We start from the raw sequence: 72,089 nt of genomic DNA, 5'->3' as shown, positions 1-72,089 counted from the left end.
TATGTATGTATGTATGTATGTATGTATGTATGTATGTATGTATGTATGTATGTATGTATGTATGTATGTATGTATGTATGTATGTATGTATGTATGTATGTATGTATGTATGTGTGTGTGTGTGTGTGTGTGTGTATGTATGTATGTATGTATGTATGTATGTATGTATGTATGTATGTATGTATGTATGTATGTATGTATGTATGTATGTATGTATGTATGTATGTATGTATGTATGTATGTATGTATGTATGTATGTATATATGTATGTATGTATGTATGTATGTATGTATGTATGTATGTATGTATGTATGTATGTATGTATGTATGTATGTATATATGTATGTATGTATGTATGTATGTATGTATGTATGTATGTATGTATGTATGTATGTATGTATGTATGTATGTATGTATGTATGTATGTATGTATGTATGTATGTATGTATGTATGTATGTATGTATGTATGTATGTATGTATGTATGTATGTATGTATGTATGTATGTATGTATATATGTATGTATGTATGTATGTATGTATGTATGTATGTATGTATGTATGTATGTATGTATGTATGTATGTATGTATGTATGTATGTATGTATGTATGTATGTATGTATGTATGTATGTATGTATGTATGTATGTATGTATGTATGTATGTATGTATGTATGTATGTATGTATGTATGTATGTATGTATATATGTATGTATGTATGTATGTATGTATGTATGCATGTATGTATGTATGTATGTATGTATGTATGTATGTATGTATGTATGTATGTATGTGTGTGTGTGTGTGTGTGTGTGTGTGTATGTATGTATGTATGTATGTATGTATGTATGTATGTATGTATGTATGTATGTATGTATGTATGTATGTATGTATGTATGTATGTATGTATGTATGTATGTATGTATGTATGTGCGCGTGTGTGCGCGTGCATGCGTACGTGCCGGAGTGCTTGAGTGAGAGATGGTTTCAAGAGTGGGACCATAGCGCCGGGGATGCGCGAATTCGCAGGTATACGTTGCTAGCGCGCGCCCCCCGTAGATGCTCGATCCCCACGTAATCGGCTTTAATTATAATTTCTTACCACTGCAAGTAATATTTGGAAAAGAAAGCTGAACGTACGCCACCATCATCTCGTCGAGCTAGAACCTCTTAATAAAAGCAAGAGACATATGCTGCGGTATGTGAAGGTCAGGTGTTTCTTACAAGATAATATCTCTACAGACTGAGCAGTGACGTCTATGTTATATATATATATATATATATATATATATATACCGGGTGTCCCAGCTAACTTGAACCAAGGGTTACAAAATAATATATTTGAGGTAGGTCAGTGAAATCAATTGCATACAACTGCCAGCCTTCTTGCGCACTACAGGCAATTTTTTGTTTTGAAATTACTTAATTAGCTAATTATGTTAATTTCTCTAATATTTTAAATATTGACTTTAGACCAAAAATGTGAATTGGAAAGTTGTAGAGCACCTTGAGAAACCGCCGTTTCATTAATTGCGATAAAGAAAGTCTGACGTGTAACTTTTTTTCCGGGCTCAGAAGAAAGCCCGCGAAATACAAATAATACCACGTGACTAGTGCATTTGTGCGCCGCGATTGTGGTGCTCTCAGTCGTGGTTTGAGCGAACGAAATCAGCTGCGGCCGTGTCTTCTTGGCCCCGTTAAAGCGGCAGGCCGATATGCCTGCGATGGCTTCTTCGCCCGCGTCAGACAGCCGGCCCACGTGACGGTGCAGTAGCAGCGAGAGCGGCGAGCCGACACCACCGACATTCTAACAAGGCCTCCTTCTCTCCCATCAGCGAACGTCACGACAAACGGATGAGCGATAAGGCATCAGCCACTGAATCTGAGCATAATATGCTTGGGTAAAGGGACGAGATGACATCACGTGACTCGACTAAAATTAGCGCTGCACCTTCATTTGCCGGTTCTTTATCGTCATCCGCCTGTCGTGATGTAGGCTGCTGCGGTGCGCAGGTCTGGTCAAAATCGCGGTGGCGACGGGCGAGCTCGAGCTCGCTCGAACCATCGCCAACATTTCTGCCTGCCGCTGCAACGGGACCATCGGGTCACGGCCGCAGCTGATTTCGTTCGCTCAAACCACGACTGTGAGCACCACAATCGCGGCGCACAAATGCGCTAGTCACGTGGTATTATTTGTATTTCGCGGGCTTTCTTCTGAGCCCGGAAAAAAAAGATACACGTGAGACTTTCTTTATCGCAATTAATGGAATGGGGGTTTCTGAAGGTGCTCTACAACTTTCCAATTCACATTTTTAGTCTAAAGTCGATATTCATTAAATTAGAAAAATTAACATGATTAGCTAATTAAGTAACTGCAAAACAAAAAATTGCCTGTAGTGCGCAAACAGGCTGGCAGTTGTATGCAATTGGTTTCACTGACCTACCTCAGATATATTATTTTGTAACCCTTGGTTCAAGTTAGCTGGGACACCCGGTATATATATTGTAGTAATCCCGATCGCCATCAGCTCGCGCGCCAACCCGAAGAGGTAGTAGACGAAGTGGAGCCGCAGCCTTGTTGGCACTGCACTGTTGATTCGAACGCTACCCCCGTCGCTTTGGTTTGCGGACGTTGCTTGCGGTCTTGGTGCTCCAATAAACCCCTTACACTTGGTGGAGGTTCGGTCGTCGCCCCAGTTCTCCTCGCAAATTTCACCCTGGAACTTCGGAACCGCACGCTACCGCCTTCGGTCACAACCATGCAGGACGCTCCCAGCCAACCATCGGCGCCCATCCCTGCCACTCCTGCCACCACCTTCTGTCCCGGGGCACAACGCCCCCGTGACCCACCTTTATTTAGTGGTACCGACGACTACGACGTTGACGACTGGCTGGCCTCTTTCGAGCGCGTCAGCACTTACAACCGCTGGGACGATTCTATAAAACTGAGCAACGTCCTCTTCTACCTCACGGACGTGGCGAATCTGTGGTTTCGAAACCATGAAGCCGATCTTCCGACGTGGTCTGTCCTCAAGAAAAACTTCGCGGATGTCTTCGGCCGTCCTGCGGTACGTAAACTCCGCGCCGAACAACGCCTCCATGCACGGCTTCAACGTCCCGAAGAAACGTTTACTAGCTGCATTGAGGACGTGGTTGACCTCTGCAAGCGGGTCAATCCGTCCATGCCCGAGCCCGAAAGAGTCACACATGTTCTAAAAGGTCTCACTGATGATGCGTACTATATGATGTCGGCCAGAGACCCTACTTCCGTATCCGACATTATAACACTGTGCCAGAGGTTTGACGAGCTACGAAAGCAGCGCACTTCTACGCGACGGGCTGCCACACCTGCCGGCATTGCTGGCTTGGCACTGGGTACGCCATCTGCGGAACAGTCTCAATTTATGCAGAATATCCAAGACTTCATCCGCGAAGAAGTTACACGCCAGCTGTCCCTCCTCTATTCAGTTCAGCCGACCGTCTGCACTTCGCAATTAGCGCCGGCCAACGCGCCATCGATCTCACCTGCTATCCGCCAAGTTATCGAGGAGAAAGTCGCCGAAGCGCTGCCTTCTAGTGTTCCCATCGCTCCTGTGCAAGCCCCACTCACTTACGCGCAAGTAACAGCTGGAACGCGCGGTCCGCTTCCAACATTGTCTTACCAGAACGGCCCTACATTTTATGCTCCACCTCGTTTCATGGCCCCTCAGTCTCAGATCCCTCGACCGCGACGCCGCATTACGAACCCATGGCGAACCGCCGACAATCGCCCAATTTGCTATGCTTGCGGGCTCCCGGGTCACGTCGCCCGCCTTTGCCGTCAGCGCCCGCCTTATCCTGAGGACACAGTCCGTCAGTACCACTACGATCCCGAGCCGCCCCTGAGCAACGTCTCTTCTGGATCGTCTCCATCTCGGGCTCAGTACTCGACACGCCGTTCGCCTTCGCCTCGCCGACGTTCCATTTCGCCAATGCTCCGGCGACAGGGCCCTACGCAAGGGGAAAACTAAATGCCGCAGTTCCGGAGGCAAGAACTGCGCGTTTGACGAACTCGTTAAGTCCTCCGCCTTCTCCCGCCAACGTCATTGAAGTGTTCGTAGAAGGTTTTCCCGTTCTCGCGCTGGTGGATACAGGTGCTGCCGTTTCCGTAATTAGTGATGCCCTTCGCCGCAAAATTCGCAAGGTCACGACGCCGCTTTCTGCTTTTTCGCTTCGTACGGCCAGTTCAGAGCGCATCACCCCTGTAGCAGCGTGCACGGTACGAGTTTGCATCAAAAACATTACGTATCTCGTCGAGATGGTGGTGCTTTACGACTGCTTCCACGACATCATCCTCGGCTACGACTTTTTGTCAACTCACAGTGCTGTGATTGATTGTGCCCGTGCTGAAGTTGAGCTTTCCCCTGTGTATAATGTTTCCCTGTGTGACCCGCCTGTGCGCCCTGCTAAACTCTTTGTAGCTGCAGACACCGACATTCCTCCCTTTTCTTCTGTTCTCGTTCCCCTTATTTCGACATCTGCCCTCCCTAGTCCTGTTCTCTTTACGCCCAAACTCGCCTCTGCCCACCATAACCGCCTGCTTCTTCCTTTCGCCGTTCTAACAATTTCTGATGGCAGCTGTGTCATCTATGCTTCCAACCCTTTTCCCTGCCCAACGGCTGTTCTTCGCGGGGAGTGCCTCGGTTACATTGAAGAGCTGGACCCTGATCGCACTTACATGTTCTCCGAACCTGAAGTTTTTCCTCACGTCGCTGCCCTGACGTCTTGTGCTGCTACGAGTGATGAGCTTCCTGTCGACGCCCTTCATCGAGCTATCGCGACCGACCTTCCGACCGCCCAACGGGACCAAATAGTCGCCCTCCTTCAGCGCTTCAGTGCATCTTTTGACGTGTCCCAGCCTTCCTTGGGCCGCGCCTTGACCGTTTCTCATGCAATCGACACTGGTCCTCATGCTCCCCTGCGGCAGCGACCATATCGCGTGTCGCCCACTGAGCGCCGCGTCATTCGTGACAATGTCGCCGATATGCTTCAACGGGGCATCATACGACCATCTCATAGCCCTTGGGCCTCCCCCGTCGTGTTGGTGACGAAGAAAGATGGCACGATCCGCTTCTGTGTGGACTACCGGCGTCTGAATAAGATAACCCGCAAAGATGCTTACCCACTACCACGAATTGACGACGCGCTAGATTGTTTGCAAGGAGCGGAGTTCTTTTCGTCGCTAGATTTGCGCTCTGGCTATTGGCAAGTACCGATGGCTTCCGCTGACCGCCCGAAAACAGCCTTCATCACTCCCGATGGCTTGTATGAATTCAATGTGATGCCGTTCGGACTGTGCAACGCCCCCGCCACCTTCGAGAGAATGATGGATAACATTCTCAGTGGGCTCAAATGGGAAACGTGTCTTTGTTATCTAGATGACATTGTCGTTTTCTCGAAAGATTTCCCTTCCCACCTTCTGCGCCTTCAGCGTGTCCTTACGTGCCTTACTGAAGCCGGCCTACAGCTCAACTTGAAGAAATGTCACTTTGCCGCTACCAAGCTCACAATACTTGGTCATGTCATATCCAAGGATGGCGTTCTACCGGATCCTACCAAACTTCGTGCCGTCGCAGACTTCTCCAAGCCCACAACCTTGAAAGAACTTCGAAGTTTTATCGGTCTATGTTCGTATTTCCGCCGTTTTATCCGCAACTTCGCCAGTATCATCGCCCCTTTAACGCAACTTCTCGCCGGAGGCCCGAACCTCTCCTCTTGGTCACCAGCCTGTGATGCTGCGTTCAGTACACTACGCCGTCTACTGGTCTCTCCCCCTATACTCCGCCATTTTGACCCTGCCTGCTCGACCGAAATACACACTGATGCAAGCGGCGTAGGTCCGGGCACTGTTCTTGCTCAACGGACACCTGGATATTCCGAGTATGTCGTCGCGTACGCTAGTCGTACCCTCACGAAAGCGCAATCGAACTATTCTGTGACCGAAAAGGAGTGTCTGGCCATCATATGGGTCATTACCAAGTTTCGTCCTTATATTTACGGTCGCCCATTCTACGTTGTTACCGACCACCACGCGCTCTGTTGGCTATCCTCCCTCAAAGACCCCTCCGGCCGCCTCGCCCGCTGGGCGTTACGTCTTCAGGAGTACGATATCCACGTCATCTATCGATCTGGACGCAAGCACACCGACGCTGATGCCCTTTCCCGTTCACCGCTTCCTAACGACTCGACGGCTGACTTCGTTCGTGCTTACGATATGTCGCCGCTCAACATTACCAACATGAAATCTGAGCAGCAGAAGGATCCATGGATATCCTCCCTCTTAACATTCCTGTCTACGCCCGCAGAGCTGTCTCCGTCACGTGCACTTCGTCGTCAGGCCCACCACTTCGCCACTCGTGCTGGACTTTTATACCGCCGCAATTACCATCCTACAGGGCGAAAGTGGCTCCTCGTGATTCCGCGACATCTCCGCGCTGAAATCTGCGCCTCTTTCCACGCCGATCCCCAATGAGGCCATGCAGGTGTCATGAAAACCTATTCTCGACTGCGTATGAGATATTACTGGCGCGGCATGTACCGCTTCATTCGTCAGTACATCCGATCCTGTACCGCCTGCCAACGTCGCAAGAATCCATCCCCTCAGCCAGCCGCTCCGTTGCAGCCATTACCTTGCCCCAGCCGCCCTTTTGACCGTGTCGGTATCGATCTGTATGGCCCGCTTCCGATCACGCCGGCTAACAACCGCTGGGTCATCGTAGCCGTTGACCACCTAACCCGTTACGTGGAAACATCGGCCTTGCAGTCTGCCACCGCACGGGATGTTGCTTCGTTCATTCTGCATCGCCTCGTTCTTCGTCACGGCGCACCGAAAGAATTGATCAGTGACCGCGGACGTGCGTTTCTTTCCGACACTGTCGAAGCCCTCCTCAAACAGTGCCAGATCATTCACCGGAGCACCACAGCGTATCACCCCCAAATGAACGGCATGACTGAGCGATTTAATCGCACTCTTATTGACATGCTAGCCATGTACGTTGACAGCGCTCACTCTAATTGGTACCAAGTGCTGCCTTTCGTAACGTACGCCTACAATACGGCTACGCAGACTACGACTGGGTTCTCCCCCTTCTTTCTTTTATATGGTCGTGAACCCACGTCCACCATGGATACTATCCTGCCCTACCACCCCGACGCTTCAGAGACCACTCTACTGTCTGAAGCGCACACATTTGCCGAAGAATGCCGACAATTGGCGCGCTCCTTCACAACGGAGAACCAGGCTCAACAAAAGCATAACCGGGACCCTACAAATTCAGCGCCTTCATATCCCTCAGGTGCCCTCGTTTGGCTCTGGCTGCCTTCCTCTGCACCCGGCCTCTCATCCAAACTCCTATCGCGCTATCATGGACCTTACCGCATTCTCGAACAATCTTCTCCCGTCAATTACGTAGTAGAGCCCTTGAACCCATCTCCAGATCATCGCCGCCGCGGCCGAGAAACTGTACATGTCGACCGCCTCAAGCCGTATTATGATCCCCCTACCCTTTCCTCACCATGAGTCGCCAGGATGGCTCCTTTTCCGCCGAGGGGTATTGTAGTAATCCCGATCGCCATCAGCTCGCGCGCCAACCCGAAGAGGTAGACGAAGTGGAGCCGCAGCCTTGTTGGCACTGCACTGTTGATTCGAACGCTACCCCCGTCGCTTTGGTTTGCGGACGTTGCTTGCGGTCTTGGTGCTCCAATAAACCCCTTACAATATATATATATATATATATATATATATATATATATATATAGTATATAAAAACAAAAAGCTGTGGAGCGTTTACCATTTTCACTAGAACCCATTTTCTGTCTATAAGCAGGGTTTGCTTATACATACACCGTGTTAAAACAACCACTTTGCCAACTGCACAATTCGCGTATTTCATATTGAACGGTGAAATTGCATAATTTACCTGCAAAAAAAAAACAAAAAAGAGGCATGGCGCAATGAGGTTAACTCAAAAAGCTCACAAATTGCGTCTCGTAAAACACCGCACTCAACCAAAGTCAACGCCGCGCTAACGACTGTAGCTATGTTGTCTCCCTATATAAAAAAAAAAAAAAAAAAAAAAAAAAAAAAAAAAAAAAAAACATGGTTCCTCTCACTCACACAGGAGCCCTGATGATAATCTAGTTGGCAAATCAATTGCAAAACGCTTCGCAAGCACCGCACATCACTAGAGAATAGAACGCCGAAAGCCATCGCCGTTCGTCGCCGCTACAACCGATGATCACGGAGACAGGGACACCTTTCGCTGCGTGGCGGCGCGTCACTCTGTGAAACACGGTTATTTTAATTTTCCGATACTGCTGTTTCTTTTCTGACAGACATAGCATACCCCCGGTCTATCACCCACTTCGCTGATGGGTAGTCTTCTAACGGAATGGACCTTCAACGTTTGCAGAAATACTCTCTTCGTAACCATCAAACTCCAGCATACATAGAAGCAATATTAAGATTTACCACTGATATCCTCTAGCACCGACGCAGGTGTTTTAAAAATACTCTTGCTTAAAATATGTTCTCTTAATAAACCATGCAGCTTTTAAGTTTTACCAATAGAGCTAATGAGTGCCTCGGTTCGAAAGCTCGACGATGAACCGCATTACTGTCCTTACTACTTCTGCAATAAGCCGTAGTGCCGAAATTCCTTGTCCATATGACCTCAAAGGTGGTCCGCCAGCATGCATTTCGTGCGCGAAAAAAGGGCCATAAAATGCACTTCATAATTTTTCTGAAACTTTTTGAGGAAGAGAGAACGAAGGACGAAGAGTTGGCTGATCTCCAAGAAGGGAACAAAGGGGGCGGACGATATACCCGGTGATATTTTTTTTACTGCATACAGTTTTTTATTGTAAACCTTGCCAGAGCTACGTCGTTGCAGTCTGTGCAGATGGATTTTAGAACAAGGCAGATATTATGATTGTGTTGGAACATGACTATAAAATGACCAATTAAATAAACTAATCAACAGATTTATTTTCATCTATGGGTAATAATGAATTACGAAATTGAAGATCGCCAAAATGAATGGTCAGCCCGTATTTTTTCTACTTTTTTTTTTTACTTTTTGGCCATCAGAAATGCGCAGTTCGAAATAGCAAACACCAAAAATTAGCATTTGAAAGCACACTGGCATGACGTATTTGTAAAATGGCGTTGATGCTCGCAGCGTTGCCGCCAGAATCACGTGAACTTGTTCTCCAAAGTCAAAAGTCAAACACAGTAACAGTGTCTGTATTAGATGCACACACAAAAAAAAAAAAATGCGAGCGACGCCATTTTAAGATACGCAATCCCAGAAAGGCGAACTCGTTGTCCTTTTGTATTTTATAAATAATGTACAAAGCTCCCCTGTCCTCTCTTCCTATCACTCCCCGCTGTATTTCCCCTCGCCATCCTCTCCCTATCCCCTTTTCTTTCCCGCCGGCCGCCGCTCAGGTGCTTCAGATTTTAGATATATAGTTGTCGCGGCCGGCAACACTCTTTTCTTTCTTTTTGATTATTTAATAATAAACCACTATCACCACCAACTTAATAATAATCAATCAATCAATCAATCAATCAATCAATCAATCAATCAATCAATCAATCAATCAATCAATCAATCAATCAATCAATCTTTATTTAATGTGCGCAGGAACAACCATGTGGTCTTTGTGCTGCAGCACAAATAAAAAAAAAAAGAAACAAAAATGAAAAAGCACAAACATGTTTACACACACAGAGAGAACACAAAAAAAGAAATAAATAATACATGAAATGAAACTGAGACGAAAAGTATCACGGAAAGTAAGCAAACAATGAGTAGCATCACTTATATACACAGTGAGAGAATTTTTTAGCACACCAGGAAATAAAGAAAAAAAAAAAAAGAACGGTAGATAGAAGAGAAAAAAACAACAACAAATAACTGACATTGATTATAGTAATATAGAAATATACATAAAATAAACAACCCTTCCAGGCGCAACAAGTGCATGGTACTTAAAACACAGGCTAGAAATACAGAATAATACAATAAAGAAGTAAAATTAAACAAGGGACAGTAAGATTCGAATATAAAGTTTAAAGTTGAAATACAAGTAAGAAACGGATAAAAAGTAGTTCACGATACAGACAGCATTGAACAGGAGAAAAAGCAAAAAGTGAAGTAAATACAATTTAAGGCTAGAAAGTGGGAGTTATATGTGATAAAGTACTATTTAGAATACAACGCTACGAACATCCAATGTAAATGAACAGAGCGAGTTTTGGAAGATGTCAAGGTGAGGACAAAAAGAGTTAAATAACCACTGCATCCTGTCCAGAGGGGAGTGGGAATGAAGAGGAGAAACCTGAAATGGTCTGAATTCCCTCATGCTCTTTCGCGGAATGCGCAGTAGGATGTACTCTAAGAGCTGAGGGCACATAATGTGGCCATGAAGGAGTTTGTACAGAAATATGATATCAAGTCTGATACGACGGCAGTGAAGGGAAGGAAGATTCAGTTGGGCGCTCCTGGTGGAGCGAGAGGGGGAAGTTGCGCAAGGAAAGCGATAATGAAATATCCGTAAAAATTTTTTTTTGTACTTTGTCAACCTTGTCCAAGTTCGATTTGCAAGTGCCATTCCAAACAACCGACGCATACTCCAAGACCGGCAGGCATATGGACAGGTACAGTTTTAGGAACGGAAGTGGAGTATGGAACTCTCTCGAAAGTCTGCAAACGAATCCGAGTGTGCGCATAGCCCGCTGAGCAATGCGGTTAGTGTGAGAGGAGAAGCTGAGGGTGCGGTCAAAAAGTACACCAAGGTAATTAATTTCATCAACCCTATCCAACAGCACAGAATTCACAGAATAATGGTAGAGAAAGCTATGTGTTTTACGAGTAAAGGACACAACCCTAGTTTTGGAAGAATTGAGGGTAAGTCGATTCATCGCACACCAATCAGAAAAAGCAGATATGTCCGATTGCAACAACAAGCAATCTTGAAAAGAATGTATTACCTTGAATATTTTTATATCATCAGCAAAAAGGAGAAACGAGGAGTTCTTTATCGCCGAGGAAACATCATTAATAAAAACGGAGAAGAGAAGCGGGCCTAGTACTGAACCTTGAGGAACTCCACTCGTTGCAGGGTAAACGAAAGAAGTCTGTCCATTGACACTGACAAAGCAGAAGCGATCAAGGAGATAGTTGCGTAGGAGGGCTACGAGTGAGACTTCAACGCCAGAGAGTAGAAGTTTTTCAAGAAGTAGTGAGTGAGTAACAACGTCGAAAGCTTTGCTCATATCACAGTACACAGTGTCAACCTGACCCCTCTGAAGGACTGCTGCAGAGGCATACGTCATAAACGTGACTAGGTTGGTAGAAGTAGAGCGGCCTGACATGAAGCCATGTTGATTCGGTACTATGATATGTTTGAGATGGAAGGAAAGTACGCTGTGCAAAGCTAAATTCGAAAAGCTTAGAGGTTGCACATAGAAGAGAAATCGGACGATAATTGGAAACATCAGATTTGTTTCCAGACTTGAAGACAGGAAACACGCGTGCCATTTTCCACACGCGAGGAAAGGCAGCATTTTTTAAACAGTTATTAAATATGGCAGTCAGTACTGGTACGAAGATATAACTGAAGGCTTTTATTATGGCAGCTGGAATGCTATCAGGTCCAGGAGACAAAGATGGTCTCAGACGCTTAAGACTCTCAGTTATCAACTCCTCGTCAAAGAGAATGGAATTAGATAGTGCACCAGATGGGAGGCAAACGGAATCACAATGTGGATGTTTGTAAACGGAGGAAAAATGTTGTGCAAAACTGTCGGCAACATCCCGAATTTCCGAACCCTGAGAGTCAACTAAGCTGATACTTAAATCTGATTTAATGGAACGCTTGCGAACGTAACGCCAGAACTGACTAGGACGATTTGAGGCATTCCTCTCTAAAGACTCAAGATAGGAGTCGTAGTCCCGCTTGTATAAGCGTTTGCAAAGAGAACGCACACGGCGAAACTCATCTGCCCAATTGTGAAACCCAGGGCGTTTCGCTTTACGATGGGCCCGTTCCTTGAGCTTTAACGCCGTTATTAGTTCCCTTGAAAACCAGGAAGGGAACTTCCTACGCGTAGGAGTATGCAAAGGTATGTACCGACGCATACCATCAAGAACTATTTCTGTAAAGCGACTGACTTGTCCATCTGAATCATTAATGTCATTTAAAAGGGACCAGTCGACGGAAGAGAAGAAATTGAAAAGACCGACATAATCACCACGTGCATACGCGAAACGGGGCGAATTCCCCACCCGATCTGAATTAGTAGAAGGTGAGGCAGAGACAGCAGTAGTAACTAGAAGCGGAGGGTGAAATTTGTCACAGCGAGTCAGCGGTATGTCTGAACTCGAGACTCGAACACTTTCAAAATTCGATAGACAGATGTCAAGAATATTACCGCAACAGTTTTCAATGAAATTGTGTTGCTGCAAAGAGTTAAAGGCTATAAAATCAAGTAGAGCGTTACACTTACTTAATATGTAATGATTGTTGTGAGAAGAAATAAGTGAGTTCCAGTTGATACCAGGAGTATTAAAATCACCTAAAATAAGAAGTTTGTGTTTGCTATGACGGGTTATAACATGTTTGATTGAGAGCAGAACATCATCATAGGCTGAAGGAGGTAGATTCGGAGGAATGTAGAAAGCTGCAAGTAAAAGTTTTTCATATCGATTTAAAGTGAGCTCGAGCCACACACATTCTTCAACAGTTTCCAGATCGGAACGTCGAACACACTTCACAAAACTGTCAATAGCAATGAGCACTCCACCTCCTCTTGATTTGGGACCTGTTTCAGGGCGGTCGCTACGAAAAACAGAGTAATTATTTGGAAAGAAATCATTGGAAGGAATATCACTTGACAGCCAGGTTTCGGTAACCACAACAGCGGTATAACAAGAGGACAAGACGCTAGAAAAAAATTCTGATCCCTTAGTCCGAAGACCTCGGGCGTTTTGATAATAGATATACAAATTAGGGGCCACTGCAATTTTGCGTAATAATAATAATAATAATAATAATAATAATAATAATAATAATAATAATAATAATAATAATAATAATAATAATAATAATAATAATAATAATAATAATAATAATAATGATAATGATAATAATAATAGTAATAATAATAATAATAATAATAATAATAATAATAATAATAATAATAATAATAATAATAATAATAATAATAATAATAATAATAATAATAATAATAATAATAATAATAATAATAATAATAATAATAATAATAATAATAATAATAATAATATTGGTTCAGAGGAAAGGAAAGGCGCAGTATCTGCCTTGCTTGTTTTGTGGACACCTGACGCGACAATAGGAAAAGGAGGAAGTGGGAGTGAAAGCGAAGGCAACTCAACGAGCTTAAAACGCGCAATTTTGACGTTGGGAATTTTGAACCACATTGCTGTTAAAATCCATGTACCAGAACAACCGCCAAAATACGAAGCTGTGGGCTAGGCGCTTGCCTAGTCTTCCCCAAACGTCACCGATTCGTTCACGCTGCTGGCTTTCCGGCTGCTCCCTGTCGTATCGTGGCAGAGCATATCCTCGTATCGACAGGCTCGCTACCCTCATTATCACTGCCCAATCGTAGGCCTCATATAGATTCCACATGCGCCATGGTTCAGATGTAAACCTCCAGAATTAAAATGATGCACATTCTGTTTTCCGGTAAAGAAAAGCTAGCATATTAACATATATCTCACGGATTACAACTTTAAACTTATATTTTACGAGCACATTGTGGCCAGCAGAACGGCAAGCTCGCTATGCTAATATGTGAAAGGAATGCGGAAATTTATATCTTAAATTTATTTCAAACTGTTAAAAAGAAAGCAGCTAAAATGTATGTTACATGTTTTTAGGGTGATTATTTTATATGCATACACAAAACGAACAGCGCCTAATGGGACCCCGACGGCGTCTCGTGAGAAGCTCGTTCTTAGCTGTCCGGCTAGCTGGTGCATTTTTAGTTCAATTAAAAGATTGCAAAAAGGCAGGACACGGGACGAGCGCAACCGATGAGTCATCTCAAAAGCCCACCTGGCTCTGCCAACTCCTGCTACTTGGCTGCGCGTTCCTTCTCTTCGAAACGGTAGGGTGCAAAACCAGAGGGAACGCACCTGGACTAAAGCTGTAGACTCGCTGCACTCCTCGGCAGCCTGCTATCATCTCTGACCTGCTCAGAAGTGAGGTTCGGGGTGTAAGGTCAGTCGATAACCTGCATCTCAGTGACGGCCGCGAATTCTTCTACTTGAGAGAACGATGCGGCATTGATGTTTTGCCTTGCCTAGCGTCACGGATAATCGTTGAAGGGGGAGAGAGTTGGTCCCCTAGTAAAATGAAACACGTGCCTGACTACTCATTCCTTGGCCAAGACACGCGGGCCTTCCACAGGTGACAGAATCCAGGACATTCCACAAGGCAATTTTCGCACAGAGTCATGCACAGGCCGGCAAGACTGCTGTACGATACGCTATACCCTTTCGTACCCATCCAAGTCCGCCATCAGGTAGCACGGGTGCTTCAGATTTTAGATAGCAGTTGCCGCGACTGGCAACACTTTTTTCCTTCCTTTTTGTTTGATTATTCAATAAACCAGTACTACCACAATTTCGTGCCTCTATCCCTTCCAGACCCCAAGGCCTAAGGTCACAGCTGGCCACATGAGGGACGCTCAATGACTGTCCTCAATCATCTACGCCTGCGGTCACATTCCGTCGTTTCCCGCCAAGTTTGGCCTCAGTCAGTTGTCAGTTTCCACGTATCCGCGGGGCTCAATTCATACAATGTTAAGGGAAAAAAAAAAGCAACAGTAAACAGAAGCAGCTTTTCTGTCTACTCCAGACAGCATCCAAAAAGAACTTAGCACCAGTTCAACCTATACACGAGAATGGTTCTTGTCAAGCGTAGTAACATTTCACCTGCTCGAAGAATGCTGTCCAGCGGATCAGCAGCCATAAGGCGAACCTAGGACCCTCACCGTCTCTTCGCAGAAGGAAAAAAACGTTCGAAAGAGCCATTTCACTCCTCAGACGTGACGAATGCAGCTGCAACCCGCGAGTATGCATCCCTGAGCACTCTCGCGAACAGAAAATTTCCCACTGAATCAACCATACACCAGCAGCGACTAGCACGGGAAGCCTGCATTAGTACCCTCGCTTTTCTACCTAGAACCTCGCTCCCTCGCCTCACTAAATTGGAATCGCTTACTGGGTGCGGCCTTGTCGCTGGCACGAACGCGCCATGCCAATGACTATGTGTCGAAAAATGCCAGAAAAAGGTCAGAAATTGTGGACACAACCCTCCTTTGTACAAGCGCAATATATTCTAAGACGCTTACGTAGTCCAGGAAGCATGTAAAACACTGGATTCATGCTTCATCGGACCTGATTTTTGTTCCTTCCAGATTTGCTTTTCCCCGCTTCATTTTCCTTACCAGGAAGGAAAATAAAGAATAGAATGGTATCAAGTGTATTCGCTTCTCCTGAAAAATTGCAGTGTATCCTCACAAGCAGACGTCAGAGTCAATGGTTGCAAATCATGAATCCCGCGCTCTGCTTGTTGCCGGCCTCTCAGTGCACTAGCATTTTGAAATAACATCTTGCCTAACCTGACTCAAATAAGGCTGCAGAATCAGTGCGCATGAAATGAAGCGCTTTTTTTTTTTTTCCATCCAAATGCTCGGATATGTGATTTTCTAATTGTTCACTAGGCTTCTCCGCAATGCTCTTCCGCAAAAAAACGGCGTCTTTGTCCAGAACCCGCTGTGGAAATACTTATTACGCATTCTGGCATATAAAAACTGACCATGCAGTGCTTTGTAAAATCATGCCTGAAACGATTGCTACCTCAGAAGACGAACTAGCTGCGCTTGTATTTTGCACTTAGAAAACTACCAATTTGACATTACAGCTGGGTACAGTGCACTGCGGAAAAACAAATTCAAGAACTACGAAAATCTTCGATGCAATCGTAGCAAATAGTTTCATTCGGTCGCCGCCAAGAAAAACATTGCCTTTTTCATGGAGGAAGTGGCACAAATTCCCAAAGTGCAAAACACCCACCTCAAAAGTTCCGGCAGCGTTTGCCCCGTGCCATATTCCTCGCACCAGAAGTCCCCTACCAAATGTCCCGTACCAGAATCTCCGCATCAAAAGCCCTACGTGCTATTCCAGTTCTACCTCACGCAGGTAGCATGGAGCGTTGTAGTCATGTGCGCACTCCCTGGCGATAAGTAAGCGGGAAGCCTATCCTCATTTGTGTCATAGTGTTCTGATCATTTTGTTCTCCTTTACAAAAGCGTGGTGATCTTAGACTAACTAATGTTATTAAATTGTTTCTGCCTGTTTAAGGCAGAAACTACTGCTCATCTTTTAAAATATGTGAAACGTTATAGCCATGTCAACAGCGCACGCACATCACATGCCCGAATCGGGAGAATATTATGGTGCTGCAGTAGTTGTTTTCTTTTTGCTATGCTTTTGTATGGATCAGAGCCTTTGGAGATCCCTGTGCTCTTTCTTCGCAATGGTTACACAGCGCTGTATGGTAAAGACAAAAGAGCGGGGACACGGGACCAAAGCAGGAGCAGAGAAGAAAAAGCACAGGCATCTGCACAGCACTGCATCTAGCAAACGTGAGCAACTAAAGCGCCCTGCGCGAATAGGCCGCCTGCCCTCCACCCCTTTCTACGTAGCCCCCTCCAAAAGTCACCAGTATATAGCATAGGGGCTTTCGAATTGAATAATATTTAAACTGGGGCAAACTTCGCGGGAATTAGGAGCGGGGCATTTGGAACAGGGCATTTTAAATAGGGCAATCGTGTCTATACTTCGTCTCACAAGATGTTTGCAGTACTACGAAAGGCAAAGGAGCCCTGCTCTATTCAAGATTATGCTCACTATAATAGGTAATTGAACCCATAAGTGCATCCTTCCCTTGAGCTCTGTAATAGATAATTGGGCTCTTACTGTCGCCCCACCAATTTGTGCGGCGAGAGGCGCATATAAGCACAATTACCTATTGTAGTGCCCATGACCCTGATTGGACCAAGTCGCCCCTGCCTTTTCCAGTGCTGCAAACAGCTTGTGAGACGAAATACAGAGGCATCTTAACTCAAGCCTTTTGAAAACTGGGCGAACGCAGCGGGGCGTTCGGCTCGGGCATGAGGCTCGGGCATGAGGCTTCTGATATTGGGATCTTTAGTGTACCACCCTCAGTAGATACATGCAGAATGATGTTGGTCTTCAAGTTTGCTAAGTTGACCAATACTGCCAAATGCTGCCAATACGCCCTCTGCTCTCCAGGGGAATGAGGGTATGCGCAGATTTAACTGTTATGTCTTGTACTACTTTCAGCTTATTCTTGTGTGGTCATTTCACTCCCTCTTTATCGCTTTTTACTTATACATCGAATAATTCTGTATCTTTTAGAGCTTCTGTTTCCATAAATATTTGCATTACAATTACAGCAGGCAAGTCAACAAGAATAACAAGAAAGGACACTTACGAGAATGTGACATAATATGGATACCCATCATACCTGGACAGATTATTTATTTATATATTGATTAAATCAGTGCTAATCAATGAGTCGGCCAGCACACGGAAAACAACCATTTGTTGCAGATTCACCTCAAATAAAGGCAAAAGGTTCTGTGTTTCTATATTTTCACCAATTTTTTTCGATGCATACCGTAGGATTCTAGCAGTTAGTCCTTGTTGCCAACGATTTTGATAAAAGAGAATGCGGCATGCGATTAGCGTGTGCACTACACTAAATATTATTTATGAGGTGCTTGCATTATAATACACAATGATCAATTAGGAAAAGAACTCAAAAGTCAAATACGATTCCTTATTAGGAACGGATAATTGATAAAATACAGCTTCTAAGGGGGTCACTAGTGGAGGTGGCATTGTAGTAGTCATATAAACCTCACCGCTTGTTTCTAACCCTTTATAATTTGTTAATATTGGCCGCAGCGTAGGAGGTTCGAAATTAATGTAGAATACTCTAAAATTAAGTGAACAATAGCGTAATAAGCCAGGAAACTTCTTTCGAGTGCAATAACTATAATGCGCAGCTCAAGAAGAGCAGTTTACAAAGGAAACTAGAGGGCATCAATGTTTTTTTCTCAAGAGAGATTGTGGAAAACAGAAGGTACGAGATACTTGTAACACACTGCACTGAAAGCGCTTCATTAGCGGCATCAGAATGGTAGAAAAGGTGTTTCTTTAAGCGTTATTTTTGTATACACTATATTATCAAAGTTGATAACGATTTCCCGCATATCGCGCACATGAATTACCTTCCTAATTCAGTATTTAGCCTGATTTCTTCCAGTTGGACCTAGGAACACACTGCACTGAAAGCGCTTCATTAGCGGCATCAGAATGGTAGAAAAGGTGTTTCTTTAAGCGTCATTTTTGTATACACTATATTATCAAAGTTGATAACGATTTCCCGCATATCGCGCACATAAATTACCTTCCTAATTCAGTATTTAGCCTGATTTCTTCCAATTGGACCTAGGTTTTTCTTCATAGAGGGAACATTAACATAGCACGGAGAGCCGACTTACAGAAAATGTCATTAATAAACATGATAAATAAAAGGTGACCAAGAACGTACCCTTCGGACACCAGACACTGAACTGCGACGCAGTTCGTGAGTAGGAATGGTGTGGTTACATCTCATAGGCGCCACTTTGAAAATTATGCCTTGATCCAGGCTATTAACCCTAAGTGTATAGCTTATCGCTTTCCATGTGACAACGTTAAAGGCCCATTCTACATGAAATACAGCGCCCGAGCGTTGGTGTAAGCGAAAAATCACTGCCATGCCTTCGGCAGGTGGTATACTTAGCTGGTGACGTGGACGGCACTGATTTGTAGGTGGGTTGCGTAATGTTATGAAACCACATGACGTGGCCAAGCAGGTACGAGATGCCGCACTCGGGCAGCTCCTCTGAGATGGGAATAAAGCCCACTGTGACCATTTGGTGCCGAGCCATACACGCTGCTCCTATAGGCTTCCCAGGCAGGTTCACACGGTTTGGTCAAAGCGGCGCTTTATATCTATACCTGGTGGTCTTTCATATAACTAACAATTGTATGCTACTGGGTATGTATGGGATAATAGAGAAACACATTGAAAGATCAGTGGTTTAGTGAGCAGCAAACTGCATTCGGGCGAACAAGGATCCGCAACAGGAGTCTCAAACTGGAGCCAATTAAGTTGCTGCGTGAGTCATGTCATGACGCTGAAAGTGGATCTGAGGTCCCTCAGTTGTTTTTATCTGTTACGGAACCTAATTTATTCATTAACTTTTTGGCTAAATAATGTGTCGAAAGCCTTGCGAAAAGTCAAATGTACTGCATCATTTGATTGGCGTTCGTTAATTGTATTTTTTTTTCTGAAATATCATGATTTTTATTGCCGTGCACTTATTTTGAAGCCGTGCTGAAAATTTGATATTCCGTTATGCTCTTCGAGAAAGCCAGGTACCTAATTTTTCGTTCAAGTAGTTCGCATGATGTAGAAGCGAGTGAGATGAGGTGATAATAACTTTGTGCCACTATTTTGTCGTCAGTTTTATATATAAATGTTTAATTCTGGAGACCGGCCAGTCAGGTAAAACCCCTTCCTCTAGGAATCTTCTGAATATTACTGAGAAATAGCCGGAAAACCGTTCCACCTACTTCTTCAAAACTTACTTAGGATACAGGCATGTATAATCTGGGCAGAGGAATTTTTTTGCGTTAAGCTGTAACAATAATTGAAGCACTGTACTTAAAAACATAGTGGTGTCGGTGATAGGGAGTTACGACAAAACAAGATCGTGGTTGCCTTCAGGAAAAAAAAAAAATGAAATATTTATTAACGGATACACGTCGCACATGCCATCGACCAATCATACCCGGCCATATCACCTGCCAATTATCAGCTGTCAGAAGTACGAGCTCATCATTTTTCGCTCACAGCGCCGACGACTATACAACGCCAAAGTCGAGCGTTAAAGCTGCCGCGTTCAAACTTTCCTGCAGGCACTTGAGAAGTGTTCCCGCAGAAGGGGGGAGAAGGTGGTTCTACGACACGAACTAGGTACCAGGCGTTGTGCACTCTAATTCCATCTAGTGAATTTCTCAAGCATTCCTTGTAAACTCGCTATTTGCGACAATCATAACAACGTCCTTGTCGTGGTTTTAAAACGGCTTTCATACAATGTGTTCATGCGAATCACAAACCTGATCTTCCATTCAGTTGCACGTCATTGTTGATCGAACTTTGGAAGCTGATTATTTGTTAACGAATTTCGCCAATTTTCGATAAGGTGCGCAAAATGCAAGGCCTTGTGGAGTCTGGACCTTCAATAATGCATTAGCCATCCCCGTACAACACGCAATGTGTTTATAACATTGCTGATTTCGTTATGTTCCGTCGTATTTTTACGAAATCTCTCCCTCATTGAAATATTTGAGGCTTGAGTGTGCTTTGAGTACATGTAGAAACAAACAACTGAAAATAAATAAACGATTACAATGTGACGATAGGGGCAGCGGTGCTCTGCAGCTTTCTTTCTTCATAGCCTGACTATCTTGTCTCTTTTTGATGTGCGGGCGTGCATGCGTGCGTGCGTGCGTGCGTGCGTGCGTGCGTGCGTGCGTGTGTGCGTGCGTGCGTGCGTGCGTGCGCGCGCGCGTGTGTGTGTGTGTGTGTGTGTGTGTGCGCGCGTCCGTGCGTGCGTGGTTTTAAATTTTTATCACTTTTAAGAGGATGTGGTTTCAACGTACCGTCACCGCTCTCGGTAATATCACATGAACGGTGCACCATCACCTGCTCCTCTGCCAGCAATCAATGCTCGGCCATGTCACCTGTCAGAAAACGTGCCAGCTCGGCTGGACTATTGTGAGCTCACACAGCCGAAAGATCTAACACTGCTCGGCCATGCTACCATGCATGCCTACCGCCTCGTGCCAAAGTGCCTGCCTACACAGCCACGTCATATGGTTTCAGGACATCATACACGCACCAAGCTACTCAATCAAGGCTCAACCATAGCACTTGCCAACTGGCCTTTGCCAAAGCGCCTGCCAATTCGAGCAGGAAATTTCCTCTGTGATGGACAGCTTGATGACGTCACAAGACCTTGTGAAGTGACACATTCCGCCGACCAACCAGAGCTCAGTGGTCAGGTCACGCGGCCTTATGACCTGGTCGATGAGCGCATATTTCATGAGGGACTCGTTCTCTACACATCGACACCTGCCAGCTGTGGCCAGGTAGCAGTTGGTTTATAGTGAGTGATTGAATTTCACTTCGTATGATTGATTTAGTTAACTGCGGAAGGTGGCTTTCGGCAGGTAGTTTTATGTTGCCACTTTTTATGACTGTCGTGTGACTCATGTCTCATCCCCAACGGGATTTCTTGTGGTTTTCCACTAATTCATTCAGTTGATTGTGGCAGAAGACTCCGGGTTTTTGAAGAACAGCGCGTCCCGCACTTTTCCTTAAATTATGCAGCAAGGTAAGCCAAGTTGTTCAAAGCCGGATGTAGATGTAAACAACTACTGCGTAGGATGTAAACAACTACCTAGGTGCTGTTACTAATTGGTGCGACAACTGGAGAATGTCACTGAATGTTACGAAGTGCAAACAGATGAAGTTAACCCGAAAAAAACTTGCGTTGAAGTACTCCTATAAAATTAATATTGTTTCACTCGAATCGCAATAGAAGAATTTAGGCATCTTGGAGCAACTATCAGCTCGAATCTCAGTTGGAGCCCTCATATTAAAAACATAATTTCAGTGACATCCTGGCTATTGAGGCACCGGTTAAAAAATGAGTCTCCTAAAACAAAGCTTGTAGCCTATACCTCGCTCGTGCGTCCGCTTACTGGAGTACGCTGACGTGATCTGGGATCCGCAGACTAAAATGGTTGTCAAAAGTATTGAGGGATTTCAGAGGAAGGCACTTCGATTCATTTATCACGCCTACGGAAGACATTTATCAATATCTGATCTTCTTAACCCCTCCGGTTTGACAACAATGGAAACCTGTCGAAAAATTCACCGCTTGGAAATGTTATTTAATATCATTAACAATCATACCAAACTAGAATTTCATACTTATATGCAGTACAGCAGAACACGACAAACTCGATACAAACGTGACAGAACAATTGTAATTCTCCAGTGCCGAACCAATGCATACAAGCTGTCGTTCTTTCCAAGAACGACAGCTGAATGGAATAAGTTACATTGCGATGTGGTGTCCTTATCATCATCCGACGCGTTTTTCTAAAACTGCAATAAATTCTTGCCAATAATTTTAGTGTGCTCAGTTTTGTTTTTTGAGCGTATGTTTTTGATTCTTCTGTTTTGGATTTGGATGTAACGCTCTTGTGTCTTGTTTGTTTCTTCCTGATTCGCTCCACAGTAATAATTTACTATGTGTCAATGTGTGCGATTTTTTTTCTTTTCTTTGTTGTTCTCTTTGGTGAACCATAATTTGTTATCGTACGTGATGTACCCACTCCTGCCTTGGCTACCAAAAGGCGGCCGGCAATATTGAATAAATAAATAAAAAAAAAGCATGTAACACATCTTCAAAGTAAGCCCCATAGTCGCTCCCTCACCCGCGCCCATTCTTTCCATCCCACCCCCGCACTTTTCTTATGGAGCACGCCGAACTTTCTCCTCTATCCTTCCTCTTTGAGCCTATCTCGGTGTATTCCTCGTTTTCAGCTTTCTGAACACTCTTTCGGAACCTTACGATCATATCTGCTAAATGGAAATGATTAGGTTGGGCTGCTTTCCTTATTTCATAACTTCATTTAGCGCAGTTTTAAATAAAAATGCCCAAGGACAAAAGGTGTTGCGTCTACGCTTCTGTCCTTGGTCCTCTCTGAAGCGCTACCTGAATCGTGAAACAGGCCACTCTTGCCATTATTACGTTCTCTTTATCTGGATGGTGATCATGAAAAGGAAACAGAAATAAAAACAATTAGGACAGAAAAAAAAAAAAAGACAAAGTGGCCACCATACCGCGCACTTTTTCGCTGCCCTTCCTGCCAGAAAGTGGCAAAATGTTTAGGGGCATTTGGAAAGACCTCCAGAACGATATAAGAAAAACGAACCAGATATTCGAATCGCTTCTGTGACTAAGAGACAGAAACCTGGCTTTTCATTTTCTTCCTCGACGACAGCTTGCAAAATGCAACCAGTCCCTGGAAGCGTCCCGAGTACAAACGTAAACCCGACGCTTGAGTGATTCGCATTGTGCGAATCCTTGATAAAATGACTCGCACTAAAGAGGCAGGCGCAGTTCCCCCTTCCATACACAACTTTGTATACCTTTAGTAACGAAAAACCAGGAAAGGCAGCACATACGCCGCTGTGAAAGCACGCTAACGGCTTTGACTCGTGAAGTCCGCTGACGCCCGCATATTCAAAGGCTTGTTTTGGTGCGCCTGAGGTAATGAAAGTCGCGGTTTGCCTTTAGGAAAAGTCGAAGCGTCGCGAAGCTTCATACGGGCATAATGGGGCAGCAAAGTAACAGAAGTCGGAAACGAAGTTTATTCGACGTAGCGAAGCGCTTTTGTCCCATACGTATGATTTTCGGGATATTTTTTTGTTTTACTTCGTGGCTTCAGAATTGGTTACCGTACGTCACCCTGAATAACGAAGGAATTTTCCAATGCATGCAAAGCCGTACTCCATCCGTTTTCTGCAAATGTCGCGAGCAGTGTCAACATCTGAAAAGTTAACGCGAAAGAGTTTGAATACAGGAATGCATTTAACGGCTACATTTTAAACTCTCACTGTCCGTCACAGTTCCGTCGCGAAGGCTACAGGACATCCATAGGTCCCCTAGTGAGGCTCAGAGGAGTTTCCAACGTTCTAATGTGTTCTTATCGTCAAGTGGAGTACCAACTGTGAATAGTTTTGTTTAAATTACTACCTAAAGTAACAACATTGTGAAGGCACGCGATTGTTAGTTTAGGAGAGTTTCTAGTGCAGGCACCCCGGCGATAAGTGTTGCAGTCACCGCGCAGTACACAACCGTTCATACAAGTATAGTGATGGCGGCTGTCCCACTACCTCACTGCGTTTATGACCGCTTAATTCATGATAAAGCACTCTACCCACCATTCGCATATACTACTCACATCTTAACGCTTCTTTTCCCCAGACAGCCGAGGACTGGACTAGAATTCCTATCGACGCAGTTCACCGCACCAATAGCGGTCACTTCAAGGTGTTCTTAAAAAAATTGCCGACAAGGTGTAACGACCTTCCCCTCATGTAATACTCCAACTAGGACATTTTAGGGATCATTAGCTAAAATATATAGAGAATACCTCACAGCGAATATATATACATATTCCCCCTCGGAGGGGGGGGGGGGGGGGGGGGGGGGGGGGGGAGGGCTTCTGGTGATCGGCTATGAACTGCCAAAGACGCGTCAATGATTTTCAATGGCAGTATTAATTGCTCGGTGCTAGCGCACAGGACGAACTTTACAGGCGAGATTTTCATAGGCATTGGAAGGCTAAGAGGAAGGAAGCATTCAGAGACTTGGAATGGGAGCAGTTAGGAATGAGGGTAGATAGAGAATACCTCAGTAATCTGCGATTTGCTGATGACATTACCTTGCTAAGTAACTCTGGGGTTAAACTATAAAGAATGATTGATGGCCTAGACAGGAAAAGTAGAAAGGTAGGCTTGAAAATCAATATGCAGAAGACTAATGTAATGTTCAAGAGCCTTGATAAGGAACAGCAGTTTACATTAGGTAGCGTAGCGCTAGAAGTAGTGGGTGAATATGTCTACTTAGGACAGGTAGTAACCGTCAGACCATGAAATGGAAATAACAAGGAGAATAAGATTGGGATAGAGCTCATTTGCCGAGCACTCGCAGATTATGACTGGCAGCTTACTAGTAGCGCTCAAGAGGAAAGTATACAACAGTTGCATCTTACCTGTACTCACCTATGGGGCTGAAAAATGGAGGCTAACGAAGAGAATTCTATTTAAGTTGAGGACAACGCAGAGGGATATGGAAAGAAAAATGGTAGAGGTGACGTTAAGAGATAGGAAGCGTGCAGAGTGGGTCAGAGAAATAACTCAAGTTACTGACATTCTAGTGGAAATCAAGAAGAAGAAATGGGCATGGGCAGGGCACGTAGTGCGAAGAGAGGATAACCGATGGTCGCTTAGGGTAACAAACTGGATTACAAGGGAAGGAAAGCGTAGCAGGAGGCGGCAGAAAGTTAGGTGGGCGGATGAGGTTAAGAAGTTCGCAGGTGAGGTGGATGCAGCTAGCACGGAACGGGGTTAATTGGAGGAATATGGGAGAGGCCTTCGCTCTGCGGGGGGAATAGTCAGGCTGATGATGATGATGATGATGATGATGATGATGGAAGGCTACCATTCTCATTAACGGGTGCATAACAGTACCTTACAATATTCCACAGTTGCCTCACAAATAGATCTTACGTCCTATCAAGCTAGACTTGTTAATTAAAATATTTGGTTATCCTTTTTATCCTTCAGAAAACAAATCAAAACAATAAAAATTTGCCTAGATCCAGATGCAATCAGGTCTAGTTGGTTCCAAACCACTAAGCTGACGATTTCGACAAAGTCCTGCCCACGAACTGTAGGCAGATGTTCATTGATTAATTTCCTCCGAGGTTGAAGGGAGAACTTAGGCTTCCCACCAAGCAGTTTTGCGCGGCATTGGCCGACGTAATGACGGAAAACTCTGCGAATTCCTTTTTTTTTTTTATCACCACTGGCCAAGTTGTGAAGAGGGGAATAATCCGATTCTACAATCGGATTAACCGTGATATTCGGCTTACAATAAAGTTTATGGATCGCGCGCCCTACCGGATCGTCGCACACACGAATGACACGGGAAAGAAAATAATTAGTCTACTGACAGCATAGCTAGTGATGTAGCTGTTGAACTGGCTTTTCTCTCTTTATTATTATTATTATTGTTATTATTATTATTTTTGCAAGCAATATCAGGGGAGATTAGAAATGGAGCCGACCACCACAAAAACCTGGAGCCTGCGGTGGCATGTCATCCATCGTTCTCGAACATAACATATTATATTTTCTCTCCTGATGAAGCACCTGTAATTCATTTACGAGCTTTCAAGGGCTTTTAAGCACCACTGCTAGTGTTAGACAGATTATATTGTCATTGAATGTAAAAAAATCACGGGTATTCTGGGTTTTCTTCAAGGCACTGTGAATACATTGCCAAGTAATTGATAACGTAGCGGGAAAGTTTATATATTTCACTTTTTGGAAAGCAAATAAAATAAAGAAAACAATAGCACACTTACAATGACATGCTAACGAAACAAGGACAAGATATTAAAACGCTTGCTTCCCGGGATTTTTTCCCTCCGACTACAAGCACGTAATTCTTATTTTCTCATTCTCCAGTGCTTTCGATACTTCCTCACTGTGTTTACTTCATTTGGACTGTGTATATTTTGATGGTGTTAACTAGCGCTTCTCTTCTCCGTACGTTCTAAAAGGCAGCCCTAACTTAACTAGGAAAGTGCAGCGCTGTTTACAGCACACATGCGAACAGACTGACTTCCCAAGGGCCATTGCGCATGTGCACGCTTACCAGAAACATCAGAGCGCTAGAGGGTGCGTGCCACCCAAGGTGCATCTGTGAGAAGGAAGCAGTTGCGGCGACACGATGAGGTGGTGGCCGCAGCGACGACTCTGCATGCCTGCCAGCCGATCGGTGCAGTGTTGGAAGAGGCGATCAAAATTCGCTTGCCGCTTCCTTTCACTTATTTCCCCTCTCCCCTGTAGAAAAAAAAAAAAATCCCACGCAAGCTGATACACGCCTTTTTATGGTTTCAAACGAAGTTTGCATTGCGAGCCGCGTTTTGTTAATGTAGCATTAAAATAGAAAGATTTTATAGAATGTTTTACTGGAACGTTTTTGCGTATGGAACGTTTTTTTTTTTGTTTTTTTTTTCGTGCCATCTTGTGTACAAAAATTGCGCTTGCTTGCTTTTCGTCTACTTCTTATTGTGGGGGTTCTTACTAGGCCGTCGAGCCTCTTCTGAGGTCTAGGCCGCAAACACCGAGCTCCCGCGATCGCACACCACGGGCAGCCGTTCTCACGACCGCAAAGCGGTAATGCGAAGTACGACACAACAGGACTTTGCCCGGAACCAGATGTTTATTGGGTCTTCCCGAAAGAACGCTGGTGATGATCTTGCTGGCGACCCTATCCTTTTGGATGGGGCCTGACACTTCGAAGGGCAAGATGGCGACAACAAAGAAGTATAGCGGGGAGGTATTTACCTTGCGTCCTTCCGTTGTCGCGGCTCGCTGTCGTCTCTCTCCGGCGGTAGCCGGTTCCGCCCGATCTCGGCGCATCTTCCGCGATCGCTACATTATAAAGACAAATATAATTATGTTCAATAAGTAGGCTATTTTTTTTACTCCATGCTTTACTGAATATCATGTCGTGTCACAAAGAACGAGCCCGACATTGAAGCAAGACCGAGGGTGTAATTAATTATGCGTCATCGTGGTCGTCCTCCCATAGTAAAACTGAGCGTGGTTACCGCTTGCGCCTTATTTTTACTCAGCTTGTATCACGCTACCGCTCACTATAGTCTGTACGCGCCTTTTTATGGCAACGACATGACGCACAATACCGCATGCACTTCAGCTGCGTTTAGTCATTAATGATGCACCAACTTTCATGCGCCACTTAGCAGGCCGCGTAGAACGTCCCGTACATCGTTTCGCTTATGATGTGCTTTTATGCTTCGCGTAGCGTACATAAATAAAAAATATTGAAGAAAATTTAAAAGTCAGCTTCGTTATATTCTGCCGCTTAAAGCATTAGACCTGAGCGGCACGAGCAAGTGTGCCGTATGTATTTGAAGAATTTATGAGAGGCTCGCCGGTTCTGTTCGAGGCCAGAACGGGAAAGGAGATCGGAGAGGTTGAATACGCGCTAACGGGAGACCCGGGGTGCAAAAGAGATGAAAACGCGTGTGCGGCTGTGCTTGAAACTAGTATCGGCCAGCTAGCTGCCGCATGGCTCTTAATACGTGACATTAGGGTCGAATTGCGATTGGTTATGTGGCTCTTCAGCTACCTTCAGAGCTGCCCGCTACAGTACTCTATTTTCAAATTTGCGACAATTTTGTTTTAACGTTCGGAACAGCTATCGCGCGCATGGCTACTGCCTCAGTGCTGGCCATGGCCTGCCTTGGCAGTGCCGGATAGGTGCGGTCTCAAACCAGTTTACTTTCTGTAGCGGGAAATATTCAGCAAGACGCTGGCAATATTGGAACTTATTTCTGCAAAAATATTAGTATGTTCAGGCATTGCCAATGTTGACGTTCAACAAAATAACCCATCTGCTGCTTTCATTCCACACACACAAAAAACAAAAAAAATAAAAGAATACGTTTTCACCAATGTGGCACTATGAGTGACGATCGAGCAGTGAATGCGCGCAGAATGCTCACGTGCCGCGGAGGCCAGAATATGAAGTTAAACCTTCGCTCACTTCTCGCCTCAACACCTGACACCAGACAAAGTTTTATTTATTGCTGACGCGTACAAACGGGCGACGACGTAGAAGGAGACTGCAGCACGACGCAAGCAGTGACTCGCAAGTCAATGCTTATGCTTAAAAAACAAAAAACTGAAAAGCAGTTTACAAGCTTGAAGAGGTAAAGAAATCATCAACTAAAACCTTCTTCGTTTTCATCCTTTTTGCGATCGTTACCAATGAATACGTACCAACTAGCCCAACTTACGACTTGAATGCTGTAAACAAGCATTCACGAGGTAGAACGAATTGGATATTGAGCGTGGTCTTGAGCACAAATTGACGGCAACCAGGCGCATCTATTGTCACGCTCAACACTTTAAAATGCAGGCTATGCCAACTCACAGTGACCAACAGGCCCAAGAAGCTAAACTTGTTTGACAGAGCCTCACAGCTGCGCCAATTTTACAAATCGTCCTTTGCCAGGCTACTCGAAATCACATGCCGTCTATACGGAGCTTCTGTCACGGCACATATGGCCTCTGCTTTTTGTTCGCTGAAGAGGATTTGTCCGCTCTTCAACGGCCGTAGTAAACATTCGGGTCGCTGTTTTAACGGATGAAAGTTCAAGAAGACGAATATTAGAAATACACAGAGCGAGAGGTTGACAGTTAGAAGACGTAACGCAAGAGGCTGCGAAGGTGCCTAGTTGTCCAAGTTGTCAGGAAACAAAGGTTTTCCATTTGCGGTGCCTGCCGATGGTTCGAGTCCTACCTGGAACTGCAGTAGGATAAAATTTTGCACCGAAAACTGTTATACGATGCCCTCCCTGGCGGATTTACAGCATACGCGGTCACCATCAATCCCCATAACCGTCAATATTCGGTCACTTGACGAGGTAAAATCCTTGGAACAACGACGTTCACATTACCGCAGTCACGCAGGTGACTGGGCGTCCGTTGCGATCGTGTTTTGGCCTAGGGTGCCACAAGTTATGTAGGTCTTACAATTTACTTTTCTTAGCCATGATCTAAATAAAAGACAGGCAGCAGCACAGCAAGATGTCTTCCTGAGCTTAGCGCGTTAGGAAAGCGTAAACAGTATGATTTTATTTTCTGGTGGAAAATGTTTCGGAATGTTTAGAAAACTTCATGTCCTTGAGCCGATGTTTATGGACAGAGTTTGCTTAATTAGTTGAGAACAGGAGTCTAAAGCATTTGGTTTTCAAAAATCATCAGCAACTACGCGGGCATTGAGTAATTAAGCCGTATATTTGCAGAGCAGCTGGAAAACATCTGCAGTAGTTTTTCTCGCTCTCGGTAATTATAGGAACTGCACGGTGCAATCGGTAGCCCCGCATCGTAAAACGCACAGATTAATGATGTGACGCAGTGATTCGCGACCTCACCGGTTTATTATTCGCGTGCTTAAAATAGGAGTCCGACCTTTTGGAGAGCGAGAACTTCGGGATGCAAGTACAGTCTACTCCAGATCGAACTGAAAGTGGGCCGAATATTTGTATATATTGGTAATCTGTCATAAAAAATAGTAATAGAAAGTGCAAACACACATTGCAGTCAGGTGACGCGCTCCTTGCACCGTTCGTGCGGCCCGCCGGCGTGCATGGCATCGCTCTGTAGGCGTCTCTAGGCCTAGCCTGCTTTGCATGCCTCTGCCTAAGATGCCTGATTCTTCTGCCAGTACACTATAAATGGAAGAATTCGTCGCCAAGATACATTTGGTTCCCGAAACGGCTTTAGTAGCGAAGGAAACGAGGATCATCAGGCGAACGCCGCTAGGGTTTAGTTACGTTAGCTTCACAGTTGTACATCAATGTGGCTTAACAATAACTGAAAAAAATCGAAACCCCTTATCAAGCCCACTCCACGTTCACCTTTTTACTTTATTTCAAACAGCGCTAGCGTGGCTAACAAGGGCCAAAGGCCGAACTTGGGAGATCAACAGGGTGTCAAGAAATACAACTTGCCAGTAGCGAGGTCTTACAGAAACTGCGGCATTGATCAAGTGGCTTGCAAACTGGAGCTCCTCTGCATTTTTATACCGCAAGCCATGTTGCGGCAGATTTATGAAAAAAATTCACCCAGGTGCTGTAAAAATCGGCTTCTGCGGGCTTTTTCTGAAATTCTGTGGCGGCTGTTAGCGCAGGTGGCGACCACATTTTTACTAAGCTCCATTAGGCTTCAAGAAAGTAAAGCGCACTTTCGCGGGTGAAAAGGCGTCACTGAATTTTTCATGCTTTTACCAGCTATTAACCACGGCATATGTCGATATCCGCCCTGTAGGGAAATTTAGAGTGGTATTTTTAGAGGCAGCTAGCAAAGTGGGATAATTGTAGCTGCGGACGCAATGCCGGCGCAGTGTTGGCATTCCGGATATGTGCACTCTGTTGGAACATTGTACGGCCGTGCTTGTAGAAACTTTCAGGAAAAGGAAATGAACAGGCAAGTTTTGGGGTGTCGAGTTGGAAGCAAAGATAGCATAGATGTGGCGGATGGGCCAGATCTATTATGAGACACGGAGCGCGAAACGACTTGATTCAACATACACTTACGGCAGAAGCGCTGAAATTGGAACATAAAAGCCAGCTACACTGATTTAGGGAGGAGTAATGAGAAGAGAAACGTGCTCTTATCGCATTTCGTTTTTACTGCCCCAAATCCGTTCTTACGTGCTTACTTTCATCTGCTACAACAATCAGTATATGGATTCTGTAAAAAAGCTGCCTACATTTACGCGGATTTCGCTCTATAGCTGCCGTCTCAGACAATGAATGCTTTCGAAAGTAAAGTGGCGTATGAGTGCAACGTGGTACTAAGAAAAGAGAGCTACTCACATGCCATGTTCATTTTGTATCAGACCAGCTTTAACGATTCGATTGAAATGCTCAGAAAACAAACGAAACACGTAGCCTAATAAAGTAATTTTCTTACCGGTAAGCAGAAGTGTTTCAGAATTAACAAATAGGCATTAGCAAGCGTGCAATTTGTTTCGAAAGACACTCTTCTCTCGCATGTTAGTCATCTCATAAATAGGGCGTAGTTTTCGCACTGCCTATCGCAGCTCTCGATGAACAAATCTGTGCTGCGAGAGCACTTATGCCAGAAAAGGAAAAAAAAAAAAAAGGCGTGGTGTCCCAAAAGTGGGGCTCACTCATGTCCTGAACCGATTCGGAATGGTCCCTCTCGGTTAATACAGTTCAGGTTTGGTTCAGAGATAGCGAAACATGCATGGTTTCAATTTTGGTTCCGTTCACGGGAGACAATATCGGGTCGGTTCCAGACTCTGGTTTATGTTCGGTTCCGGTTCAACACTTACTCCAATGCTTCAGGAGAGCCGGTGAAGCTCCAGCTACTAGGACAATTTGTAACACAATGACGGTGAGCAGCGTGTATCGCTGTTATCCCGTTCACCGTTAACGGCTCATAAGGGCCGCGGAATATTTACACTTTAATGAACAGCCGCAAAGTGTTAGAAGATTGGCCCGACACCTTCCGGCTCTATTCAATGGAATCAACGCTTAACCGTTTTAGTTTGGCCAAAAATATTAGAGGACTCAGATTGTGCCTCCTGGGTCCCCTAAGAAGGAAGGCAACAAGTGTTTATATCCGTCTAAAACTTTATTTCGACATAAAATGGCAAAATAGGTATGTACACGTTTATGTCTCTGAGTAATATCGGTGGTAGGCATACGTTCGTGCCGCAAAGTGCGCAACATTGAATGCAAACACTTGCGCAGTAGGTGAAAGTGTGCCTACAGTTCCACCCATGTTAAACACGGACGACACGAGATGCCCTAAGGAGCTAAAAGCTGCAATGCAGAGGCGTGCCACGTGTGGCGTCAATAGGATAAATTCTGTTCCTCTGGCGTAACAAGTACCCGATGTCACATCAAGGAAAAAGACAATACAAGAAAACAAAGATAACACAGGACAAAAATACACTTAAGAGTGTCCACGTCACAAGCAGGCATCGCCCGCTGAAAGCACAAAAACAAGACAAGAAATTCACATGAGACCATAGGTGCGATTTTCTTACCGCAATTTGAGCGGTGAATATGTAGTCAGCAGTCAATAATAGGTAGCGTCCATTTGACAACCCTCTTCGGGCTACCTTTCGTTTGCCCTTAAAGCAGAAGTACCTATAAGCAAAAACTGAAGTCTGACCACTAGCACTTTGACATATTTCTTCCTAAGGCACAGCTTGTGATAAATACGCGAAATTGTCCAAAAGTTCTTCACCGCAAACACTACTCTTCTTTCTGCTTTCTTCTCTTGGCGTTAGTTTCTCGTGAAGTTCATCACCAAAGAACAAAAAAGTATTCCCCTCACGCAAAAATGCTGCAAATGAGGCTGCACAGAAGGCGGGTGTCTCCGGTTGTTCCTGGTGCGACGATGCTTGCCCAGACGTGGCGTCAAACTAAGCCTAACGATTACAACCACTACGCATCACATGTATTTAGTACTAGAGGACAGAGGACATGCAACCGTATTTACGACAGCCTCCGCAAAAAAAAAAAAAGAAAAAACTGGTGACGTTCGCTGGTATAGCACGCCACCAGCGACAGTGTCGACTCAAAAAGGGCGCATTCCAGGTATTCTGCCACAGTTTAACGGCGTCGTATTGTGGAGCGACGAATGAGGAACCTGAGCAGAGACAGCATCACGGAGGCCCTCGAAAATGCAGTCACATGGCGCTTCATCTGCGACGACGGCACCCCGTGGTGTGCAGGGCTCGAGTCCAATGGGGCACATTGCGGGGCCAGAGTCGTGTTCAACATCGACTCCAAGGTCCTGGAAGCGCACCGCGCCGGACCGCGGCCGGCCAAGGGGCAGATCGAAGAGTGCGTGTACCTTGGCGGCGTCTAGTACTCGTTGTCATGGTGGTGATGGTGGTGCCGCTGCGACGGGTGGCTACCGTCTCCCGTTCGCGTTACCCGTTGCTGAATCATTTCCCTGGTGGGCTTGCGCAGGTCGTACGCCCAACCGATCTTGGCCATGAGGTCGATGAACATTGTGGAAATGTTGAGCTTCCAGCCCAGCTCACTTGTAGAGTAGTCCCAGGGGAAAGTGTGGTGGTAGTTGTGGAAGCCTTCGCCGATGGCGAGGAACGAGACCAGGAAGTTCTCGGCGGGCGAGATGTTCTTGTCGTACGGCTTCTGGCCCCAGATGTGCGCAGCGCTGTTCACCAGCCACGTGGAGTTGAGCTGGAACACCCAGCGCAGGATAGCGGCCACGAAGAAGGCATTCCAGCGACTCTCGCCCCAGTAACGGTAAGGCACCACGGTCGGCACGATGAAGCAGAACAGGATTGTCATCGGGATGTGGTACCTGGGTGCATAAAAAAATGTGTGAGCGCGCTCTGTGTTCCTGGTGGATCACTGCTAATCACTGTCTGCACAGTGCGCGAGAATGGCAAGGTTCTCCGCAGAAAAACACTTTGTGCCTTTGTTGGAATAGTGGAAACGAAAGGCGGTCAGGTTGCCTCGTTTACACTTTTCCGTCACAAATTCGGCAACTAACATCGCGGACGCGCAGGAAATGTAACGGGTTAGTTGCAGACGACGTCGGTGTGTCGGGAGCATTGCTTGTAAACGTAACCAGGCACATGACCTATCATATATCAATCCTAACCACTTCCTAACAACTTGTCCTGGTCTTCGCGTGGCCCGCAATGCACACCTTAGAAGCCACTCTTACAACCCTACCAGACCGCCCGACACAGGGGTATGGACACATGGCCCACACCACCGAGAGTTGTTGGCATTCATTGCTGCCGCAGGCCTGTATCAATGTATTTAAACCCTTATGCCGAAGGGCGAACTTGCGCAATAAATAAATAAATAAATAAATATATATATATATATATATATATATATATATATATATATATATATATATATATATATATATATATATATCAATCGATGAAGAACAATATCCTGCCAACTTCAACGTAGTCCCTTGCTCTTTTTTCCATAAATTTAATTTTCTTGCAATGCTGTTCGTGTGGTACAATGCTCATGCATTACCCAAAAAAACGACGCCTCACCGAGTTTGGAACTTGACGACGGGGTCGTTGGCGACGTCGGAGCAGTCGATGGCCTTGCCCTTCTTGGTGACTTCCGAGTGTTTGCGGCACATGAGCCATCCGACGTGCGCGAAGAAGAAGCCGCGGTTCACGTTGTGCGGGTCTGCGTCGGTCTCAGAATACTTGTGGTGGACACGGTGGTCGCGCACCCAGTCGTATATATCATTCTGCATTGAGGAAAAAAAAATACAAAAAGCGTTAAGAAAAGGAGTACGATTAACCTACTGATGCTTTGTTCATTTATGGCCATGGATGTTGAATTCGACTACAGATGCCTGCCCTTGATACCCCGATCCGGCTAAACGACTTCGTACTGCGCATTTTGATAGCGAACAGAATTACGGCCACATTAACACGGTCAAGCTGAGTGCGTGCTGCGCATTAGCAGTTCAGAAGGCTCTTCCCATCCGGCCGTTATTTTGCCTTTGAAACGACCCCGGAATTATTGCTTTGAGCTCACAGGAGTTGCCGTGACCACCGATGTTGACGACCTGTCATACAGCCAGAGAGTATGCTAATCATATCTTGTCCTGTAGGTAGCACCTATAGCATTTCGAAGAGCAGACGCCAAGGCAACTTCAGCAACGCACAGGGCACCCGAGGACACACGTCGCCAGAAACGACCTTGACACGGGAGTATAGCGGATACACAAAGTCGCCTTTGCAGACAGCGTTCATACATTAGGCCCATGCTTCGTCCACAACACGATTACCACAGGAACACTATATTTAGGCGCCAGTATTGGCAATACCCGTGGCGGTAGCCGGCGCCATTCTCATTGAACGACGGCAATTTCCTTTGTTTTGATGGGAGAGCGCCTCTTAATGATACCCTCTTGACTATGCTTTGCGCAACAGTTTGCCCTGCCCGGCGGAATTGGCAGCCGAGTATAGACTGGCCTTTGCCGCGCTTTATTTTTGTTTCCTTTCTCCCTAAAGGCTATCCGTCGTATTGTTTCCGGTCGCTAATAACGGACGTCTGTGACCTTATTCGTCTAACGCATTAGCTGCTTGATGACGCGTTCGGTGTGCAGTATAGCTCGGTATCGATATCGGATGAAAGTGCTTCATTCCTTTTACTTTCTTTCTCGCTGCGTTGTGGCGTCTCGTTGCAAGTTCTTTCCTATTTTAAGATACTTGCACAGCTCTTGAGATGCTTCGGGTACGCCACTGAGACGACCCGTTATGACAAACAAGGAAAGCGAATAAGTACTCGGAACTCAACTCAACGAATGAGTGGCAGCGTAAAAGTGCCATATGTAGCAGATATCTTTCTTTGCAAAGGATAAACTATGCCCTTATAAATTAGGCCGCGTTTATTTTTAGCCTTCATTGAATCTGCATCCAAAGCTCGCGGCTGCGTTTTAACCGTTCGCACGTTCGGAATCAACAGGCCGATAATGCAGTCCAATATAGCCGACAGCGTATGTCGAGACTGAAACAAAGAACCTGGACTGCCTTTTACAACGTACGCACACAATTCAGAGGATAACCGCGCCCAATAACACAGGCACCTTGCGGTTGTGGTCGCGTATGCTATGGAGTTAGTTGTCTTGTACGACGCAACTTCTCCAAATTGGTGGCCGCGCCTTTCTTTTCACGAGCGAGGAAATACGCCAGGAAAGGAAGATACATTGCAACTAAAACGAGAAGCGTGACCGATAACTTTGTCGCACAAGCAGGCTGAGCCGAAGTTTTAGGAAGGATGAATTATAAATGGAGGAGGCAAATCGGACCACACCTCCACATGCCTGGAGGGTTAAAACGAGAACGGCAAAAGCAGAGAGAGAAAGAGATAGCAAGGAGGGGAGGGGGAAGTCGACTAATGAGCAACTAAGCAAGCTGTTGAGTGAGCTGTATGATTCCGTAAATAGCTGCCGCAACTTTCTAACCCGATGTTATCGGGTCTACCCATACTATTTGACTTATCGCTAGAAACGCTCGGTCGGGCGCTAGAAACGCTAAGCCTCTTTGCCAGTAAACATCTGTTCACTACACTTAGCTTGTCTCAGAAGTGGTGGGCAAGTTATAGTGTTTATTCTGACAGTCGCCACGTGCCTGGCAGCCCCCTAGTCAAGGACAGGCTATCCCCATAGTACTATACTGCAAGATTAAGCGGAATGAATTATTTCCTGTGCTTTTCAAATTTCGTCTTCAACATTGCCTTGTTTATGATACCGTGATGACAACTTAAGTGGCCCAACACCTGTAGAAATCTCTAATAATATTTGTTTTCCCATTCAGCCCTTATAAAACGAGTGGCATGCATGCCCACCTGTCCAGCCATGCAGTTGAACAGCATCAGAATGATCCGGAGTGGCAATTTGGCTTTGTAGGAACGGTGGCTCCATAAGCGGTGGGCGCCGGCTGTCACACTTAGGCCGGAGCAGACGATGTAGAAGATGGCTGCGCAAAACAAAGTCAGAAAAAAAAGATTGTAGCACCTCTTAAAAAAAAAACACAAAAAAAAAGAGAAAAATGCACGTGCATGCAACAACTAATAAAAGTCCAGCTTTTCGTTTCACTGAAATATTGGAGACAAATGTTAATCTGATACCCCATACCCTTATCGCTAGCAGTGGGTAATAGCTGAACAGAAGTGCCCCGCGCTTGCCAGATGCGCTCAACTGCACGTGAACTCGATGAGAGCGTAATACTAGCGATTTTTAGTATATAGATATCCATGCACGCGAACATATAAGCTTGCTAAAGTTGCTAAAGTACGGCAACGACAGTATGAAGTATCTTATGTGGCACATGGGATTCAGTTTACGAAAAAAGTGTAGCACAGTTAAGAGCAAATGGGTCTCCCGGAGTGCTATTTAGCACTCTTTTTTTTTTTATGCAAAGCAGGCTTCGCTGTCACTTCACCTGCCTCGACGGTTTGACTTCTTATTGCACCACCTGACTTTTCCAATCGATCGCGAACCGGCACACTGTGGGCGCACATCTCTCTTCCAAATGCGGACGCTGGAAGTCGCGTACATACATACACACACAAAAAAGGAGGCGCCACTGCCTCCGCCGTGGTTCAGTTCAGTTCAGTCGTTCAGTCGTGCCCGACTCTTCGTGACCCTATGGACCATATCACGCCACGCTTTCCGGTCTCTCACTATCTTCCTAACATTCCGCCGTGGTAGCTAAGTGGTTAACTGAACCCAAGTACGCGGGATCAAACTTTGGCCGCGGCGGCCGCTTTTCATTGGAGGCGAAAAGCTGGGGTCCATGTGTTGTGAGACGTCAGTGCACTTTAAAGAACTCTCCCAGGTGGGGGAAATTTCCGGAGTCCTCCATTACGGCGTCTCTCATAGCCTGAGTCGCTCTGGGACGTTTTACCCTATAAACCTAAACCTGCTGTCGCGGCCAATGCCGCACTAGGCAGTGTGCGTTGTAACCTAAGTTGCAGCATAGCAAGCGTAAGAGATCACAAATAGAATGCGGCAACAGATATTGTCGGCAAAGGTAAATATTGTAGACATCGTCACTCCGGGCGACTCCGGCACAAAGGTTTGCGGAGGGAACGTCGTCTTGCTTTTATTTTTTCTTTTTGCTGTCCAGATCAACGGGTATATTGGTTTGGTTTGGTTTGTGGGGTTTAACGTCCCAAAGCGACTCAGGCTATGAGAGACGCCGTAGTGGAGGACTCCAGAAATTTCGACCACCTGGGGTTCTTTAACGTGCGCTGACATCGCACAGCCCACGGGTGTCTTGCTTTTCGCCTCCTCTGAAAAGCGGCCACCGGGGCCGGGATTCGATCAGCACACCTGGGAACAGTAGTCGAGCCCGTAACCACTGCTCCACCCCAGCAGGGTCACCGGGTACATTGATATTGATTAATGTACCCGTTGATGGCACCGGGATGAGGGGCGAAAGAGGGGAGAGACAAGCGCTTCAATGAAACCACGCTTCAGTGCAACCGCTACAGAAGGGGCGTGCAGCAGGATGGAAGATGAGGAAATCACTTTCCCAGCTGTGTGCGGTACTACGCAGGGTATTCGAACTAACTTTGCGAACACGTTAGAAACACGTCGCGCATAGAATCCGGCAGGGGAAGCCCGCACTCATCGCGTACGGGGATTTAATTGTGTGCGCTTAAGCTTCCCCTGCTTGGCAGAATTTCAGAAGGGAGACAAACATTCGCATTGCTAGACAACGCTCTTGCCCACTTTGCGCGCCCTGAAGCAGTAAATCGCCCGTATTGTGACCCACCCCATCCTCTTAAATGCGTCGAAAACCTAAATTAAAGCGCTCTTTTTTGTCTCTTCTTGTGTGGTCACGTTTTGGAGCAAAAACTACAAAATTAGAGAGCCATAATTACCCGACTTTAGCTTCAATTAACACGAGACACATTTATCGCGCTCCTCGTAAGAGACGCTAGTCTTCGATAGTTGCAATGACCCACCGCCCAACTTCGAAAGAGGTGCAGGTTGAATGAGCCTGGTAAAGCTGAGGGCAAGTTAAAAATGGATACCGCTGCTACTGCAACCGTGGGGTATGAACTTTCGGTATTGGAAGGGGTCCATTCATATATGCCATACCCTTGTCTCAACGGCGCGTGAATAATTCCGCCTCTCCACGGAGCGAGGAATAGAAACAATGCATAAAGATGCCTCCCGAAAAACAAAAAAAAAAGAAAAAAAGAAAAGAAGGAAAAAGACATATCGCGCCAGCGCGGATGCCCTGTCATTGGAGCCGACAAGGAAGTTGCTTTTCCAAGGTTTGTCCGCGTGCTCGACAACATGTATGTAACACTATGCTTATTGAGCGCCGATTCAAAAACACAAGGGCCAAAGGAAGAGAGTCAAATAAAATGGCGTGGAGACGGACGAACACAGCCCCATTCCGCTCCCCTTTGTTCTTTATCATTCCTGCGAATCGCGTAATGGGTAGCAGAATTGATGGCATTCGGCACCGTTCGCCACTGCAGCGATGCACTAGAAACAGACATATATAATGAAGAATGAATAAAGAAAGCGGGGGTGTGGAGAGGTGGCCGCTGGAAACAACAAGGCGTCCCCGCCGCCGCATCCTTCCTTGTTACGATGGGGTTAGTATTTTCCGCGGCGGGCTGACGCACAGGCCAGATGCGCGCATTCATGCATACAAAGCGTGCTTTCAGAGAGCGCGTCCCGTATGGAGTGAACGTGACGGGCTTTCTTCGTCCTCTGGCTATGTTTACTGGCCAAGCTATCTTTGGGCGCGCAAGCATGAGAAAAAGAAAGAAAAACCCAATAAATGTTAACTGCTAATACGCTAACTCTTGCGAGCTCAAGCACGCCATAGAAACGCGGGTCTAATAGAAGCAGTTCAAAGTCATGATCCGCGTTGCGTAAGGACCTAAAGAATGCAGATTGATCATACAGTTGCTGCCAAAAAGACAAGCGACGAATGCTGCCGACCTAAGAAGCGCGAAAAATGTATTTTTGTTTTATATTTCTTTAAAGAACGCTATCATATTTTCCGTTTGAACGACAGCTAATTATCGTCGAGCTAAGAAAGTGTTGCTGCCTTATCTCCTTCCTCGCCGACTAGTCCGACTGCCATGCTTTTTTGTAAATACCGGCGTCTACCAGCTGGACAAGCAGCAAATGTCATGTGACACATGCCCTATAGCACTTTCCTCTCCGCCTTTGGCGAAACAAAGTGCTAATCAGAAGGAGTCGGCAGAGGGTAACATTCCATAAGTATGCGGAACACCAATTTCGGCTTCGCCAAGACGATTGTTAAAGATTCTTAAAACAGTACACAAGTGATAAGATCCATAAAATGAAATGGCCAGTATTAAACGAATAGTCTCCATCTCATGCCCAAATATATCGGGCTTTATCCGAATAAAATAAAAATATTCCGTGCCGCGGCAAATGTATTCAGAAAATGAAAGAATCAAAAGTAAGGTTACCTACAATTTAAATGAATAACGGTCCTCGAGGAACAAGGTAGACGCTTGGGCATGTTGGTTAGACATTATCGGCGGACGAGAGCTCCTCTCGTCCTCGTCGTAAATGCGCTGCATGATAATGCCCTCAAGGAATGCACCAATCACAAGCTTTTATTTCTTTTCTTTTTTTTCAACTGTGGTGGCGGCTTATGCGCATAGACGTCTCGGAACAAATTAACATTCCACAGATCACCGCCAAATAAATCTTTTGCCGAAAATTAACGTAGATTTAATCGAAACATGGGACTTCGTACCTATTCCCGCACCTTGATCAGTTCACACAAGCTATGGCTTCCACTAGAATTTAGTTTATTCTTCCTTACACCTACTTTTGCGCTGCTATACACTGGGCCAAAATTTGAAGGTATGCGGATTTCCACGCTGATCGCGGGCTCTCGCATCGCCGGTTCGTTCTTCTCGTTGGCTATTCCGTGTCAGGTGAAAATAAGATCCGCGTGGCGACCTTCGCTGGCTGTAAACAAAATTGGACACCGCACGAGGGACGTCGTGGAAATAGACTGGGACTTCGTGTTGGTTCTAGGCGCGTGCCAAGCAAAACGTCAGCGGAGCCCAAATGTGGAGCAGCGGGCCACTCTCGACATAGTATCCTTCTCGGTCGCCGCCTGATATCATTGCTCCGATAAAGATACCGACCACATCCGTTTGGCTTGCCAGCCAGAAAATAACATAACCCTTGCCCTATGGCCGCTAGGGCAAGTATTATTTTCCTCAGTATCAACGCATTCCGCTGGTGCCCAGCAAGAATAAACACTGTTCGGGGACCGCGCAGCAACTGCTCGCAGAACTATAGGACGCCTCTGAAGGATTGCCGCTGCATGTGTACACCGGCGCTACCTGATGATGCTAATAAACCACGAAGGATGGTGAACATGACGCGGCAGAAGATTAACTCTTCGTTCCCCTCCTCTTTCCTATTCTCTTCTCTCCATCCAAATTCAGTTTCAACGAAATCCATGCGCAATAATGACGGGACTGCGAGAATTCTGTGACAGGGCAGGCATCCTTGGGCACGGCGTAAAGCGGAAATCAACTGCAAACATTGTCTAAGAGCAGAACACAATCTCTGACCCGTTTACGTTCAGTGTAATGAGCAAGCATTGCGATTCGTGCTTCTACGTGAAGGAAACTGTTTGTTCCCCTACATGTTCGTTGATCGGCGAATAATTGGCACACACGCTGCTTTAACCGAAGCCCCATCTTATGGTATGTCGTTACTATAGTAACGACAGTGGCTCACTGTAAAATTTAATCAGAGTGAACCATTCTAAACAGTATAAACCAGAAATGGAAACGGTATGTAACGCCAAGAGTAACGTTTTAAGTTACGTAAGCCGGTACCTGTCTAAATTGCTAGATGTTTCAAATATTTCTAAAAACCTAATACGGTCCACCGCGCGAATCTTACTTACACTCGCCAAAGAAAAGCAAACGAGAACGAGCCGGAGCGACGAGTGCTCGAGACCAGCCAGCAGCGTTCAAATCCGCTAACCTCGTTGAAAATCGAGACTCACGCAAGGAACAAGCTTTTTCTCTGTTATTGCCTGCCGGACAAAATCCACGGAATTCACGGGGCGAGCGAGACGCCGATTAGCTTTGCGAGCAGTGAGGCCAGCTCGCTATTTCTGCGCGGGCGTAAAGCTTTGGCGCTAAACGCTGCCGACCATTACACGAGTACAAAGCGCAAAAGAAAACAAAAACGACGAATAAAGGAGGCGCGTAAGGAAATGGTGTCTTCCAGACTATCGCGTCGCGTGTTCGTAAGCTGATATCGTGTTCCATAAGCTATAGGTCGAATGGCGCGCCGTGTAGAGGCTCAGGGCTGGAAGAAGAGAGGAAATGCAAATGACGGGATTACGGCAGAAAGGTCAGCACCGAAAGCACACGTCACGTGTCCTCCCGCAGGTTGGACGACTGAGAGGATGGAGAAAAAACAAAGCAGAGGAATTTGCCGGAAACCGAAAACGGCGTCGTTGTTTCCTGCGGCGCCTGGACGAGGATTGAGTTTGACAAACGAGGCAGAAGAGAGTTCCCGACATGTTCTCCTCTCGCGACTAAGTGTGCGCTGTCACGCGGCATTGATGACGCCTGCGGGTGAGGTCAGTGTTTGAGGGAAAGGAAGATGCTGAGAAAAGTTGGAAGGCCCTTCCAACCGGGTCACCTGACGGTGGATTTTCCGCTGACAGGAAAGTGCTTGGCGTATGGGATTAAGGACGAAGACGCCGGTTCGTTTTTATTCACCAGACAAGAATAGCGTGGCGACGCCGATCAAGTTCCCGGCCGAACCGCAGCAACCTCAATGGCAGGATGAAGAAAAAGCGGCATCATCGAGTGGCGCCTGTGGATTTAACCACAAGCGTCACTGGGTGCGAGTTGGATTTAACAGTCAGTAATATGGTTAGCGTTAGCAAAGAATATGGCGTTGTCTCAGTTGATCGAACTAAAGGACCACATAGAGAACGCGCATCGGCAGGGTACATTCGGGTAACAATTGAGTAAGGTCCTTTAGGCGGCCGTGATACGGGCTGTAGACAAGAGTTGCTTTTACCTGAAACTGGACCTCAAAACTATATGCATGAAAGCTCAGTAGTCCCCCGTCACTCTTTTAATCAATATATGGCTGATCTGGCTATAATTTACAAGGTACAAAAAAAAAAAAAAACGTTTTTGACGAGTGTCTAGCGCATTTTCTTTTAGCGTTACCCACCCTGCACCAGACAGAGGCCAACTAGCGCGATGCCACAGGCACACAAGGCGAACATGCTCGTTATGTATGCATGTGTAGCAATATTTCGTTTGGTTGTCGGGCACTACAAAGAAGTATACGATTCGATTGATAACTGCAAATTGATAAACTCTCCTCGGAACTGGCATTTGGGCATACCTTTCCCCCAGCATATACGCGGTGAAAAACCCCTGTCTAGACAATTGCCTACTCCCCTGCGTGTGCCACTGAGACGCGTAGTAGAGGCAATGACGAGCATCATTATGGGCATTCCTAAGTGTGACGAAGATAGGCCGTTGGTAGGAAGCTTTGTGAGCGCGCGACATTGATCACTTAGCTCATCCCGAAAGGACGGAAAAATTGCGCCAGTGCCAGTCCCGCTAACGGCGAAAGTACGGTTGGGGCGCCTTTTTTTCACAACACTTGTGCTCGGTAGCGACGGCCTCGCTCCAAGCGAAGGCCGTCGGCGAGCGCGGTAAGCGGGTAACGAAAGCGTGGAAGCGACTTCAATCTTACGTTTACAGGACTACGTGTACGGAACGACGTGTCCGCAAACAAATCACTGACGGAAAAGAATTAAACGCTCGGGGCGAAGCACGACCGACAGCTTTGCGGAAGCTTTCGTGGTCTACCCGATTCGAGCAGCGCCAGAAGAACGTTAATAGGCCGGGCAGCCCCATGGAGGTCTTTATGCTGGCGAGTGCTAGGAGAGGCAAAAGCTGCTGCTTGTCTTCCATATACTTTCCCCTCGAAACGGCTACAGCCCTCAGAGAGGAGGAGCATTCTCTAGAGCAAAATCTTGGGAAGGACCGAGAGCGCAGTTGCTCGTGCCAGTCCACGCACACGCCACGCAACATGCATGGGGCCACCCTGCTGCCCGCAAAGGTCTGCCGGTAAACAGACACCCACTAGTCATCCCTCTTGCGTAAACGTCAAGATCGAATCTGCCCTGCGTTATCCCTAGTCATGGGATGCTTTGCGCAAGCCCACCGGGCAAGCATTTTGGTGAGAGCCCATCAACTGTGCGGCGACCTATATGCAAAAGTTTGAAGACTCACTGAAGTTAAGAGTCATCCACTTGGCCTCGAAGAGCGCCAGGTAGAGACCGTAAAGTGCCATCACGTGGATGGTGAAGATCTTGAAGACGTTGATCCAGATGATCTCCATGGGCTCCGGTTGGGCCTGCAACTGTACTGCACCATCATCGTCGTTTGTGGATGGCTCAAGGTCCATCTTGGAGCGAGCCTCCGTTGTCACAATGGTAGTGGTTTCGGTACGCGGGGCCATGGCGGCTCAGCCGGTACGGGGCGAGACCTGCACCGAAAGAGTTCAGACACACGAGGCGGCACAATAAGTTACCCAGTCCTTGCTGCTTCAGACTGTCGTGCACGTAAAGAGATGCGCTTGGACGAAACAGGACAGAAGGGATCATGTAAAGTACGCTACGGGCTTTAACGTTGACTAATTTGGTTCACCACTTTAAAACCGCCTCGTCTGTCATCCCTACAAATGTATCGAACCCGATCATAAGCAGGATTAGCTGCACAAATCTGCAACCACAGAACCGCTGTAGAGCGAAGATGCTTGCTAAACTACGTGGTTGGTTGGTTTGTGGGGTTTAACGTCCCAAAGCGACTCAGGCTATGAGAGACGCCGTAGTGGAGGACTCCGGAAATTTCGACCACCTGGGGTTCTTTAACGTGCACTGACATCGCACAGTACACGGGCGCCTTGCTTTTCGCCTCCATCGAAAAGCGACCGCCGAGGTCGGGATTCCATCCCGCATCCTTGGGAACAGCAGTCGAGCGCCGTAACCACTGCGCCACCCCGGCGGGGCTAAACTACGCGTATCAGTGCCTGAAGATGCAAACAATGTTCCGGTCGGCTGTTCCGCTACAGTACCTCAGGCATGCGAACATGACAGCAATTTTCTTGGTAATACCATAAGTAGTTTATTTATTATGTAGTATTACTACTCTTTAGCTAAACGAAATGTTTCTCGCAACCAGTGAAGCTGCAGTGCGCCGGTTCGAGCGGCGCGTCCAGATGCAAAAGGAAGATCACAGGCTGCCGTCGAAAGACGCAGCCCTGAACTCCGATAATCACAGCAAGGCTTCCAGGCAAGGAAACAGAGGACATTATTTCCGGCCTTCGTCGTCCATCGGCAATTCATGTGCTCACGTTGCTCCCGTGACGCCCAGCCCAAGTGGTCGAGCCAAGAGTTCCTTTAGCTTCCCAAGTTCGCCGGCGGCTGCGAGACAGAAAGTGGTGGTCTACATCTGTGGCGCGCTGGCTCGGCTCGCGAGGGGCAATTAACCTTGCGACTGTCTTCGCCGCTGCCGGGATTCGGCTCACTGCGGGCTTCGAGCAGCGTTTCGTTCTCGACCGGATTCATAATGAGCGTCGGCGCAAAGAAACGACAGAGAAGACCCGCCTAAGCTCCGAAGAACAAAGCGGCAGATGCCCCTAAATGGAGGCTCCCTTCAGCCAGTGACATCGACCGGTCCTCACCACGTCCTGGGTAATGCCCTTAAAGCCTGCATGGTAGCGTTGCTTTCAGCTCCCAGTTAAGTTGCTAGTAATTTCAATGCATAGCCACAAGAGAGCCCCTTGTACCTAAATTGAAGCATGTTCCTGTGAACAAAGAAAACGACCGCCTGTTGGCTACAAATTGTAGTAGACAAAAACAAATCTAGACACCTTCGTAGTGGTAACATCGATTCCCGGCATACACGGTTAACCAGTTGCTTGCGTAGCATTTAGCCTGGCCTCTAAGTGCGCTTTGCAAATGTCGCGCTTCGAGAAAACTTACAAACGACAACAGACGCATTTAAAACGATATTCCCGAAGAGCATGCGACAGCTCTAAACCGCGTCTATGTAACAAGCGACACTGCATAAAAATGCACGGCGCGTCACTGTACCGGGGCGCCCAATAACCACCGACAACCACCATGCCTATCCACAGAAACACTGCAGTATCAAACAGCTTTTACTGGAGTAGCATCGTGCTCCAGTTATGAGCACTGGAACAGGCAAAAAAGGCAGCCCGACGCGCGGAGCTTGATGGCGTATTCCAGTCGGCAATCCGGAGCGAGTTTTCTTGCTCTGCAAAACACAAGAGCGTGTTTTATTGAGGCAATTATCCGGATTCAGATATCGAGTTCTGGTGGCACCGTGGTCGTATGGTCCCTAGACAATACTTCCTCCTTCGCGGATTCGGAGATCTGCTCCGGATCGCTGACTAGGATGTGCCGTTAGTCAAGAGTGTACTGCGTAGCCCTAGACGCAGCCGCGAACGTCCGTGTTGCTGGAGAAGGTCACGCATTATTCTGATAATATTGTTTGCATTCTTTCCATTGCTGTAACAAGTTGGTAGACGGCACTGCGCCAGTTTTTTGAAGCTTTGGAACAGCTATATCATAAAACACGATAAGCAAATGGTTAACCTTTCCATCAAAAAAAGACAGGAATGCTCGAGCACTCCCCGCGCGGCTATGATAGACAAACACGCAGCGCCTTCGTTATTCCCGTGCTCTGATTAAAAGCGCAGTCCCTTCCGGTTCGTTCGCTTTACGAACTGGTGCTGAGATGCAGTCTTGAGACTGATAGCAGCCGAAAATTTGCAAGGGTCCGAAACACTCCATGGAAAATTTTATAAAGCAAGAAAATGAGGCCGATATAGGAGAAGTATTTGTAATTTACCACCCTCTTGCGCCCAGCCTTCGTCTAGGCGTTGCTGTACGAAAAACGCTTGGCAAGCTAACATCGTTTGAGTTTCAAGTAGCGTTCATTTTGCGAAATCGTGGGCCTGGTTGCTTAAATGCCAAATTTCATGAACCACAACGTTTCAACACAGCCATGCCTCCCCCCCCCCCCCTTTTTTTTTTCTTTTTCCCGGCGCGCAAGAACGGCACCGGGTGTACGCAGAAGCGAGCGACATTGCGTACTGCGGCAATGCATAATGCACCGAAAGCGAAAGTTACGCCGACGTTACCTCGTCGGGAGGTCACGCGAACCCTCTCCGTTACAGAGGGTGACCGCGCCACAGCGCGATGCCGAGTGCAGGGAGATCGGATCTCGTCCCACGGTCACGGGCGCCCGAAACAGCCCATCGGATACGAGGCAGCGATAAGCACCGGTAGCGGTGAGTGTGCGTCCTGTGTATGATTGACCTTTTTAGTTTGCCCTCGTTTCCTTACTTCATCGCGCACACGTAACCGCTGCAGCATCGGCTTCCCGAGTCGATTGCTGCCGCCGGAGGATCGGTTGTGCACAGGCCAAACAGATGGCTTCGTCAGATAGGCGCTCTTGGTGACGTAGACGGGGTGACAAGCGGCTTACCCAAGGTATTTTGCGGAGATAGTTGATATTCGCGTGTTGTTAGTCGGCGCCAAACGCGTGCCGCTATCGTTATATTACTTAGGTGAGTACACTTGGTTCAAAAAAGTAGAAACTAAGCGGGCCGATGATTTGCTTGTGCACACTTACTGTAAAAAGCCACATTATACTTTTAACACTTCTTCGATGATGTCTTTAATGCAGAAATTGCTACTTGGGGCAGGAGCCTGTGTCAGGCCTTGTGTCTTTAGCTCCTGCTCCACTTTCACTGTAGAAAGAAATCGAATAAAGGAAGAAATAATGCTGATGGATGGTCAGCACGCGTTCATCGCTTTGAGGTTGGCGATGAAGGTGTACTGACCGATGCCATTATTTTGTTCAGCCAACTTGGAATAGTTGGCTTCATATTTATGATTTGTGAGAGAGGTGTGAATATGCATATAATCTCATTTTGGGCTCTCGGAAAACTTATTTGTACGATCGACCCGACAATAATTCTAATTTTGTTATGGAGGTAGACTGATCCACTTGTCAGCGTCGCACTCTTGGCAAATTAACTTTGAACAGACAGTTAAGGTGAAAAAAAAAAAAAAAAATATCGCTAGCGTAGCTGTCGCCTACAGCGGCACTAATTCAATGGTAATGCTCCGGCAGTAGCTGTGATCTTGATACACGTTCACTTTGAGCTCTCCTTATAGCCGCTTCTTTGTTCAGTTTGAATGTTAAAATTGGAGTAATTCAATACTCAGCTTGGGCTTCCATCATCAGAGACGGATTTGCTGTCGGGAGATACCAGTAACAACACACGTGTCTAGGCCAGTGGAAAAATGTAAAATGGGTGGACTGACCTAGTCAGTATTGGAACATTCGAGAAAACGTCCACCATTAAAAATATCAAGAAAACTACTTGTATCACGCCATTTTTCTTCGATATTATCTACATCCGCCGATCAAATGCAACACCAGCGCGCTAGCATATGACGAGAAGGTTGAATTCTAGAACACAGCAGCCTAATATTTGGGCGTAAAAAAGAGTCCCCCCCCCCCCCCCCTTAATATGTGCAACAAAAGTTGTCCTTTTTTTTTTTAAGGGACGCCGTATCTATCAAGGCAGAAAGCACGCAAGAATTACATCGTGCGTTGCTTACTGCGCTGTATCAGCCGAATAAAGGAAAACGAACGCGTACCTGGACAGGTGCTGGTGTGAGGGGGGTGGTGTAGTTGCGTGAGGCAAGCGTCAAGTAGCACCGAGGTGGTGGTCCTGCTGGAGTGGTGCGCGCTCCGGTGCGGCTCGCGAGCTTTTCTTAGGCGTTCGCCGGAAAATAAATCCTCGAGCCCCCAGAGCAGGACGGAGTGAGCACCATACGGAGGCGGGCTATCACTGGCAGGGCGCACGGGTGCGGCGACGAAGCTGTCGATGTGCAAACGCCGGGCCGCTCGAAGGCGAAGCTAAGCAAGCAGTCCTGAGGTACACACACAGCTCGCAGGCACCCAAGGTTTGCCTCGGCAATAGTCGGCACGCGCTGTCTCGTGGATGGTTATTGGGGGCTAGCAGTTGTCTGCCTTTCTTAAATACCGTTCCCCGATGACAAGCAACGAGGAAAAGGGAAAGAACCAACAGAGAGAACAGTGCTGCCGAAACCACGGATCCCCCTCCTCCTTGCCACGAAAACCGCCACTCTTGCTTGCTTATCAAATAAAAAGAAAAGATCAAAACGGAAGGGAAGGTAAAGCTAGCAGCCGAGAGAGAGGGAGCACGACACAGTGGCTAAAGGGCGGGGGCGGCTTTCACATTTGGGTAAGGGCGACAGGTATTGCTACCCTTCATGTGTCGCCTCTCCTCCTCCGAAGCGAGGAAGAAATTGGTTCCGACCGCAGGGAAGGGCATCTCAATTGGTGAGGACTGCTTTCGCGACGCGCAGAGAGCTTGCGGGAGAGGCGGAGGAGGTTATCGGCGGCGCTGGCAGCGCTAAGCGCATTTCCAGCCGTCCGCAGGAGGACATTCGCTGCGCTTTCGGTGACGACTGCCTCTGCAGTAGAGCCAGCGTCACGCGCGGAGAACGGAATGAGAGAGAAAGTCCGCTGCGCACACTTAGGCCAGGCAGCGCAAGCCCCGTTTTCACATGCCACCTGATATTACCCAAGTCGGCTCAAAATGGAAAAAGAAAAAAGAAGTCTGGATAAATTTTCGAATTGTCGCGCAATCCTTGCCCACGAACCGTTTTCGCCGTATGAATGAGCCCGCGCGCACGCTGCTCGTCACCACATGGAGGAGGGAAGAGCGAGGAGAGCTTGCGGAAGCCGCGTTTTCGAGGGAGAAAGAAAAGACGTTCTCCTCGCCGCGCCTTTGTCTTCCATCTCCCGAAGCGACGCGAGAGCAAGCGGTGATTGGCAGGAAAGCCGAACAGCAGGAGCGTTCGGAATGCCTCGCGTGCGCTCCTGGAGCAGAGGGGTCCGTCGTCGCCGGTTTGTCCGGCGCTGTAAACGCGCGCCCCCTCGAAACGCGGAAAGTCCCGGCGTCGACGTCGCCGCGTTCCCTGCTTTCTTTCGCCGTCAGCCCGGTGGGAACAGCATCAGATTGGTACCCGGTTGCGCTTCGGAAAGCCGGTGTGGCCATTCTCGTCGGTTCCCTCGGAAATCGTGTAGCGAAACTCCCCTCCCCTGTGATGTCCTGTTGATGTTTACGGACGCCACTGAACGGTCGCAGCCGCCAAAACCATTCAGCGTTCTCCCGTTAACTGGGGGATTCACTCTCAGAGAAAGGAGAAAGCCACAGAAATGTGCAACTGCTGGGCAATTAAAGGGGCTTCGAGACAACGCAGCTCACGCGCGGATAATCTTCCTACTGATTATGACGTTCCAAAATTTTCCATCCCGGTGTTTACTTTTTAACGCGTACGTATTGTTGAACTGCTGGTGATGGGAAGATGCGTTTTGAGCTTGGGTATTCACTGGCCGCGACACGCATGCTAGCCAGCGGAAAAATGGTTCAATGAATAACTCGGTGTTTTCAGAAATGCGAATCATTTGTTTTGTTTGGCTTGGGCGCACGACGAGAAAACGAGCCGAAACGGAAAAAAGGTACCACAAGGGAAATAAAGAGGTTGATAGAAATTAACCAACAGAACATGCACTGGAAATCCTGCGCCTGCATTCTCACCATTCTTTTTTTCTCATTTTTTTTTTTTAACATTACGTGTTCTCACACTGCGTAATACACTAGAAGCGCTTCCTTCTAAGACCTCGCTCTTTCGACATTGCTCCCGCGAAGTTATAGCATGGCCTAAAAAATTGGCCGCATATCGATGTCGACCCCTATGATGATTAAGAAAAAAAAAAAAAAAAAAAAACGTAAGAAAACTGCAATACACCCCTCCCGACTCCGGCTACCTCACTTCGTCGGCTACCTCACTTCGTTTTCTGTCGCCATGTGCACTGCGGACACGTACGAACAAGGCAACCCGTTTTCCGAAATGGTGATTATGATGAATGACCAATGTATCAATTTCAGGCTGCAGACGCGTTGAACAGGTAGCGTCGTTTCTTCGTAGTTTCATTGTTACTTTACTGCTCCTAATTACATCCTAGCTGAGTCTATCTGCAGATCCCTGCCACGCGGGAAAATAATGTCATTCCCAACGAATGACGCTTGTTTAGTTTAATGTCATTTTTCGATGCGCAGCTACACGACCAGAACTAATGTAATTTGCAAATGATGGCAATTGCGATGGGTACACAAACGTTGGTGCGCCTTCATTACATTGCGAAAATGACTGCGATGTGAACGAAAGCAGCCTTTAAATTCATATTCATGCCGTGCATGACTCGTAACCAACTTGTTGATTACGACTATCTATTACGAAGTTAGCGAGTCTGTCGGTGGCGCTTGTTTACGAAAGGTTAGGGAAAGTGCGCGCGTCGCGGTGCCCGGGTGTGAGTTTCAACGACGTACACTTTGCACACTAACCCGAGTGCAAAGAGCAACACGTAAAATAGGCAGTGTCTAGTCTATTGACCGACGATGCTTTTATATATAGAACCTTCGAGTATCGCCCGACGGCGCAGCGGGGTTCCCTTTTCACAAGACCGTTTGCTCGGCGTAAATGCCCGTCAAAAAATGACAGACCCTATCCTCATCAAGAAAGCAGACGATAAAGTCGCAGCGCGGATGCCGCAACGGTGCTAATTTCAACAGTGTAATAAATTGTCTCACAGTAAACAGAAGGTGTAATTTTGGCGACGCATTAGCAGCGGAGCTACAGCACGAGATCGGATGAGCTAGCTGCCTCAAACCGGCGCTTCTGCTGCTACGGGGCTGTGAGCAGAAAATCGCTCTGGTTACTTATCAACGATCCACAGTAAGTATTTTTTTTTTAGATTGCTTTATCCAAGTGCGTATTATTTAAGATCAACAGATTTTAACATGTTTTTCTGACGGTTGCGAAAGGGATCCGCCGTGTCTGCGCCCATGGACTGCGCAGGCGCGGCTAGTGCCGCCCGCGCCGCGCTCAGTGCGGTGGCTGGTAGCGAGGGTTGCAATGTTTTTTTTTTTTCTTGATGCTATTTAGCATGTTTCGCATAATTTAATGACTGCCTAGAAAATTATAGATGCACAGTAGTATTAAAACGTCTGTGGCACTGCTGCAATTTATTTTGGGTGTATATTCTCACTGAGTCTCTGGTGCCGAGATAACACATGTCTTCGTTGATCGCATACGAATGATTTCCTCAAACTCAGTCGATACTTAAACGTCGTTTTCATCCAATGTCATATTTTCTCGTGTGGCAGCGTTGATCGCATTCGAATGATTTTCTCAAACTCAGTCGATACCTAATGTCGTTTTCATCGAATGTCATATTTTCTCGTGTGGCAGCAAAGAAATGACATCTTGAACGAATGTCATCCGATGGAAATGACATATTTGCCGCGTGGCCGGGGTAATGAGTTTCCAAAAAAAAAAAAAAAACATATTTCTTCATATCCAGAAGGTAGTGTTGCTGGAACCGATTCGAAAAGTTTTATTGCTTTTATATTGTATATAGTTGGATACCCTTATTTTATTCCTAGGATAACTTCGGTTTACGGCCTTGCCACGACATAGGCGTGACAAGGCACTGAACAAGGAGAAAGAAGTGTCGTCGAAAGAGGGCAGAAGGATTTGCCGACATAGGGGGAAAGGAAAGCAAACATTTTCGTCTTAAGGGCATTTTTTTTTTTTTATGACGTCGTTGTAACACCAGGCTATGTCAGAGCGGAGCGGGTGTAGTAACACTGTGTTTTTTTTTTTTTTTTTTCTGGCTAGCCAGAACGGGTAAATAGACGCTTGCATTTAATATTGTTTTTAGCAGTAAAGTAATACCTCGTGATCAAAGCTGCAAAAGCCGGCTCTGGTGTGTAGCTTGCATAGGAACAGCCTATAACACAGCAACAGTCAAAGGAAAGCCGTTGGAGCGCAGTGGATCCTAATCCAGGCATTTCTCATGGGAAGCGAGTACCACGCCGCGTGTTTTACTGCCACACTTTCGCGCTGGGCGTCATCGTTTCCATCAATTTCCACCCGTGCGTACTGGATCAACACTTCGAGATATCGCTTTGCCCTCGCAGGGTGCGTTAAAGGTGAGAGCCGGCATGGCTGTAAAGCCACGTTCAAAATATGACTTCGCGCACATCTAAATTTGAAACTGGAAAGGGAGCTTACCCACATCCAAAACCGACTTGCCTCACCTCAAAAATAGAATTGTCCCAGCCGTAATTTGTGTGAGCCATCATCACTAAATGTGGTTGAATAGTGTGGACGGTTTCGCACGATACTATATACGTTTGTTGACGGAGTCAGAACGTATATATTTTTTTTCTTTGTAATATTCTACCACGTTAGAAGAAAAAAAAAAAGTGGGATGATTTTTTGTTGGTTAAGGTGCGATTTTTGGTAAATATTTGCCTATTAGCTGAGCGATTTCTGGCGGGAGAATTGTATATTGGAGGACGGCGAGCGAGTCTTTCCGGGAATGGGGTAGGATCGGTGTGCCCAAAAGGGAGCTCGGCACTTTTAGGGGGACGGCAGCCGTGCGGGCCGGTCACGTAGGACCGACGGTGGTCCAGGCACGTAAGGTTGATGATTCTCCTCTGTGCCAGGATAGGTCAGGCCTTGTGAGTGACGGGCTGGTTCGGAGTAAGGACCATGTGGGCAGTATTTACCCTATATGTAATCTACCTAATCTGCATTCAGTCCAACAAATATCGACATTCAAGAAAGGGCCGGAGCTGCCTTATCGGCGGTTAGCTTTTACAAATCCGCTAGGTTCATTATGAGAGCCATTCTATCCAGCTTCGCATTACCACCGAATGAGACGAAAATTTGACGGAATAAACATCGACCAGGAAGACTCGTGACTCGGCTACTCAAGGATTTTCTGTGTACAGTGCGTTTCTCATTGCGAGTAATACCACGCACGTTACAGGGAAAAGTACTACTCATTTTATCAGATTTATAAATAGAAAGCCACATAAGGGTCTAAACGTCCACCATGAACTATGCAGATGTTTGCCCATCGCAAAGACGGTCTATTAAGATTCGCCGCGACATCGACCTAGAGGTGGCGCCGCCGCCGGTCCAACTGCGTGGATCGGCAGCCGGCGGCGCTCGCAGAAATGCAGGCGGTGTCGGTTTGTGCCCAAATTACGGCGGGTTTGCTAGCGAAGAAACCGTGCCCTCTGCACATCATGAGCGATTTACTGCTTAGAGTAGTTTAGCTTTAGTTTATGGGTTTTAACGTCCTAATGCCACTGAGGCTATGAGAGACGCCGTAGTGGAGGGCTTCGGAAATTTCGACCATCTGGGGTTCTTTAACATGCACTGACATCACACAGCACACGGGCGCCTTGCTTTTCGCCTTCTTCGAAAAGCGGCCGCACTGCTTAGAGTGTTACATTTTTCGAGGTAAAAGCGTACAACTGGCCAATGTCGCTGAAAAGAAACGCTATAAGACACGGACTGTAGGAAAAAGCGGCACGCAACCACCTGTCTTTTAGACTTTCTGGCGTCGCTTTGCACGCGCTCACGGTCCTGATATTTTTGTTGCGTTACTCTGCTCAGTGAAGTAGTTGTTTTTATGTTCGCTTTTTTCAGAAGTGCGCGTGAATTATACGGGCGTCAGACAGACAAATTTAGTGCCAATTACAGCGGGTGCATTTCGCCCCATGAAGTATCACTGGGGTTACACTGTGCTACACCGCGAAGAAAATTGCCATCTTATACTTCGTCTCACAAGATGTTGGCAGCACTGGGAAAGGCAGATGCACCCTGGCCTAAACAGAATCACGCGCACTGCAATAGGCAATTGTGCTCTTATGCGCCTCTCGCCCCCTAAATTGGCGGGAGTGACAGTAAGAGCACAATTCTCTATTATAGTGCACAGGGGACCTAGGAGTACTATTTCAAGGGCTCCTCTGCCTTTCGCAGTGCCTTTTTAGTGTTTCAGTCCACTTTACCTGATTGTAAGGTCACATGTACCATCTGTCTTTAAAAGCCCCTGTTTTTTCAATAAACTCTTCAGTTGCCAGTACCACCCTGTGTTGTCTCCAGCCTCCTTCCTGTGTCTGCTGCGGTTTTATTTTCCTTATCAATCCAATCCAATAGCCACCTTATTCGCGTAGTACGGCGTGCCATGTCACATCATGGTGACATGAATGTGGAACCCAAACGAATTTGAATTATAGGTCTATTACGTCAAATGGTCTGTGTTCCTGCACATTTCGTATTTCTACCCACTCAGCGTCCCACTTTTGCGGCAAGATATCCAGATTGCAAGGCCGTGAACAGTCGCTTCTCTTGTGCTGCTACGTCTATAATGACAGTCGTTGTGAGCACGCTGCCAGATGCACAATTTTGCGGAAATGTTAATGAGCGGCCGCAGGTTTGTGAGCAGCGATTTTCATTATCGATCGTCTTAATAACAGCGCTGATCGCTGAAGACCAGTGCACGGATTGCCTCATCTGCGTATTGATTAGAGGTAATTTTTAGCCAAAAGCTGGGAAAGACATCCGCGTAGCGATGAGAACTCTATTTCAAAAAAGTGCAAGGCATATTAAGCGTCAGGTCGTAAGAGGAAGCAGCTTAAATGTCGTAGAAAACTAATAATTATTAAATAAAATAAATAAGCACAGAGTTAAGAATATGAAGTAAGACTCCATTACATTTTGCACATTCTTAAAGAACGCGAAATGTAACCCTGACACCTGTCACAAGCAAAACGTTTTCGGCGATGAACAAAACGCGATTGTGACGGGCAAGAAACACCACTACACGCTACGTAATTAATAGCTGCTATCTGAAATTATAAATAAATAAGTTCATTGAATTGTCTCTCTCGAATATGCCTGTTTTCAGAACTTTCAATGTTACACTAGTGTTTCTTTGGTCAACTATAGAAATACCTTGCTGACTATGACCGAAAGTATGTCAGTAAGATGTAAACCGTCCGTGTGAGTATAGTCATGGACAAATGTTTCACACAATCAGTGTGCAAAATTACTCACATCGGAAGATAAATCAGAAGAGGCTTTTTGCGGGGTTTTTATTCGATATTTTATCTTCTATTTTGTTCAGAAATGTACTTAACTAGGTCGCGACATTCTCCCGCACGAATTTTTACTATTGTAATCGTAACACACATCAAACAGCTATTTGGCGAATGGTCTTGTAATTCCAGATTAAGTAGCCACGCCTGAATATCTACAGGGGCAGTCAAAAGTAAATGGAAGGTTCAACAGCGTGGCCAACCGTGTCGCAGCGCTTTCTAACGCCGGTTCTCGTAACTGATTAGCTCGGTCGCCAGGAAGCGGCGCGCGCTATCAGCAGACCTTTATCTGCAGCGTAACGGTGGTCACTTTTGACGGCTGGAACGGATGCTTGTTGATTTTCACATGCGACCGACGTGTTTGAAGACAGATTTCCGCCGTTTGAAAATAGTCGGCAGCTCACGCGTGCGGCCTCGGGCACAAACAGTCATGGCAGTGCTCGCTCCCAGGTAATATGCCCATGGCCGTACGCGCCAGCTGCCGACTTTTTCAAACGGCGCGAATCGCTCTTCAAACACGTCGCCGGTAGCGTCAGAAAAGTCCGTGGCGTCGCATGTGAAAATCAACAAGCATCCCTTCCAGCCGCCGAAAGTGACCACCGTTACGCTTCAGATAAAGGTCTGCTGATAGCGCGCACCGCATAGCGACCGAGCTAATCAGGTACCAGAGCCGGCGTTAGAAAGCGCTGCGACACGGTTTGCCACGCTGTCGGACCTTCCATTTACTTTCTACTGCACCTGTACTTTTGAATAATGCTGCCACGCCGTCAATTTCGACTTCTACAGAGTTACACCGTACAATTCCTGTTAATAATTCATTTCAGCATTAAGTCTGACCTAATCATACAATCCTAACTTTTTCAACTTGCATTTTCTGAGAACAACTTCACGAACAAACGAATCTTTGAATGCTTGCAAGCAGTATACATATGATCAAATCAGTAGCTCCCGAAGGTAAGACAACTTGAAACGATGCCCAGACGCGAAGGGAGCAGCGCCGTGCAAACCTATGCTGTGGTAATTGTGACAGTGGCTAAACATTATGAACAAAGAAAAAAAAACCGGAAGGAAAAGATGGCCGTAGGCTACGCTAGCTGTTATTTATGCCATCTTTAAGCACCCGAAAAGCGACCATCGGGAATAAAAGAAACGGGGAAGTCAGGGAGACAAAATACAGATAGGACGGATAGCGAGAAAAGATAGGCAAGAGGCTCTTCAATGTTTTTTTTTTGTTTGACACACCACTAAGCTCATTTATATGCGCCTGACATGGCGGGTCGAGTCAAGGGTTAAGACTCGGCAGTCACTTCAGCTTGACGACTGTCCGCTTACATGAACTCAATACCAGCAAGTCGAAAGTCGCGGTGCTCCCTCAGAGGCGTGATCGAGACGCATCACACCGCAGAAGCAGTCTAGTCTACGATATCAGAGTGAGGAAGACGATACACATTTACGACGGAATGAACAGCCCGTATGGAAGGTAGTAATACCGCAGTTACCTGAAGAACCAAGATAAGCGGCGCTGGGAAAATCATAAAAAATGCGCAGCTGCAGAACACGCAGTGCACAAAGCGAAAATCACGGAAGTAAACATGCACCTGGTTATTTTCCTCTTCAGTAGTACATGTTGTGCAGTGTTTGACTTCATTAGTAGCCCCGTATACAGGATGTCCAAGCTAACTTTAGCCAAGGGTTAAAAAATAAAACATTTGAGGTAGGTCTGAGAGACAACTTGCACACAACTGCCGGCCGTCTAACGCACCACATGCATGTTTTTGTTCTGCAATTAAGTAATTAAGATAATTTTTAAAATATTGAATGTGGACTTCAGACAATAAATGTGATTTGAAAAGTTGAACACTTTCAGAAACCCCCATTCTATTTATTTCCGATAAAAAAAAAAAAACAACCTCCCGTGCAATACAGCTCTAAAGAAAGCCCGTGAAATACAAAAAACGTTACTTAAGGCGAAACCTTCCACGACAAATTGCTATAAATCACGCTAGCACAAAAGACTAGCAAGATTTCTTTTGAGATGTTATCACAAGAGTTACTTGCGTTTTTGTTCAGCACATTTTTTTAAATAATAAGGATGATGATACATTTTTTTTTTTTTTTGCATTATCGAGCGTTTGAAAGGTGGCTACTGGCGGGTAATTTGAAATTCGCATGTGCTGGAGCTGCAGTGAATTTTGTTGACAGAAGGATTTAAAAATAGTAACGTTTCTGAACTCAAACTCTCACGGGGCCCTCTTCAGTTATGGAAAGTGAAACACGTTACTTATTGACGCATTCTTATCATATTTTATGCTAAATAAATGATTGTGATGAACCTATTTGAAATGCATGCGACCTGCCTACGGACCGCTAGATCAAGTTAACACGTGCACGGGCACGGCAGCTTAGCCGGCCTACAGATTAGCTGAGGGAACATGTCTAGAAGAAGGCCGTGACTCGACAGCCCAGCTAAAGCGGTAGGCTGATATGTTGGCAATTGTTGCAGCGAGCTTGCCGCAACTTGCACCGTCATGTGCGCCGGCTGGCTCACGCGGGCGAAGAAACCAACGTAGGCATATCGGCCTGCAGCTTTAACGGTGCCATAAGGCCACGGCCGCCGCTGTTTTCGTTCACTCCAACCATGGTTGAGAGCACCACAATCGTGGCTCGCGAATGCGCGTCACGTGATCCCTTCTGTATTTCGCGTGGAATCTTTAGAGATCGGGAAAAAAGATACATCACAGTCATTGTCTAAATACAATATTTAGAAAGTTAGGATAATTATCGTACTATTTAATTAAGCGCGAAAGAAAAAATTGTCTGTTCCTACTTCTGGTAGTAAAAGGAACGGAGAGGCTGTCGCGCACTCCAAACAAAGCTGTCAATCATGCTACAGAGAGCACTGCTCTTCTTGGATCGTTTATTACACCGGCAGCCCCCCCCCCTCCCCCCCCCCTTCCTTTGTGGTGGCGCAGTGGTAAGACGCCCGACTACTCTGCCGGAGTTCCCGGGTTCGAACCCGACCGCCGGCGGCTGCGTTTCGATGGAGGCGAAACTAAAAGGCGTCCGTGTGCTGTGCGACGTCAGTGCACGTTAAAGATCCCCAGGTGGCTGAAGTTACTTCGGAGCCCTCCACTACGGCTCCTCTTTCTCTCTTTCCACTCTCACTCCCACTTTCCTCCCTTCCCTTACGGCGCGGTTCAGGTGTGCACAGAACAAGAGTGACAGATACTGCTCCTTTCCTGTCCTGGAAACCAATTATTTTATTCGGGACATCGTGGCTGACTTGATTTTTTTGAAAAGAATGTCCCTGAATTAGTTTCGAAGGGAGTTCGTAGCCGTTTTCATACTGCTTATTAAGGAGCCAGCTCATAGTAAGAAGTAATCACCCGCGCCTGGCATCATGCGGATTCACACGGCGCACCGCATCGCCAGTTCTATTCGCGTCGGGTTATACACGTAACTGCCGGCGAAATGGTATGGCGATGCTGCATCCGTATGTCTCTGCAAAACCGAGCCATAGGGAAGCGTCTAGGACAATGCTGACAGGCAGCCATCGCGTGCACGGCACAGCGACCGCGGACGACAGTGTGTAAGAAGAAAGGCGGCAGCCGCTGCTCATCGGGGAGACGAGCAGCGCCCGCGCGAGACCGTCGACAAACAGTGCGTCACGGGCGGACGCAGGCAAAGCGGCACGTACGCACGCGGCGCTTTCAAGCTCGGAAGGAGTGTGCGCATCCCGGCGCCGAAATCGCTCCGGCCGAACTCCAACGGCCTTGCTATCCTCCCCGCTGCTCTCGCGACGCATCGACGACAGCGGCTCCGCTACGTAAACAACGGGAAAACGGAAAACCCACTTGCCGGACGATTCGGTGAGGCGACGGTGGTTTGGACGAGGACCGAGACAGCGAGGTGTCCGAAGAGCCGCGGCGAGATGTCGTCTGCTGCGCTCGGAAGTACCGATGAAGCTTTCGAAATGAGAGGAAGCGAAGCAATCTCGCCATACCCCTTTCTCTCATTTTTTCCGCTTTTGTGCGTTTCGGCGAAATTTTTGTCGTTTCGGAAGGCGTGATTTGCAGGTGGCAGCGGTGACGCGCGTCTACTGATCCATTGCTAATCTCCCCCCATTCCCTTTCGCTTCTCTGCGAACCCCCTCTGACTTCTTGCCCTTGTCCCCACTCTATTCCATTTGCATGCGCCCACACTGCCTGCTAAAACGTGTATTTCGGGAAACCTTTTTCAAAAGCCTGACCCAAAGAGCGCTGAACTTGGTTCCTGACTTCAAAGCCAGTTTTCCTCTGGCCTGTTGTGATCCTTCGTGAACAAAGGACCCTCGTGTGTTTTTGTAAAGTCGGTGGTTATCTATTTGATTGTGTGAGATATTTCCTTGGGGGCATGATTCAGGACGATTTGTGAAATAATACAATGGTCGCTGAACGATCAACACGTTTTCTGACCACCCACACAAAAACAAAAAGGCTACATGAGCACGCGTTCGAAGCTTGAGTGACATGGCATTATCCCTTTCGTCTTTTATTTTTATATGCGTTAAAATTTATTAATTCTTGAGTCCTGCTTGTCCTTTTGCCACGTATTTCTTACGCCACAATGACGTTTTCTTGTTTTTTTTTTTCCACCATGAGCGACCAGCAGGGATCTTTTTAACGAGTCGCGCCATGCCCTCAAAGGAGAATGATGTAGCCGTAGGTGCACATGGCGCCATTTGACCTTTCAGCCATGATCCAGAGGTGTGATAATTTGTACTGCATAAAATAGTGAACGCATCAGTCATCACACCTACTGCTATTGTGAAGTCATATTAATGAGATCATAGTTAAGCTGTCCACGAGGGGGAAATCTCGCTTTCTGTGTCACATAATTCCTTGATAGGTGAAGAAGGTGGGGGTGTCACAAGGTCTTTTATGTCATTCAGGAACCAATCGTATGATAGAGTCACATTACGATATCGACAGAAAAATTTACACCTTTCAGCTACTTTTGCGAACTACATTTTACAATGATGACGACAAAAATGGTAATAATGAGAGTAGCAATAAAAAAAATATAAAGACAAGGCCGTCGAGCGGAGTATTAAACCGCGGCTCTTTCGGTTGTAGTAGGTGTGCTTAGCTCAGAAATCTAGTGCGGCCATCATATGCGTTAAAGCAGACAGTAAACACACATGAAATTACACCAATGGTTAGCTGAAATTAAAAGCACTAATTAGCACTACTAATAAGCTCTACTGACAAGCTGGACGACCCCGAAAATTCCAAATTTTACCACTCAAATGAGTTGCACCACCGGAACATTTGGGGATTGAGATTGTTTACTGAATGGATTAAGGAGTCGGAATAGTGTAACCTGTCAAATTAATTAGTCTAGTGGAAGGTGCGATAGGTCATTCGAGAGTGAGGTGGCTGATGCATGTCCATATGGTGTCGAATTACTTCGTTAGGATAGTGATTATGAAGATGCCTAAATTTAACATGATTCTAGCCTGCGGCCGATATGATTTATGGAAGTAATTGTTATTACGCTGAGCCAAGCAGATGGCTTCAGTCGCAAATACACCGGGAAACGTTCCCAACAGTGATTGTACAGTGTCATCGTCATACACATTAGGCAGGAGAAAAACACAAAGTGCCCAGGCAAAGGAGCTTTTTTTTTTTTTTGTTATATGACGATGTAAAGCGTCTAAATACGCTAAAAAATATGAACGTTATATGCATGCTTGAAACTGGAGCTTCTGCAAGCAAATGATGAGTGCACCATAAATCTTCGTCCATGAAAGATATTGTGCCGTGCGTATTTCTGGCGAAAGTGCGCGAATTATGTGCGGAAATCTGTAAGTCAGCTTCTCTGCAAGTCTTGTTTTCCAACAGAGCGGTCTCGCTCCTGTAGACGCCACTCTCGCATTATTCGAAGAAACGGGCAGAAGGAAGTTCTCCTTTCTAAGTGAAGCCAGAAATGTCTCTAGTGGACCCAGGGAGAGGGGGTCGGAAGAGTACAATGTTTGAATACCACCTCTTTACATGCGAAATTGAGGATGAATGGTTTAGGGATTGTCCAGTGCCTTGCTCCTCGAGCGTGACTGGGTTCGGCCTATTCGCGCTGTCTCCCTGCCACACCTTCGCGACTCACAATTGTGAATGCGCCCCAAAAGAGGTGCCTGCATCTTTTCATTTTAACAAAGACTGCCTGTTATCTGGTAACGAGACTTTTTGATTGGAAAACAAGACTTGAGAGAAGCTGACTTACAGATTTCCTGCAAGTTGTTTATTCTCTGCAATAATGAATGAAAAGAGGGAACAGTTTACCGCGTTTTCTTCAGTTGGAATACTCAACTACCGCACGCGATCCTCTCTCTCTTACTGACCATGTGACAGGGGCATCTCTGCTCACTTCAAAGAGCGCCGCCTCATTGAGCGGAGAGGACATGCATGCAGAGCACAAGTAGCAGAGATGCAACGACGGGTGAGAATGAATCCCCGAAGAGCCTTCGTCGGCGAAACACGCCAGTCTGTCCGACTTGATCGCATGACAGCTATGTGGCGAAGAAAATGAGTAAAACAAATAAATAAATAAAAATAAACCAAGGTCATTCTCGAGCACACCCCGCGTTCACGTTGCCACGTGGTTTCGCAGCCCTAGCGCTGTCAAAAAGTTGCCCAAGGCCGCGCAGCTGAATGGTCTCCGCACGCAGAAAATTATCGATGAACACCATTAGGAGAAGTGCCACTAGCAGGAATGCTGCGCGTAGTTGGATGCACAGTGCGACTATATACATTATACAAGATTTTCAAGAATATAATCTGCGCGCTCGATATAGCTATTAATCCGAAATATCCGGGCCCGAATATATTCCGGGCGAGCTCGACGTAACGAAATCTGAACCAGCGCGAAAAATACGAGGACGTGGAAGAAACTCAGGAATGACCGGACTAGCGCTAATCTTGTTGTTTGACTGTACTTTTATCCTTAAATTTTTAAACGCGTTAAGTCAACAACGCTAATCACGAAATTTGATGACTAGCGTTTTGAGTTTAAAATCAACAAAAAACAAAACATAAATGTGCGCAAGCACTCAGACCCCCAGCGGAAACTTACAAGACGTGCCGATAACGAAGAGCCTCCTTCGCAACTATGCATTTAACAGGTACAGCTCAAGAACAGCGACACATGCTCCTCAAAGGCGGCGCTCCAGCCAATGGCGTCGCGGTGAATCCTCTAGCTTGAGATCCCAGGTGACTGGCAAATGCTTCCGCGGAATGGGATTAACCAGAGACCATATGCTTATTTTTGAGTGCTATAGCTAACCAAACGCAGTTGCTTGGCCTACTGCAGCAAAATATGACGCGTTCATTGGATGTACTACATTTAGAGCAGAAAAAGAAATGGAAACAGCGCGGCAGCCATGTGCTCCGCTTTTCGAATTTCTTTTTGCAGCCTGGTGTGTGCCTCGGTGCGAACGCTGCATATTTTTGTTTAAAAATTACTATTGTTGGTTTTAGCTGCCTAATTTTAGGCCGACATTCGAGTTCGCAGAATGGAAAATAGTACGTTTCTACTAAAAAAAAAAAAAGAAAAAAAAAAACTTCAGTGTGCCTTTACATGCCTGCCACTTGTTCACGTTTGGTCGTGCTCTGAACATTAGTTTCATGCGCATGTTCTTATAAGTCGAACGCAGGGGAAGCGTTGCCAGATACCATTCACCCGCACTACAGTAAGAAGAAACTGATACAGCGCCCGACCGTTTCGAGAAAGGTTTGAAAAAAAAAAAAATACAGGCGGGTTAACTCAATCAATCACGGTATTTAGTGGAGCGGCAGGACTTTTTGACATGATTGTGTTTGCTGTGTCTCAATTATTAAACGTTATTTTTCTGTGTTAAGCATGCGGCCATGCTTCCAGACCATACATTGCATGGGCTTCAGAGAGACAGTGGCGCTGGATACGAATCACATTTTGTAACATAGTTTGGCAAACACAATTTTGTAGTCAGTGAAGCGGGCCAAGCGGAGGTGGACCTGTTTCTGACTTGATTGGTTTTCAGGAAAGGAGATGCGCAGTATCTGTCACCCTTTCTGTGGACACCTGAAATCAGCTTCAGACGTCGACTTTTTTGGGAGACTGCGGGTAGTAGTGCCGGAGCACTGAAAAATGTTTATAACCAAAAGCAGCTCGCGCACATCGATATTTTGAAGAGAGCGGCGCATGGCGCAGGTGGGAATGCTGCTTTTTTTTTTTTTTTTTTGCCCACACCCACGCCTCGCTGCCGGCCCCAACGTCCCCTTTGTTTACAAACAAAGCTTCAAAAAGGAGTGCTGCTCCGCTGGCAGCCGGACCTTGCGAGGAATGTGCTCTGAGTCATGTGACTAAAGGATGCGTGCGTTAACCTTTTCCCAGACTCGTCCGCACCTCACACTAGCACCGTGGAAGAGGTAGCGGAAGCTGTTTGTGGCTGTTTGCCCCCTTGGTATGTAACCCACTCTGGAGGTATTCAGGCATCCCTCTCGCAAGATAGCAGCTGGAGTGCGAGTGGTCAACTTCTGCAGACGAAAGTGCCTAGGCCAGCAAGTTTGTACAAAAGACTTCCGTCCTCTGAACCATTGGTCACCGAAAAAAAAAAAAAATACGCTAAGCACTTATTCACAGGCCGGGATGCTTGGTGCACTGACTCATGCCTGCCCCTCTCCTTCCTTTCTTCTGAATGGTGTGGAATGGCTTGTTGGGCGAATTGGAATTCATGGAATACTCTGGAATACACGGACCGATGGGACGACACATGCGCACTTTACAGAGCTGCTTTTGAACAATTAACGAAAAAAAAAAAAAAAAACCCTTTTCGCCTTGCCTGGCTGCAGAATCAAAGAAAGTTGTGCGCGACTTTAGTGTCACGTGATTGTCTTATGTGTTGAACTCTTCCCTCAAGATAATGGTGGTAGTGGTAGTAGAGGTTTACTAAAATAATAATCAAAAAGAAAGGAAAAGAATGTTGCCGGCAGCACCCGAGCTGCGGCCAGCTGGAAAGAAAAGGAATAGGGGGAGGATAGCAAGGAGATGTACAGAGGGGAGCGATAGCAAGAATGTACAGGGGGAGCTTTGCACATTTACAAAATAGAAAAATGGAACGATCGATTTCGTGTCGCTCGCGCGCAAGTGTCCCAGCACTGTCCACAAACGACAGCGCGTGAGCGGCCACTGCGATTATTTACAATATATAGTAACAATATACATAGCCGCGTGCACGTAGCGTCGTGTCGCAGGTGACTGTACGCTGACTGCGCAGTGCCGAACGGCGGCGGCACATGGCCGCGAATATCATGCTATTGAATTCTTTCAAACATAGCGCGGAATTGACTGAATTTCATAAGACTGGATATTGCTACATCTCGGGTTCCTGAGCAAATGGCGGCTAGATGCCGGGTGTCAGGACTAAAAAGGCGGAGTCCCGCTTTCAAGAGTCGGCAAAGCCGAGTCTGACCCTACCGCGGGAAAATGGCAGTTGTCTTTTCGTGTTCTACCTTTCACCCTCCAGGGCCCTTTTCTCTTTCTTACAGCTTTCCTGTCTACACCTCTGTTTATTATTATTTTTTTTGCCCTTCCACTTTACCCTGGCGGTGTCCTCTTTATGAGCTCCATGTTTGGCTTTGTCACCGTGGCAGAACGGAATATGCACTTCGTGGCTCCTCCCATCCCTCACAATACGGTTGAATTCGCAATGAAGTGCGTGAAGTAGCAGCCGAATATTTCCAAAGAAAGCAGGAAATTTTTTCTCAATATTTTGTAATTCGCAGTAAAAAAACAGAAAACTCTGGATGACCTCCAGATGACTCCGCGTACCCAGGTCGAGTCTGTCTTGAAAGAGAAGTGAATAATAATTATAAAGAACAAGGAAAATATCGACTTCAACGAAGCAAGAAGGCGACTCGCACTTCCCTGAAAAAAAAAAAAAAAAAAGAAAAAGGAATGAACAAAATAGGATAACGAATGAAGCAAAATAAAAAAATGAGGACCGCATTTTTTTTTTTTTTTACGATGCGGAAACGACGCTGAAGACAACTGACACTCAGTGGAAGGCTGCCATTAAAGAAAAATAAAAAATGAGTGCGTCTTCAAAGCTTACATAACGGAAGCCTATTCACACGTATTGAATGGAAAGAAGAAACAGCTCAAACGGACGGGACGTGTAGAAAGGCGAGACAGACACATGATCTCACGTATCTGTCTCGCCATTCTAGACGTCCCGTCCGTTTGAGCTGTTTCTTCCTTCCATTCAACATGAACCAACCAGCCCTACAAAGCCCTCTTCAAGAACTATGAAGCCCTCGCACATGACCGAATCTTCGTCCGCGGTCTGGTCTTGAGATTTTTTAGCATCTGCTTCGTGTTTTGCTTTGTGTTCATGGTGATACCACGGATAAGATTTCCTCAATCAAGCTCAGATGAGAATCTTAATAAGTCATGTCGCGCTCGCAGGGCGGCATCCTTCTCGGGCGGCCTTGTTTTGCCTGGAACCAAAGCTGAAAAACGTAAACTGCGTTCTTAGCTGTGAATCTCAAAATTTCACTCTCTTATGGGTGCATTTGTGGCATTTTCTGCTGACGTTTTACTCGTCAGATGCTGATAGTCGGCAAGCCAAATACAGGCACAAAGAAGGGTAGTGGGCGGTTCGTGTGGCCTCTGAAATTCCCGAATATATTTTAGGAAAAGATCTGTAGAAACTCTTGTACACTTCCAGAGCTGTACCCTGGCTATAGTACAAACGCTTCTACTGTCCGACGTCAAACCCGAGGAAAATCGCGCATTTACATCAGGTACATATCCGGTGGGCAACATGTTATATTCATAATAACCGTCTTAAACCTCGCAGACAGGGAAGTGACATAGCTGCGATAACGACGAAGTAATGATGGGAGGCGCCGCACTGCGTCTGTTGACGACGGCGTTATTTTGTTCTCGGGATGCGGCGCCATGGCTTAACATGTAAGAGCCGAGTAGGGGCCCATGTTTCGGCACACATTCCCACGTTACTGAATGAGCGTAACACGTACATGGTAGCACGCAGCACGCATCACGTATCCTTCTGAAACCTTGCGAGCGTTTTTGTGCCCATGTCCCTGAGCCTCTTGGAGAAGACGGCTTTTGGCACACGCCCGAAGCAGTAATGGTTCGCGAACGCTAACAAATGTACGCTTACTACAGAAGTCGTACATGAGAATAATACAGGTAGCGTGCGTGTAGCAGTGTAATTTGGGGACAGTTGACCTTTTGCAACCGCTGTATGTGCTCGTGTTGCGTTTGGTCTCCGTGAGAAGAAGCACTCGCGAAGATTCCATTCCTTGAGCCTTGTCAACGAGGAAACGCGCCATCTCGTTCACTGTCGTCACTCGGCGTCGCCGCGAACTGAGGGCCTTTAGTTTCCAGCGCTCTGCAACTGGTCTGAACATGGCGCAATTAAACTATCTGTTATCCACTTTATTCATGTATAGCATATACCACGTCTCAATTTTCTAATGGTATAACGACCTACGACCTGCAGGGTTTAGTCGGCGCACGAAACGTCGGGCGACTAGGTGCATCACTTAAATGCACCAAGTTCGTGCACGGTTTTCGAGCTGACCAGTGTTTTCAAGGCTGTCTTGATTTTTCGTGCTCCCTGTTCGACTGGACGACTAATAAAATAGTTGTGCCGTTAGTTGGAAATTTCCGGCGGACTTCGCCTGTGTGTATCTTTATGAGTATTTGTTGAGTGAAGCTTTCTCTTGTGGCGATGTGGAATCCCACGGCCTTTCGATCCGGCCTCCATTTCGTAATACCTGATGGGCAGCGATGGTTCTACTATCGCTTCGGTCGGGCAACTTCTATTCCAAGTAACGAGATGGATGCTGAGATAGCAGTCACGAGAGGAAGCCAGATTGGAAATATATTTGGCGTCGACGTGCCAGTAGAAGAGTAGGCATTCAAAGAGGAAAATACACAAAAGCGAAGAAATAACTTGGCCTTGTTCCCTCCATGAGCGTTTAACTTTCATCGCTCTTCGTGAAATTTTTATTGATTGATGTATTGAAAACTCAATGTGACCCGAGGCATCGGTCACCCCACTGATATACAGGGTAACGTCAGAACCATGTATTTTTACTCCTTAGGATGTGTCACGGAACATATGCTACGCGGCGACAGAGCATCTCTATGCGTAATGTAGGCGTACGTGAACACCATCGTGCCTCAGTTCCTTGCGGTTCACAAACACACAACATACGGACAAAGCCCTCCGTATGTCTGCCCTATACGTATTTGTACTTGCGTCGCCAGATGTTTAGCGACGAATAGTATTTTTTATTGAATCAATAGTTTATAGAATGTCACGCTATTTTAATTGCTTATCAGCGCTCACACCATCTTCCGAAAATAATTTAATTGAATGTTACAAAAGGTTCGGTCACCTTTGTCAGTGTCATTTTTGATTCTTCAGCGACGTCTTCGTAAGAGTTCTTAACCTTTTCAACGACAAAATGGTCTGAATACTCTATGAATAGAGTGCGCAATGGCAGTAATTGAATTACAGTAATGAAATTACTGTAACTGAATTACCTTTTCCGGTAATTTGTAATGTAATGAATTACTTTTATGGTGTGGTAATTTGGTAATGTAATGCATTATTTTTTGGCAGTATAATTTCGACGCAAAAGTAATTAATTCATTTTGCAATTACGTTTACTAAAGTGCACCATTGCGCTTTCCGTAGACGGCGAGAGAGTGCCACGAAAGCAGGAACAACGTGCGGCGAGCCTATTATAGGCCAGCGTAACGGATCGGCACAAGGAGACAGAATTGAGCAGAACCCTGCGTCTGAGACCTCATGTGTCCCGCAAAGCCGGGCCATTTGCCACCATTCGCCAAGTAGCAGGACGTAAGGCGTCAAGGGACAGCCGAAGGGACATATGGTTCAAGGCGGAGTTCAAAACTAGTTGGGAGCGCGCAGTGGCACTCTTCGTTGCGTCGGCTAGGGCACAGTTGTGTCTGGTTACACTCGTCACCACGGGAGACAGGCGGCAGGGTTCCTAGCGTGAGCATTACTGAGTGCAAGGTGCCGAGGTCGATTCTTGGAACCACAGAAGCAATAAATAACGCAGCATCTTCGGCGCCTTCAAATGGCGGAGCTCATGGCCAGCAAGACGCTGGGTTCGCCGCCCATCTCGCGAGCATTCGACTGTTCAGTTTGTGTTGTTTTGTTGGCGCTGTCTTATTTTCGTAATTGCATGTGCTATAGAAAACAGGGAAGCAAATGTTTTCTGGCGCAGGATTGGGTGGGAAAACGAAAGAAAGAGTGCTTCGCGTCTGTTTTGTTATCTGTAGTTATATTTCGTTTGTATTTGCGCGAAAAGTAATTAAATTACTCAGCAGAAGTAATTGTATTTAATTTAATTAATTTTGGAGCAATAATTAGTATGTAATTTAATTACATTTTTGGTATTTTCAGCAAACCAATTGTAATGTAATTTAATTCATTTTTTAAAAGCAATTTTGCCATGTATGGCGTACGCACAGGTGCCACAGCAGCATTTGTGTGGATGCTTATTCGACCCAGCGGCTTGTTAATTGCCACTGAATCGCGCAGGGGAAAACACGTACTGCCAAGGTACGTACATACCTTGAAAACAGGGTGTCTACAAGCGTACGCCAGCTGCACACACAACTCACGTCCGCAATGCGCTGAACTATAGGCTAGCAGCGTCGAGGGGAGGCTAACGAGCGAAGGTTCTTATCAGTGTTTCCTGGCCCATTAGTGCGAGACGATGTGACTGCGAGCAAGAAGGAGCAAGTGAATTATCAACAAGGCGGTATAGGTGATATCGGCGATTTAGGCAATCGCGCCAGGGCAATTAGAGAAATAACATTTCTTCACGCGCGCGTGCGGCGAGCGCTCAACGTTCAGAACTACGCCAAGCGACAGGACTGCGCGAGTGGAAAGACGATTTTATTTGGTTAAAAAGACCAATCGATTTAAGCTTCACGTGGTACAAAGGATACAGCTATAGTGCGGGGTTCCGGGTGAATTGTGATCAGCTGGGGTTATTTAACACGTAGTCGTTTTTTTTTTTTTCTTTGTTCACGAGCGTTTTGGTTTTTCATTCCGCTTTCACTTAAATGTATCCGCTGTAACCAGAATTTGATTTTCTTATTCGGTCACTTGTATGTGTACTGACCACTATACCTCCGCGGCGGGTGCAAAAAAGCCGTAAACATTAAATAATGTTTGTATCAATATTATAACGTTATAGCTACCATCATGTCACACCAGCCGTAATTTTGACACTGTCGTCAGGCTGTTGCCGGTATGTATCTTGATTTATTGAAAGTAAACTCTTTTTTGTGTGTGATTGTAAATGTCTTTTTATAGGCGCTTTTACTGGTGTTTTGCAGTACAAATACGCGTTTGCACCAAGCATCCGCCGCGGTCGCTTAGTCCTTTTGTGTTAGGCTGCTGACCCCAAGGTCACGGGAACGAATCCCGACCATGACGGTCGCATTTTGACAAATTTTGTCGCATTGAGTAAAAAAAAATTGCAATAAATTTTAGTCAATCAGATGATAGTATTCCCAGCCATTGCTCAGATTAGTGGTATCAGTGATGTAGTTGTGACTGTAATCCAAAACACATGGGATGGCAGGAAGCTGAACCATTGAATCACAAAGTATTTCGAAAGTAAACTGAGGTTTTCGAAATACAAGGGCTTCTGCAACGAAATTATTGCTGTCTTGAGAAATTGCTTTGTGCAGTTAAAAACATGCTATCGGATTGTTAAACAGCAAAAATATTAAGCCATAAGCATTTGGACTATGTTCAGAGTGGGTGGAAGTGCAAGTATTCTACATGTTTACGCACATACTATAATACTGGACCTAACGTCTAGTTTAGTGCTGCTGTCAATTTAAAGTTTACTTAACGAACACACTCAGTACTTTGAAGTGTTACTCTCGTTGTCATTTAAATGCATTTTTGTCTTAGAATAATAATACATATATATTTGTTTCCCTTTGTGTCGGAATGTATTGTGATGCATTTTTATTCTATTCGATGGGCGTTTTGTGGAAGTTGAAGTACCAAGACGCACTCATGAAGGGGTGCCCTCGAAAGGTGGAGTGCCTTATAAGGAGAAAGGTTCCACTGCAAACTTACCTTCCAACTAAATATACGAGATGTTGTAAACGCCCAAAACAACACAATGGTTAAATAACTGTGAGAAAACAGGTAAAGTCATAAAAATATCTTCAAGCGGTCATCCCGTGCCCTGTCTGATTTTCGTAACAATTTTATGCGGATAATTTAAAACATTGCAATGGTGTTGGGACCCCTAACTACAGGAGCATCACTGAATAAAATGAAATAGCAAGCTCAATAGCACGGTAATAATGATGCTACCTCGCAATAACTCATTTCACATTTGAATACATTGAAGTGCAACGCCTGTTTAGTAACCTAAGGAAGTTCTTTCCAACGTGAACAGTATTGAGATGTTAGCTAACATACATGTGACAGCTTCCCTTTAAGGACTTCGGTGTGTGCTGAAGGATGCTACTTTGTCAGCGTAAAAGTAGTTGGGAAGGAAAAAAATGAACCAGACGTAGACGATGTCTCCCACTACCTCTATAAATCATATAACCCACCTTCTCTGGACAGGCTTGCCGAGTCTCATCTTGTCTTTCAAGGA

The 72,089-nt window shown here is 46.2% G+C and overlaps 1 protein-coding gene across 3 annotated transcripts; it reads right to left on the bottom strand.

Moving 5' to 3' along the window:
- Positions 1–32,282: 32,282 nt before the first annotated feature.
- Positions 32,283–60,339, bottom strand: LOC146201575 (stearoyl-CoA desaturase 5-like). 3 transcript variants are annotated; one of them, XM_084587654.1, is made up of 5 exons: positions 60,232–60,339; positions 44,511–44,766; positions 37,047–37,177; positions 34,733–34,938; positions 32,283–34,011 (listed from the first exon to the last, which is right to left on the bottom strand). In XM_084587654.1, the coding sequence occupies exons 2-5, from the start codon at positions 44,737–44,739 to the stop codon at positions 33,546–33,548; spliced, it is 1,032 nt and encodes a 343-aa protein (XP_084443780.1). In that variant the 5' UTR covers positions 44,740–44,766; positions 60,232–60,339; the 3' UTR covers positions 32,283–33,545. The 3 variants fall into 3 exon arrangements, with proteins under 3 accessions (XP_084443780.1, XP_084443781.1, XP_084443779.1); XM_084587655.1 differs by having other exon boundaries at positions 60,228–60,326; XM_084587653.1 differs by lacking the exon at positions 60,232–60,339 and adding an exon at positions 48,980–49,327.
- Between the last annotated feature and the right edge of the window lie 11,750 nt (positions 60,340–72,089).

This window comes from Amblyomma maculatum, chromosome 1 (genome assembly GCF_055883805.1).
Source record: "Amblyomma maculatum isolate TAMU_Amacu chromosome 1, ASM5588380v1, whole genome shotgun sequence".
NCBI lineage: Eukaryota > Metazoa > Arthropoda > Arachnida > Ixodida > Ixodidae > Amblyomma > Amblyomma maculatum.
Note: the sequence above shows the minus strand (reverse complement) of the source record. Positions and strands in the feature narration are given on the sequence as shown.

Coding starts and splice junctions, on each gene's coding strand:
- LOC146201575 (XM_084587654.1), bottom strand. CDS start 44,739: ATGGCCCCGCGTACCGAAACCACTACCATTGTGACAACGGAGGCTCGC. Junction 37,178..44,510: donor GTGGATGACTCTTAACTTCA/GTGAGTCTTCAA, acceptor TGTTTTGCGCAG/CCATCTTCTACATCGTCTGC. Junction 34,012..34,732: donor GTCGTCAAGTTCCAAACTCG/GTGAGGCGTCGT, acceptor TTATGCACCCAG/GTACCACATCCCGATGACAA.